General features: G+C 38.9%; 4 protein-coding genes across 5 annotated transcripts; 1 reads left to right on the top strand and 3 right to left on the bottom strand.

Moving 5' to 3' along the window:
* Nucleotides 1–27,856: 27,856 nt before the first annotated feature.
* On the top strand, nucleotides 27,857–32,582 carry LOC104112892 (PI-PLC X domain-containing protein At5g67130-like). 2 transcript variants are annotated; one of them, XM_009622932.4, is made up of 10 exons: nucleotides 27,857–28,042; nucleotides 28,226–28,312; nucleotides 28,392–28,514; nucleotides 28,651–28,788; nucleotides 30,447–30,545; nucleotides 30,847–31,150; nucleotides 31,272–31,495; nucleotides 31,592–31,678; nucleotides 31,797–31,958; nucleotides 32,125–32,582. In XM_009622932.4, exons 1-9 carry the CDS (start codon nucleotides 28,037–28,039, stop codon nucleotides 31,956–31,958), a joined length of 1,230 nt encoding a protein of 409 aa, XP_009621227.1. In that variant the 5' UTR covers nucleotides 27,857–28,036; the 3' UTR covers nucleotides 32,125–32,582. The 2 variants fall into 2 exon arrangements, with proteins under 2 accessions (XP_009621227.1, XP_009621228.1); XM_009622933.4 differs by having other exon boundaries at nucleotides 27,864–28,042; nucleotides 31,797–31,954.
* Nucleotides 32,583–45,814: 13,232 nt separating this feature from the next.
* LOC138906782 (nucleolin 2-like) lies at nucleotides 45,815–47,253 on the bottom strand. Its single transcript, XM_070196385.1, has 2 exons — nucleotides 47,029–47,253; nucleotides 45,815–46,891 (listed from the first exon to the last, which is right to left on the bottom strand). The coding sequence occupies exons 1-2, from the start codon at nucleotides 47,251–47,253 to the stop codon at nucleotides 45,815–45,817; spliced, it is 1,302 nt and encodes a 433-aa protein (XP_070052486.1).
* A 933-nt stretch (nucleotides 47,254–48,186) lies between these two features.
* On the bottom strand, nucleotides 48,187–48,600 carry LOC138906781 (secreted RxLR effector protein 161-like). Its single transcript, XM_070196380.1, has one exon. The coding sequence runs from the start codon at nucleotides 48,598–48,600 to the stop codon at nucleotides 48,187–48,189; it is 414 nt and encodes a 137-aa protein (XP_070052481.1).
* Nucleotides 48,601–61,398: 12,798 nt separating this feature from the next.
* LOC138906777 (uncharacterized) lies at nucleotides 61,399–61,965 on the bottom strand. The gene is made up of 2 exons (XM_070196371.1): nucleotides 61,901–61,965; nucleotides 61,399–61,819 (listed from the first exon to the last, which is right to left on the bottom strand). The coding sequence occupies exons 1-2, from the start codon at nucleotides 61,963–61,965 to the stop codon at nucleotides 61,399–61,401; spliced, it is 486 nt and encodes a 161-aa protein (XP_070052472.1).
* Between the last annotated feature and the right edge of the window lie 10,124 nt (nucleotides 61,966–72,089).

The raw sequence follows: 72,089 nt of genomic DNA, 5'->3' as shown, positions 1-72,089 counted from the left end.
GGTAAATCTACCCTCCTCACCCATAATCAACCCAAACCCGAAATTGAAGAATTGAGGAAAGATATTCTTATCTTTTTGAATCCCTAGCAAGTTCCTTTTGATGAAGTTTCAAGGTTTGATCAGATCAGAGTAGAGTAGTGAAATTCTTATTCCTCATTTTCCTCTCTCTAGAATAGCTCTCTCCTCTTTCTAAAATGACAGGTAATCCCCAAAAAATGAATCCTCAGGCTAGATAAACGAAATGGGTGTCGGGTTATAAAATTAGAAAAATGAAGTCCCGATGCAGATCTGCGATTGCATATGCGACCGTATAACACTTCTGCGGTCCGCAAAATGGACCGCATAATGGCTTTCCATAACTGGGCATTTCTGCTTCACTCTTCGATAGGTCTGTGGTCCGCAGACCAATTCTACGATCGCATAATGGACCACAGAACCTCATTCTAAAAGTTCTCATACTGGTTCTGCGATGGGATTTGCGGCCCGCAAAACGGTTTTGCGGCCGCAAAATGGGCCGCATAATGGTCCACAAAACCTCGGGTTCTAGGTGAAATTTCATAGGGCCTTACATAGAAAACGTGTGAAAATCAAAATTAGCCAGATTTACAGGTGCTAATTGAAAAATATCCACAGTTTCAAAAGTAATCGAAGTTTAGCCACTTTTCATGTAAAGATAAATCTGAACGAAAACACTGTTCAAAATTTGGTAAATATTCCACCATAATGATATTTGGCATAATGTATGCATATTTTGATGTATATTGCCTCGCACTACATGTCTCGTAGATTTCGGATGTATAATATAATAAGTTTTGCTAATTTATGGTATTTCTATGTGTAGGAATCATTCGGATGCGATTTGGGACAAAAGTGCGCGAATTGAAGCTAAAATGGGAAGAAAATGCAAACGTGCCCAGTTGAGTGACACAGGCAGTGTGGGGCGCTACCTGTGGCACACAAAACAGTATGCTGAAGAAGTTGAGCGCCAGACCAACGCCCCACGCTGCCCTGGGTGCTGAAGACGTGAAAGTGTCCTATTTCACCCGGGACTTGGTTATTTCAACCCCAAGATGCCCCTAACTCATATAAAATCCAACCTAAACCTATTTTGAGGAGGAAGACGTGACTTTGAGAGAGGAAAAAAGTATGAAACACTCGGGAGCACGGATTTGATCAATTCTTCTTCTAGCGTTCATTGATTTTATGTTTAAAAATATTATTTTTAATGATTGTATGAACATGAGTGGCTAAGAACCCTATTGTTCTGGGGTCATTGGTGCTACATGAATGTTGACATTTAAAGTTTAAATTCACGAGTTTGATTTCATTATATTAGGTTATTTATTTAATTTTGTTCTTAATTATTTTTCTGAGTAGCTAACAGTGAAATACTATCCACGGATATAGAGTTGAACTCGAAAGTGGGAATTCTAGATTGCATATAGAATTGAATAGAGCGAGTTCTTGAACTTGGGCATCGGGGGACAGATTCGCAATTAGGATAGAAATATAGCTTATTGCCTTGCTTGGTTGAAATACAGGAAGTGTAAATGCATTTGTGTTAGTCTTAATTCCATAAACATATAGGCATTAAGTTAGCTTGAATATGCGAGTAAGAATTCGACAAATTCTTATGAGTAATATCAACCCTGTAAATCAACAATCCAGATAAATCAATTAGTCATTTTAATCAAAGAACGCAACAAGATTGTTAGCTAGCCTATGACCATGGAATCAGTATTTTAAAAGGCGTTTTCGGGGCGAGGCGCACCAAAAATGCCTCGAGGAAATGGTGTGGGGCGAAAGTCTCAAGAGGCGTATGCCCAGCAATTCGGGGTGTATGCCTGGGCGTTCGAGGAATACGCCCGGGCGTTTGATGCGCATGTTTTTAGTGAGGCGTAAGCCCCAGAGACTTTTTCAAATTAAAACAAAATTTGTTGAATAAGTCCTTCATATAATACCCAAATTCTCAAAATTCAGCTTGGTAATTACTCAAAAGTTTTAAAAAGAAACTGAAATGTATTAAATTTAAAAGTCAAGACCTTTTTTATTGATTGAAGCCCTAATTCATGGTCTTTCCCAATTTTTTATCTTGTCCGCTAGTCTGCTAATATCTTCCAAAAGCAACGAATATTCAATTTTTTTTGCAAATACAAAGAGAACTCTATTCTCCTTCATAGCAGCAAGTTCAAAGTTCAAATTGCATGTTAGTCATCCTTTTTGTTCCTCCATGTAGAAAACTTTATTCTTTTCGACTCAAGTTACTTGTGCTTCTAAGCAGCGTATAATATATTATTTTGACTAGTTTTTTGTGGGTATGGAGCACATATATATATATATAGTTTTTTTCAATTTTTATGTAATTTTACCCGCTTATAAATATTTATTATAATTATATTATTTTATAAAATATTAAAAATTAAATACTATGGGGCTTACGCCCCGTGCCTCGGGGCTTACGCCTCGGTGAGGCATATGTAAAATGCCTCGCCTTATGCCCAATCCTTTTAAAACACTGCCTGGACTATCCTCTCCTACTGATTTTTATTTGAAATTGCTCAAGTGTTGTGGTTGATTGCTAGTTATTTCATTGCTTGATAGTTTCTTAGATAGTAAATTAGTCACTTACACATTTTGTGAGAAATCTTTTGAATCTATAAGTTGTTTGAGTTTGAATCAGTCAAAAGTTAATGACTTATTCTCCGTGGGAACGATACTCTATTACTTGACGACTACGTATACTTGTGCGAGTGTGTTTGGTCACAACAAGTTTCTGGCGCCATTGCCGCGACTTAGAAATTAGCTACTTGACTGAGTTAAGCTTTTATTAGTTATTTTTCAACTGTTAATTTTCAGTTTGCCTTGTTTGTGTTAACGCAGGCTCTTCTCCTGAATGCGGAGGAGTAGAAGCGCAAACAACCTCCTTCCTCTTGATCCTGAAATTGAACGAACACTTCACAGGGTGAGGAGGGAAGTCGAATATAGAACTAGAAAATAAAGAGAGTTGGACATTGTAGTTCAACCACAGCCACTAGAGATGGCAGGTAATTAAGAGCGTCCATTGATAGAAGCCGCAAGGCCCAATCTTGCTAATATGATGCATGCTATTGTGAAACCTAAAATCACGGGTCACTTTGAACTCAAACAGTACATGGTACAACCGATTCAGTCCATAGGGCAATATGTGGGTCTATCTCATGAAGACCTGCATCGGCATATTCAGAACTTCCTGGAAATTACAGATACTTACAATTATCCTAACGTTTCCAAGGACTATGTCAGGCTAACACTGTTCTCATTTTCACTGTTGGGGAAAGCTAAGGAATGGTTGCAAAAAGAGCCCGCGAAATCAATCCACGCTTAGGATGATCTAGAAAAAAAATTCTTAATCAAGTTTTTTCCCACTAAGAAGACAAAGTCTCTGAGGAGCTATATTCTTGGGTTCCAACAACGGGAGGTCGAGACTCTTCATCAAGCTTGGAAAGGATACAAGAAACTACTCAGAGACTGCCCGCATCATTATCAGACTGATGAGGTGTTGGGTCATACTTTCGTTGATGGGCTAGACGAGATATCAAAGATGAATCTTGACTCAGCTTGTTGGGGTATTTGCATGGCGAGGTCATATTTTGAAATCCAGCTCCTGCTAAACAACTTCACTGCTAACGATCATAATTGGCAAGGAGATGGGGAATCACGAAGAGCACTTAAACGGAAAGCGGTCGGTGTAATTGAGCTTGATGACTTCTCAGCCATGAGAGCAGATATAGCAAAATTGGCAAATCAGATGAATAAAGAGACAATGCACTAAACACAACAGATGCAACATGTACAACAGATGTCTACATACTGCGAATTATGTGGTGACAGTCACATGAGTGACATGTGCCCTACGAATCCTGAATCTATCTACTCTGTGGGGCAATAGAGTAGAGGTCCGATAAATCAACATGCACAATACAAGAACACTTACAATCAAAATTGGAAGAATCATCCTAACTTCTCCTGGGGTGGAAATCAGACGAATCAGAATCATTATAGGCCCCAAGGAAATTTTAATCAACCTTAGAATCCACCCCAGCAAGTAGAGGAGAGCACGAATGACTTATTGAAGAAGTTGTTGCTTGACAATCAATAACTCCAGATGCACCTGCCTCAGATCCTGCACGGTTAGCGCAGAAGTGTAGCGAGAATACATAAACAATATGTACCCAGTAAGTATCTAGTCTAACCTCGAAGAAGTAGTGACGAGGGGTCGACTTCGGCACTTACTATGGGCTAACAATAAAATACCGAAATTCTAAATAAGCATGAGTTATGTAAACAACCATAAATCTCCATAACAAGCGGTAAATAAATATTTATTTCACTAATACTAAATCCCAAGTCAATTGCCATCATTAAATAATTGTAACCCCTCAAGCGAATAAAGTCGTATCAAGAAGATTAGGCTCCAAGTATTATTACACACGATTTATGCCGAGGTCGTCCGGTCCGGTCCAAATATATATGTATATATTGTGTGCACTGCTGATGGTCGAATGACACGAACCATAGATGCATCTATTATACTGCTGAGGCGAACGGCCCGCTCCCATGAGAGTAGAGAAAATTTACCTCGCTCGCGGAAATACTTGCGACACGAGTGAACATAAATTTCTCAAAGTTATTATAAAATCCTTCCATTCTTCCCCATACATAAGAAATTTAAACGAGAGACTTTAAATCTTAAATTCCTTAATCTCAGCTCTAGTTAAGACAATTAATATGCATGACCAACATAATAAGGCAAACAAAGCATGGTGTAAGCTTAAGACTACCCGGACATCACATAGAATATAGCTACGCACAGACTCTCATCACCTAATGCGTACGTAGCTCCCCACACATATAATTCACAAAAAAATACACCTAAGGGGATGAGTTTCCTCTTACAAGGTTAGACAAGAGACTTACCTCGTTCTCAAGCTCACTTTCGATCCTCAAATTTGTTATACAGCCACGACGTGGTGTCAAATGACTCAAAACTAGTCAAATGTTATATAATTTAGTCAATACATGTTCAAAAGTTTATAATTTAACTACTAGAGTAATTTCCCAACCCAAATTGAAAATTTTCTAAAATTCACCCCCGGGCCCACGTGCCCAGATTCCTAAAAGTTTTGAAGATAATTATTACCTATAACCTCACGAACTCAAATATATAATTTTTACCCCATTCCATAATTATTTTCATGGTTAAATCTTATTTTTATTAAAACCCTAGGTTCTTCACATTTTCTACAAATTTCACAATCTTTCCATGTTAAATCTAGCTAAAACCCGCATAATTAACTCAAAAATGGATGAGAGTTGCTTACCTTAGGATATTTATGAAAATACCCCTCCAATGAGCTCTCAAAATTCCGCAAGACTAAATGAAAAAGTTAGGGAAAAGGCCTAAGTCCCGTAATAAAAGCCCTCACTGCGTCCAACGATTTCGCTTCTGCGGACCTTGTGCCGCACTTACGCCGCCGCTTCTGCGGATAGAGGTCCACTTCTACGGAAGGCACCAGGCCCAGCACTGGGCGCACCTGCGGCATCAAGCCACACCTGCGACCTCGCCCACGCTAGCCCCCCTCTGCACCTGCGATCCCCCACATCGCAGAAACTAGTCCGCTTCTGCGGACTCTGATCCCCTTTCGTCTTTCCGCTTCTGCGAGCCATGCACCGCACCTGCGGCATTCTCACCGCAGGTGCGAACGCACCAAATGCCATGCACCAACAACCCTTCTCAAAATAGTACCAAACTCCGCCGACCCTCCGAACCCAGTACGGGGGCCCCGAGGCCCTGACCAAACATACCAACAAGTTTGAAATCATAAAATGGACTCGCTCACACCCTAAGAATGTGGAAAAAAATATTAAAACTAAGAATCGCAACCCAAAACCAATAGAATAAACTTATGAACTTCAAGTTCTTCCAACTTACTCCAAACGCGTCGATTCATACTTAAACTACTCAGAATGACTCCAAACTTTGCGTGCAAGTATTAAATCACCATACAGAGCTATTACCAGGCTCGGAATCCCAATTGGACCTCAATATCACCAAATTCTACTTCAAACTAAATTTAAAGAATTTTAAAACCTTCAATGTGCCAACTTCCAATATTAAGCGCCGAAACGCTCCCGGGTCATCCAAAACCATCCGAACATACGCCCGAGTCCAAAATCATCGTATGAACCTATTGGAACCGTCAAATCCCGGTTCCGAGGTCGTTTTATCAAAACTTTGACTCAAGTCAAACTTAGCCCTTTTTAGCCAACCTGAAGGAACTAAGTGTTCCGATTCCCGAACCATTTCAAATCACGAACTAACTATACGGGGAGTCTTATTTAGGGGAACGAGGATCTAGAAAGCAAAATGACCGGTCGGATCGTTACATTATCCATCTCTTAAACAAATGTTCGTCCTCGAACGGGCCTAGAATCATACCTGGAGTGCTGAATAAGTGTGGATATCTGCTCCACGTGTCCTCCTTGGCCTCCCAAGTCGCCTTCTCGACTGGTTGGCCCCTCCACTGAACTTTTACCGCATAAATCTTCTTGGACCTCAACTGGGGAACCTGCCTGTCAATAATGGCAATTGGCTCCTCCTCGTAACCCAGGCTCTCATCTAACAGAGTCGTGCTGAAATCTAACACATGCGACATGTCGGCATGATATCTCTGGAGCATAGACACGTGGGAAATCGGATGAACTCCCGATAGACTAGGAGACAAAGCAATCTCCCAACTCGTCTCAACGCCTCAAATGTACCTATAAACCTTGGGCTTAACTTGCCCTTCTTCCCAAACCTCATGATTCCCTTCATAGGCGAGTCTTTCAAGAGAACCTTCTCGCCTACCATAAATGATAAATCACGCGCCTTCTGATCCGCATAACTCTTTTATCTGGACTGTGTTGTGTGAAGTCGCTCCTAAATCAACTTTACATGTTCCAAGGCGGCCTTTACCAAATCAGTACCATATAACTTAGCCTCGGCGGGCTCAAACCATCCGATGGGCAAACGACATCGCCGACCATATAAAGCCTCAAATAGAGCCATCTCGATGCATGACTGATAATTGTTGTTGTAAGCAAACTCGGCCAAAGGAAAGAATCGATCTCATTGCCCTCCGAGGTCAATCACACATGCCCTAAGCATATCCTCCAATATTTGAACTGTCCGCTCTAACTACCCGTTGGTCTGCGAATGAAAGGTTGTGCTGAGCTCTACTCAGGTCCCCAACTCACTCTGTACTGCCCTCCAAAAATGCAAAGTAAACTGAGGGCCTCTATCTGATATAATGGAAACATGCACACCATGCAACCGAACAATATCCTGAATATAAATCTAGTCCAACGTCTATGAAGAATACGTGATCACAACCGGAATGAAGTGTGCCGACTTGGTCAACCTGTTGACAATGAACCAAACTGCATCAAACTTCCGCAAGGTCCGCGGCAACCCAACTACGAAGTCCATAGTAATGCGCTCCCATTTCCACTCAGGTATAGTCACTTGGCCTCTGCTAAAGTAGGCCACTTGGCCTCTGATGTTCATCCTTAACCTGCTGGCAATTTAGGCAGCTCGCTACATACTCAACTATGTCCTTCTTCATCCGCCGCCACCAATAATGTTGCCTCAGGTCGCGATATATCTTTGTAGCACCTGGATGAATAGAATACCGAGAACTATGTACCTCCTCTAGGATCTTTTCCCTCAAGCCATCAACATTAGGAACACATAGGCAACCCTGGAGTCGCAGAACACCATCCTCACCGATAGTAACCTCCTTGGCACCACCCTGCAGTACCATCTCTCTGAGAACCAACAAGTGCGCATCATCAAACTGACGAGCCTAATCTACTTGAATAGTGAAGATTGGGCGACAACGCATGAAAGAACTCGAGTGGACTCTGAAATATCCAACTTCACAAGTCTGTTAGCCAAGGAATGAATGTCCAAAGCTAGTGGCCTCTCCTCCGCTGAAATGAATGCCAAACTACCCATACTCTCTGCCTTTCTGCTCAAGGCATCTGCAACTACATTCACCTTTCCTGGATGATAGAGGATGGTAATATCATACCCCTTTAGTAACTCAAGCCATCTGCACTGCCTCAAATTGAGATCCCTCTACTTAAACAAATGTTGCAAGCTGCGATGATCGGTGTAAACCTCACATGGCACATCATAAAGATAATGCCTCCAGATCTTGAGAGCATGAACAATCGCGGCCAACTCCAAATTGTGTACGGGGTAATTCTTCTCGTGGGGTTTCAGCTGGCGTGAATCATATGCAATAACTCGCCCATCCTGCATCAATACGCAACCCAAGCCAACACGTGAAGCATCATAATATACTATATACATCCCTGAACTGGAAGGCAACACTAACACTGATACTGAGGTCAATGCGATCTTGAGCTTCTGAAAGATCGCCTCGCAATCATCGGACCATCGAAATGGAGCACCCTTTTGGGTCAATCTAGTCAAAGGTGCTGCAATAAATAAGAAGCCCTCCACAAACCAACGATAATAACCTGTTAACCCCAAGAAGCTCCTGATCTCGGTCATTGTGGTGGGACGAGGCCAACTCTGAACTGCCTCGATCTTCTTAGGATCAACCTTAATATCCTCGCCTGATATAACATGCCCTAAGAATGCCATAGAATCTAACTAGAACTCACACTTGGAGAACTTAGCATATAGCTTCTGTTCCCGCAAGGTCTGAAGCACCATTCTCAAATGTTGCTCGTACTCCTCCATGCTACGTGAGTAGATCAAAATATCATCAATGACGACAATAACAAATGACTCAATATATGGCCAGAACACCCGATTCATCAAATCTATAAACAATGCCGGAGCGTTAGTCAAACCGAAGGACATCACTAGAAACTCATAATGGCCATATCTAGTCGGGAAATAAGTCTTCGGAAAATCCGAATCCCGAATCTTCAACTGATGGTACCCCAATCTCAAGTTGATCTTGGAGAACGCTCTAGCACCCTGCAACTGGTCAAATAAATCATCAATACGCTGCAACATGCACTTGTTCTTAATGGTAACTTTGTTCAACTGATGGTAATCAACGCACATCCGCATAGTCCCATCTTTCTTCTTCACAAATAACACTGGTGCACCCCAAGGCAACACACTCGATCTGAGGAACCCCTTTGCTAGCAACTCCTCAAGCTGTTCCTTTTATTCTTTTAACTCTTTCAGAGCCATGCGGTACGGTGGAATAGAAATAGGCTAGGTACCTGGAGATAAATCAATACATAAATCAATATCCCGATCTGGTGGCATGCCTGGAAGATCAGAAGGAATCACATCAGAGAACTCCCGGACCACAGGCACTGAATCAATTGCTAGAGTCTCTGCAGTAGTATCCCGAACATAAGCTAGTTAAGCCAAACACCCTTTCTCGACCATGTGTCGAGCCTTAAAAAAGGAGATAACCCGACTAGATGTACTGACATACGAACCCTTCCACTCCAATATAGGCAACTCTGGCATCGCCAAGGTAACAGTCTTGGCATGGCAATCAAGGATGGAATGATATGGAGACAACCAATCCATGCCTAGGATGACCTCAAAGTCGGTCATATCGAGCAATAGAAGATCTACTCGAGTCTCATAACCATAGAAAGTAACAATGCAAGACCGATAGATCCGATCCACAATAACAGAATCTCCCACTGGTGTGGACACATAAATAGGAGTACCCAAGGACTCATGAGTAACACCCAGGAAATGAGCAAACAGAGATGAAACATACGAATATGTAGGCCCTGGATCAAATAGTACTGAAACATCCTTACCGCAGACAGAAATAATACCTGTGATCACGGCATATGGACGTAAAAGCATAGAATCTAGCTGGAGCACCACCTGAATGGCCTCCTCCTGTCTGAGCTCCACCTCTAGGACGGCCCCTACCCACCTGCCCTCTGCCTCTTGGCGGCCGGACGGATGGTGGGGCAACTGGTGCTGTAATCATAGACTGGTGTCCCTGCTGCACTGCCTTGCCCCAAAATCTGGGACAAAACCTCTTCATGTGGCCAGGATCACCACACTCATAACAACCTCTCATAACGGCGGACTGCTGACCGGAAGTCTGACCCTGATGGCCTGAATACCCACTGGAGTAACCCTAAATAGGTGGTGGCCGATAGGAACTCTCTGGCATGGCACTGAAACAGGGCCGCACTGGAGCACCCTTAGGAAGCGGCGGTGCTGGATATGTGGGCCTACTAGACTGACCCCTCATGAACTGACCCCTGCCCCTAGCTGGAGCACCACTGAACTCTCCGTAATATCGAAGCCGCTTATCCTTCGTCGCCTACTCTTGGCTTCGCTGACGAACACCCTCAATCCTTCGAGCTATCTCCACAACTAGCTCGTAGGAAGTACCCATCTCAACCTCTCGGGCCATAGTGGCCTGGCTAGCAGAGTGCAAACCTGAAACAAACCTTCGCACTCTCTCTACATCGGTTGGAAATGTCATAAGTGCATGGAGAGACAACTCAGAGAATCTCGCCTCATAGTCGGTCACCAATATCTGGCCCTGCTGGAGCTGCTCATACTGAAATCGCAACTCTTCCATCTAAGAAGGTGGAATATATTTGTCCAAGAAGAGGTGTGTGAACTAATCCCGGGTCATAGGAGGAGAACCTCTTGGTCTACCGAGGAGATAAGACTGCCACCATCTATAGACCCTGCCCTCCAGCTGAAAGGTGGCAAAGTTCACCCCGTGGGACTCCAATATCCTCATGTTGTGCAGTCTGTCCATGCACCGATCAATAAAGTCCTGGGGTCCTCATGTCGCTCACCTCCAAATACAGGAGGTTGTAGCCTAGTCCATCTGTCCAATAGCCTCTACGGATTGCCGACCACAGCTGGTCTGGGCTCACGCATAGATGCTGCAACTGGCTGAGCCCCGCCCATGGGTAGTGTGCTCGGGGTCTGATACACGACATCTGCATGCCCTGGAGCCTGAGCGGTAGGGGTCTGTGCTCCCCCTCCCACTTGAGATATGGCTGGGTCTACTGGAAATAAACCAGCCCGAGTTACCGCCTTTTTCCCCTATTTCCTATTTCTTTTTGTGTTCTTCAACTATATTATGATATATCTGGTTAGTTGGTTTGATTCCAGAATGGTTTCAGAGTGAATTGAGACATTTAGTCTCTTTAATAGAAGCTTAAGTTGGAAACGTCAACCGGATATTGACTTATATGTAAACGATCTTGAATTTGAATTTTGATGGTTCTGTTAGCTCTGTTAGGTGATTTTGTACTTAGGAGTGTATCTGTAATATGATTTGGAGGTCCGTAGTAGAATTAGGCTTGAATTGGCGAAAGTTGCTAATTTGGCGATTATGGTTGGCAGTGAAAAATTTGATATCGAGGTCAGAATGGATTTTCGGAAATTGGAATAGGTTCGTGGTGTTATTTGTGATGTGTGTTTAAAATTTGAGGTCATTCGGACGTGATTTGTTAAGTTTCATCATCGTTTGTGGAATTCAAAAGTTTAGAAGTTCTTAGGCTTGAATCACTGGGTAATTTGGTATTTTGATGTTGTTGTGAATGATTTGAAGGCTCGACTAAGTTCGTATGATGTTATGGGACATGTTGGTATGTTTGGTTGAGGTCCCGAGGGCCTCGGGGTGGTTCCGGGTGGTTAACGGAAGGTTTGGAACTTGGAAAATGCAGCTGAACAGTTGTTGCTGGTGTTTTCCGCACCTGCGGAGAGGGAGCCGCAGGTGCGCGACCACAGAAGCGCATGGGAGGTCGCAGATGCGGGCAGTGTTGAGTTGGACTGGAATCGCAGGTGCGAGAAGGGGGTCGCATCTGCGAGCCCGCAGATGCGAGGCTGAGTCGAAAGGTTTGAGTCGATTTCGAATTTTGGTTATAATTTAATATATTTCTTGTGGAATTGATTCCTTTAGCCTATATTGATCGTATTGTATTGCTTGTGGCTAGATTCGAGATATTCGGAGGCCGAATTGAGAGGCAAAGGCATTCCAGAGTAGGACTTTACTTGGTTTGAGGTAAGTAACGCTTTCAAACTTGGTTCTGAGGGTTCGAGACCCCATATTATATGCTATGTGATTGGTATTGAGGTGACGTATATGCCAAGTGACGGGCGTACACCGTGAGAATTGTGACCTGGGTGATTTTATGCACCGTTTAGTGACTCTATCCTATTGATATCCATGTTTTTATCATGTGATAAAGTAATTGAGTTGTAAATCATGCTAGATATCATGTTTAGGCTTTATGCCGGTATTGTTGGGACCCTTAGTGGTCGTTTCTTGCTGTCAACTCACTATTTTCATTAATTTTCCGTACTCAGTCATGTTTATGCATTTTTATAGCATATCTCAGTCTCAGTTATTTATTGATTCATCATATCATTGTTCCGGGTTTGTTTTCATGATATTGTGAGCCCGTGGGTGATACTGGAGAGATTGATGACTGAGTGAGGCCGCGTTCCTGAATATGAGTGACAGTTATGGGATCGGGCTACATGCCGCAATGGTTATATTGATGATTATGATAGCTCTTGGGCTGTAAGATCCCCTCCGGAGTCTATAACACACCCCTAGTGAGCACAGATGATATTATTGAGGGATGGATTTTCCTGGACATGGATATGTCCGAAGTACTTGATACCTGGAGATGGATTTCTCCACAGGGTTAGATTGCCCTTTTTCCTCGGTACTGGTGACTTATAGTCGGTGTTGTATATGTTATGGGATGGATTTCCCTAGGCCGGATGGCCATATACAGTACCGAGTGGTTGAATACTTGAGAGTGAAGTACATGGTGCATTTCATATAGTCTGTGCATTGGCATGTAGAGATAGCTGAGTTGTATACCTTACACCGTTCAGATCTGTATTTTCTTTACTGTTTGAGCTGTATATTTGATTTGAAAACATACCTAAATTTCTGCACATTTATTTATGTTATACTTGTTGAGGTTGAGTTCGTCACTACTTTTCAATCCAAAGTTTGGACTTGTTACTTACTGAGTTGGTGTACTCACGTTACTCCCTGCACCTCGTGTGTAGATCCAGGCGATACCGGTAGTAGTGGCGGTTGCTGATTGAGGATCCTAGAGTTTTGGAGACTATCAAGATAGTTGCACGGCACTAGCGGGCCTTGACACTCCTTCTTTATCTTTATCGTACTTTCAATTTATATCTCTAGACATTGTAGTAGACTGTATTTCTGATCTAGATGCTCATGTACTTAGTGACTCCCTGGTTTTGGGCTGGATTGTATCACTTTGGGATTTTCATATGTTGTAAACTATTTTTCTTTAATGTTAAATGCTTCCGTTAAAGTTTTCAAACTCATTGTTATTGGCGTTGGGTTGTTGAGTTGAGGCTGGCCTAGTTCCACGATAGGCGCCATCACGACGATTGATTTTTGGTCATGATAAGTTGGTATCGGAGCCTAGGTTACATAGGTCTCACGAGTCATGAGTGGGTTTAGTAGAGTCTTGCGGATCGGTACGGAGACGTCCGTACTTATCTTCGAGAGGCTGCAGAACCCTTAGGAAACTCCACATTCTTGAATTCTTGTCGTGCAAATCTATTGATTCTAGTAACTAAACATCTGTTGTTTTATTCTCTCACAGATGGTGAGGACTCGTACTACCGGGCAAGATGTACAGCCACCCGTACCACCAGCCAAGGTCGTGAGAGGCCAAGGGCGCGGTAGAGGTCGCGGTAGGGGTAGAGGTGCAGCCCGCACAATAGCTGGGGTAGTACCTGCAGATCCACCAGTTACCCCAGATTAGGACCAGATTCCAGTTGTTGTTGCACCAGCTCAGGCACCACCTATGGCTATTGTGATTTCAGGCCTTCAGGAGGTCTTAGCTCAGATTCTGACTGCGTGTACCAGTATTGCTCAGGCGGTCTCTGTTCCAACCGCAACAGCCACTTCTTAGGCCGGGGGAGGTGCTCAGACTCCCGTTGCCCGCACACCAGAGTAGGTGGTACAGGGATTCCAGACACCGGGGGTGCCACCAGCCCAGCCGGTTGCAGCTGCTCAGGACTATTTGGTTCTTGCTATGCCTGAGGATGAGCAACGTAGATTGGAGAGGTTTGGGAGACTCCAGCCTCCATCTTTCAATGGTGCAGAGGGTGAGAATGCACATGGTTTCTTGGTTAGGTGTCAGAGGATACTCCGTACAACAGGTATTCTGGAGACCAGTGGGGTCTCATTCACCACTTTCCAGTTCCTCCACCACCCGCTCAGCCAGCCCGGGGAGGAGCCCAATCAGCTAGGGGTAGCCCGATAGGGGGAGGCAGATTAGGGGTGGCCAGGCCCATTTTTATGCCCTCCCTGCCAGACCAGATACCATTGTTTCAGATGTTGTGATTACAGGTATTGTCTCAGTTTTCCACAGAGATGCCTCTGTATTATTTGACCCTGGGTCTTTAGTTTCTTCTGTTCATGTATCTACTCCTGTGGGTGATACTATTATTGTGGACCACGTATATCGATCATGTGTGGTGACCATTGGAGGTCTGGAGACCAGAGTGGATCTTTTGCTGCTCAGTATGGTCGATTTTGATGTGATATTGGGTATGGATTGGTTGTCTCCATGTCATGCTGTTCTAGATTGTCACGCTAAGACTGTGACGTTGGCGATGCCGGGGTTGCCGAGGGTTAAGTGGAGCGGTTCTATAGACTATGTTCCTAGTAGAGTGATTTCATACTTGAAGGCTCAACAGATGGTTGAGAAGGGTTGCATATCTTATTTGACTTTTGTGAAGGATGTTAGTACAAAGGTCCCTACTATTGATTACGTTCCTGTGGTACGTGATTTTCCGAATGTGTATCTTGCAGACCTGCCGGGCATGCTTCCTGATAGGGATATTGACTTTCACTCAGCCCATTTCTATCCCACCGTATCGTATAACACCGGCGGAGTTGAAGGGACAACTTCAAGAACTCCTTGATAAGGGGTTTATTAGGCCTAGTGTATCACCTTGGGGTGCATTAGTCCTATTTGTGAAGAAGAAGGATGGTTCTATGAGGATGTGCATTGGTTATAGGCAGTTAAACAAGGTCACAGTCAAGAACAAGTATCATTTGCCTCGTATTGATGATCTATCTGACTAGCTTCAGGGAGCGAGGGTGTTCTCCAAGATCGATTTGAGGTCTAGGTATCACCAGCTGAAGATTCGGGATTCGAATATTCTTAAGACAGCTTTCAGGACCCAATATAGCCATTATAAGTTCTTAGTGATATCTTTTGGGCTGACCAACACCCCAACAACGTTCATGCATTTGATGAACAGTGTATTCCATCCCTATTTGGACTCATTCGTTATTGTATTTATTGATGACATCCTGGTGTACTCTCATAGCCAGGAGGAGCATGCTCAGTATCTGAGGATTGTATTATAGAGATTGAGGGAGGAGAAGCTTTATGCAAAGTTCTCCAAGTATGAGTTTTGGCTCGGTTCAATGGCGTTCTTGGGGCACATGGTGTCCAGCGAGGGTATTCAGGTTGATCCGAAGAAGATAAAGGTGATGTAGAGTTGGCCCAGACCATCCTTATCCACAGAGATTAGAAGCTTCCTTGGTTTGGCGGGCTATTACCGTCGCTTTGTGGAGGGATTTTCATCTATTGCATCGCCCTTGACCAAATTGACCCAAAAGGGTGCTCCATTCAGGTGGTCCGATGAGTGTGAGGAGGGCTTCCAGAAGCTCAAGACTGCTTTGACCACAACTCCAGTTCTAGTTCTGTCGCCAGCTTCAGGTTCTTACACCGTGTATTGTGATGCTTCGAGGATAGGTATTGGATGTGTTCTGATGCAGGAGGGTAGGGTGATTGCATATGCCTCACGCCAGTTGAAGACTCATGAGAAGAACTATCTTGTCCATGATCTTGAGTTAGCAGCTATTGTTCATGCCTTAAAGATTTGGCGGCACTATTTTACGGGGTTAATTACGAGATCTATACTGATCACCAAAGTTTGCAGCACCTGTTCAAGCAGAAGGATCTTAATTTGCGTCAGCGGAGATGGTTGGAGCTTCTAAAGGACTATGATATCACTATTTTGTACCATCCGGGGAAGGCCAATGTGGTGGCCGACGCTTTGAGTCGCCGGGCGGAGAGTTTGGGGAGTTTAGTATATCTTCCAGCAACAGAGAGACCTTTGGCATTGGATGTTCAGGCCTTAGCTGGCTAGCTTGTCAGATTGGATATTTCGGAGCCGAGTCAGGTATTAGCTTGTGTGGTCTTCAGGTCTTCGCTTTAGGACCGTATCAGGGAGCGTCAGTATGATGACCCCACCTGCTCATTCTATAGGACAGGGTTCAGCGAGGTGATGCTAGAGATGTGACTATTGGTGATGATGGCGTGTTGAGGATGCAGGGCTGGATATGTGTACCCAATATAGATGGGCTTCGGGAGTTGATTCTTGATGAGGCCCACAGCTCGCGGTATTCCATCCATCCGGGTGTGCGAAGATGTACCAGGATTTTAGACAACACTATTGGTGGAGGCAGATGAAGAAGGATATAGTTGGGTTTGTGGCTCGGTGTCTCAACTGTCAGCAGGTTAAGTATGAACATCAGAGGCCGGGTGGTTTTCTTTAGAGGTTAGAGATCCCAGAGTGGAAGTGGGAGCGGATCATCATTGACTTCGTAGTTGGGCTCCCACGGACTTCGAGAAAGTTCGATGCTATTTGGGTTATTGTGGATCGGCTGACCAAGTCCGCGCACTTTTTTCCAGTTGGTACTACTTACTCTTCAGAGCGGTTGGCTGAGATTTACATCCGAGAGATTGTTCGCCTGCATGGTGTCCCAAGTTCCATCATTTCAGATAGGGGCACTCAGTTTACATCGTAGTTTTGGAGGGCCATGAAGCGATAGTTGGGTACTCAGGTTGGGTTGAGCATAGCCTTTCACCCTCAGACGAACGGACAGTCCGAGTGTACTATTCAGATATTGGAGGACATGTTACGCGCTTGTGTCATCGATTTTGGGGGTTCATGGGACCAGTTTCTACCGCTCGTGGAGTTTGCATATAACATCAGTTATCAGTCGAGCACTCAAATGGCTCCGTACGAGGCTTTATATGGGAGGAGATGTAGATCTCCAGTAGGATAGTTTGAGCCGGATGAGGCTAGACTCTTGGGTACAGACTTGGTCCAGGATGCATTAGACAAGGTGAAATCGATTCAGGAGCGGCTTCGCACGGCGCAGTCAAAAGAGCTATGCGGATAGGAAGGTCCGTGATGTGTCTTTCATGGTCGGAGAGAAGGTTTTGCTGAAGGTTTCACCCATGAAGGGTGTTATGAGATTTGGGAAGAAGGGCAAGTTAAGCCCTCGGTATATTGGGTCGTTTGAGGTGCTTCGGAGGATTGGGGAGGTGGCCTATGAGCTTGCTTTGCCACCTAGCTTATTGAGTGTGCATCCAGTATTTCATGTTTCTATGCTTCGGAAGTATATCAGCGATCCGTCCTATGTTTTGGACTAGAGCACGGTTCAGTTGGATAGTGATATGACTTATAATGTAGAGCCGGTGGCCATTTTGGAGCGGCAGGTTCAGAAGTTGAGGTCAAAGGATATAGCTTCAGTGAAGGTGTAGTGGGAAGGTCAGCACATGGAGGAGGCCACCTGGGAGACCGAACGGGAGATGCGGAGCAGAGGGGGAGGATGTAACGACCCGGCCGATCGTTTTGAGAGTTATAGCCTTGTTCCCCCCATTTCCTGCTTTTTTTTGTGTTCTTCAGCTATATTATGATATACCGGGTTAGTTAGTTCGAGTCCGGAGTGATTTCGGAGTGAATTGAGACACTTAATCTCTTTATTAGAAGCTTAAGTTAGAAAAGTCAACCGAATGTTGACTTATATGTAAACGATCTCGGATTTGAATTTTGATGGTTCTGTTAGCTCCGTTAGGTGATTTTGAACTTAGGAGTGCATCCGGAATATGATTTGAAAGGTCCGTAATGGAATTAGGCTTGAATTGGCAAAAGTTGGTAATTTGGCGATTATGGTCGGCAGTGGAAAATTTGATATCGGGGACGGAATGGATTTTTGGATATTGGAGTAGGTTCGTGTGTGTAAAAGTCATTCAGACGTGGTTTGGTAAGTTTCAGCATCGTTTGTAGAATTCGGAAGTTTAGAAGTTCTTAGGCTTGAATGCGAGGGTAATTTGGTGTTTTAATGTTGTTGTGAGTGATTCGAAGGCTCGGCTAAGTTCGTATGATGTAATGGAACGTGTTGGTATGTTTGGTTGAGGTCCTGAGGGCCTCGGGGTGGTTTCGGGTGGCTAACGGAAGGTTTGGAACTTAAAAAATGCAGCTGAACTACTATTGCTAGTGTTTTCCGCACCTGCGGAGAGGGAGCCGCAGGTGCACGACCGCAGAAGCACATGGGAGGTTGCAAATGCGGGCAGTGTAGAGTTGGACTGGAACCGCAAGTGCGAGAAGGGGGTCGCATATGTGAGCCTGCAGATGCGAGGCTGAGTCGCAGATGCGGAAGTGAGGAGTTGGTCAATTTCCACAGAAGCAGAGGGAGAGGCGCAGATGCGCTATCGCAGGTGCAGTATTTGGCCGCAGATGCGGAACCTAGGATTTTAAGTGAGTTCTGCACCCACGATGGAAATTCCGCAGGTGCGGCATCGCAGAAGCAGAAAAAGGGACCGCAGGTGCAGTTTCACTGGGCAGAAAGTATAAATAGAGGACTTCGAGATTTTTCCTCATTTCCACCATTTTTAACTCGGACTTTGGAGCTTTTGAGGTGATTTTTGAAAGGGATTCAAGGAAATTCACTGAGGTAAGTCCCTTGATCCTAATTACCCTTAGTTATGGTGTTTTCCCGTTGATTTCTCATCTAATTAGTGGGGGTTTGAAGTGGAAATTGGGGGTTAGGGCTTGGGGATTTTGGAGAGTGTAATTTGGGTATTTGAGGGACCAAACGATGTTAGATTTTGATAAATTTTGTATGGTTAGACTCTTGAGTGAATGGGCTTTTGGGTTTTGTGATTTTTGTTGGATTCCGATACGTGGGCTTCGGGGGCCGGGTTTAAGTCAATTTCGGATATTGGCTATAATTAGGTATTTTTCTTGTGGAAGTGATATCTTTAGCCTATATTGATCGCATTGTATTGCTTGTGGCTAGATTCGGGACGTTCGGAGGCCGAATTGAGAGGCAAGGGAATTCCGGAGTAGGACTTTGTTTGGTTTGAGGTAAGTAACGCTTTTAAACTTGGTTCTGAGGGTTCAAGACCCCATATTATATGCTATGTGATTGGTATTAAGGTGACGCATATGCCAAGTGATGGGCGTGCACCATGAGAATTGTGACCTGGGTGATTCTATGGCACCGTTTAGTGACTCTATCTTGTTGATATCCATGTTTTAATCATGCGATAAAGTAATTGAGTTGTAAATCATGCTAGATATCATGTTTAGGCTTTATGCCGGTATTGTTGGGACCCTTAGTGGTCGTTTCTTGCTGTCAACTCACTATTTGCATTAATATTCCGTACTCAGTCATGTTCGTGCACTTTTATAGCATATCTCAGTCTCAGTTATTTATTGATTCATCATATCATTGTTCCAGGTTTGTTTTCATGACATTGTGAGCCCGTGGGTGAGACTGGAGAGATTGATGACTGAGTAAGGCCGAGTGCCTGAGTATGAGTGATAGTTATGGGATTGGGCGGCACGCCGCAGCAGTTATATTGATGATTATGATAGCTCTTGGGCTGTAGGAGCCCCTCCGGAGTCTGTAATACACCCCCAGTGAGCGCGGATGATATTATTGAGGGATGGATTTCCCTGGACATGGATTTGTCCGAAGTACTTGATACTTGGAGATGGATTTCTCCACAGGGTTGGATTGCCCTTTTTCCTCGGTACTGGTGACTTATAGTCAGTGTTGTATATGTTTTGGGATGGATTTCTTTGGGCCGGATGGCCATATACAGTACCGAGTGGTTGAATACTTGAGTGTGGAGCACATGGTGCATTCCATACAGTGTGTGCATTAGCATGTAGAGATTGCTGAGTTGTATACCTTACACTGTTCAGATCTGTATTTCCTTTACTGTTTGAGCTATATATTTGACTTGAAAGCATGCCTACGTTTCTGCACATTTATTTCTGTTATACCTGTTGAGGTTGAGTTCGTCACTACCTTTCAGTCCAAAGTTTGGACTTGTTACTTACTGAGTTAGTGTATTCACGTTACTCTCTACACCTCGTGTGCAGATCCAGGCGATACCGGTAGTAGCGGCGGTTGCTGATTGAGGATCCTAGAGTTTTGGAGACTATCAAGGTAGTTGCACAGCATTAGCGGGCCTTGACTCTCCTTCTTTATCTTTATCGTACTTTCAATTTATATCTCTAGACACTATAGTAGACTGTATTTCTAATCTAGACGCTCATGTACTCAGTGACACCCTGGTTTTGGGCTGGATTGTATCACTTTGGGATTTTCATATGTTTTAAACTGTTTTTCTTTAATGTTAAATGCTTCGGTTAACGTTTTCAAACTCATTATTGTTGGTGTTGGGTTGTTGAGTTGAGGCTGGCCTAGTTCCAAGATAGGCACCATCATGACGATTTATTTTGGGTCGTGACACATAGCATCCATGAACTGCAGCATACGGCTCATGACCTCCTAGAATCCCGGTGCGGACATGAAATCCACCAGGGCTGGCTCTGCTGCAGGAACCTTGCCCTGCTCCTCAATAATAGGATCCTCTACTGGATCCACTGGCGGTATAGCTGGGGCAACTCTAGGACGTCCTCGTCCTCTACCACGAGCTGGAGCCCTCCCTCGGCCTCTGCCTCGACCTCTAGCAACAGGGGAGCAGCTCCTCCATGGTCTAGAACATCCATTGCGTGCGTTCTCACCATCTGTGAGAGAATGAGAGAAAGATACTTAGTACAACATCCATTTCACGATAAGAGATGAAGAAAGAGTAGTTTCCTAACACCCTATAACCTCTCGAAGAAAAGTACGGACGTCTCCGCACCGATCCGCAGGACTCTATTAGGCCTGCTCATAACTTGTGAGACCTACGTGAACCTAGTGCTCTGATACCTTATTGTCATGATCCAATTTCCTATAGGCCATGATGGCGCCCAATGTCGTGGCTAGGCAAGCCAACGGTGAACTAACACTGTATCTATTCTTTTAAAATTTTTGAAATAGTTGATTTTAATTACTACATAAGAAAAAAATGAGAAATTTAATAAAATAAACGTAACAAATTGTAAGATCAAGTGTAGTGAAATAAATACTCAAAAATCATTAAGTGTCTATTAGCAAAATTCTAAGACCTGATGTCACAAGTGTATGAGCTACTAGTAGAATACACAAAATACTAAACTATCATCTGAAGTAAAGTAGACAGAAAGTAAATACAAAAGAGAGACTTCGGGTGTTGTAGAACAGGCTCGGAAGGCAGCTCACCGCTAAGTCTCGATGTATAAGGAGTGCGCGCTGGGATGATGTCCAGATGCACCTGCGTTAGATCCTGCACGGTTAATGCAGAAGTGTAGCGTGAGTACATAAACAATATGTACCCAATAAGTATCTAGTCTAACCTCGAAGAAATAGTGATGAGGGGTCGACTTCGACACTTACTATGGGCTAACAATAAAATACTGAAATTCTAAATAAGCATGAGTTATGTAAACAACCATAAATCTCCATAACAAGCGGTAAATAAATATTTCTTTCACTATACTAAATCCCAAGTCAATTTCCATCATTAAATAATTGTAACCCCTTAAGCCAATAAAATCATATCAAGAAGATTAGGCTCCAAGTATTATTACGCACGATTTATGCTGAGGTCGTTCGGCCCGATCCAAAAATATATGCATATACTGTGTGCACTCCTGAGGGTCTAACGGAAAAAACCATAGATGCATCTATTAACCTGCCGAGGCGAACGACCCGCTCCCATGAGAGTAGAGGAAATTTATCTCTCTCGCGGAAATACTTGCGACGCGAGTGAACATAGATTTCTCGAAGTTATTATAAAATTCTTCCATTCTTCCCCACACATAATAAATTTAAACGAGAGACTTTAAATCTTAAACTCCTTAATCTCAGGAGGTGGATGAGTAACTTATCGACACGAGTGTATATCTAGACGATTCTCTAGATAAAGCACTCATGTTGTTCGATAGCTTGGAGATTGATGACGAGGTTGAGGAGATGATGCATATACTAGATGCATCATGTGCTTACATGCAGGGATTAAACCCCTTTGAGTCCCTAAATTGGCCAAGTAGGCCTCCTACAAATCCATCGATTAAAGAAGCTCCAAAATTGGAACTTAAACCCTTGCCCTCTCACCTTTAATATGCTTATTTGGGTGGTTCTGACACACTACATGTTATTGTTTCTTCTGACTTGTCCAAATTGTAGGAAGAAAAGATGTTAAGAGTACTACGTGAGCACAAACGAGCAATTGGGCTGACGATGTCTGACATTATAGGCATTAGTCCAGCCTCCTACATGCATAAAATCCTCATGGAGGAAGGTCACAAGCCGACTGTAGAGCAAAAACGCCGCCTAAATCCAATCATGAAAGAGGTGGTAAGAAAAGAAGTGAGTAAGTGGCTTGATGCAGTGCTTGCTAGGTGTGAAGAGACAAACTTGGTGCTAAACTGGGAAAAGTGCCATTTCATGGTACATAAAGATATAGTCTTAGGACACAAGGTGTCCAAAAATGGTTTGCAGGTGGACAGAGCAAAGGTGGAGGTGATTGAAAAATTTCCCCCACCGACATCCGTCAAGGGCATTCATAGTTTCTTGGGCCATGCAGGTTTTTATAGTCGTTTCATTAAAGAATTTTCAAAAATTTCTTCTCATCTGTGCAGGCTTCTTGAGAAGGATATCCCCTTCAAGTTTGATGATGCCTGTCTAAAAGCATTTGAGGAGCTAAAGGGAAGATTGGTGACTGCGCCAATTATCATTGCCTCGGATTAGGCGCAACCATTTGAATTGACGTGCGATGTGAGTGACATATTAATCAGAGCTGTTTTGGGGCAAATGAGGGATAAAAATTTTCACTCCATTTATTACGTGAGCAAAATTCTGAATCCAGCCCAGATGAACTACACTGTTACTATGTGAATTTTTAGGTGTTGAAAACTGTGACTCGTAGAGGCTAATGAAATTTGTCAAACGCTAGGTTACACGGCGATACGTCACACTCTTTGTGGCATTGATTCGACTGCCAAGTGGAATAGAGTTAAAGGCGATATCCATCTTTAGATGGTTCGCTCCGATTTCAACAAGACCGCCAAAGTGTGGCAGAATTTTTTGTAGGCCAGACTTATGCCAGTTGAGCACAATAGCGAATGCACTCGAGCTCGAGTGTGTGTGATCTTCTTTTTGATGACTGGGAGACCCATAAATGTGGATGAGATCATGCTCGGGGAGATGGCCCGCACTCGCTTTGGGCAAAGGATAAAAAGGTTCTTCTTTGGAAACATCCTGACGCAGTACATGCTTTCCCGTGAGGTACCGGAGTACCCTGGCTATGATGAGGTGGTGGAGGCACCAAAGGCATAGCTAGATATTACATCCTTGTTGGAATCCACATCAAAGCTAAGTCGGGCTGCGAGGAATGAGAGGGATGAAAACTTTAACAGGTATCTTTATAGTTCCCTCAATGTGATAATGCACAGGCTAGGGGTCTCGGATGAGGAGCGCATGCATTTGCGCAATGATCTCTCCAGTTCTTCCAAGGAGATTTTGGGCATAGCACCGGGCAGTCCCATTCACCCGTTTGAGGATGAGAAGACTTACAAAGGATCCGATGATGAAGATGAGATTGGTGATGAAGTCACGAGGCCCATGGCTTTGGTGCCCCTATGAGCGGATGATGATGATAAGCCCATAGCCATAGTGGGTGGGCATTCTGAGGAGGCGGACTCCGACTAGCAGGGAGTTCTTTCTTTCCACCTTACTTTGTTTTGAATTTGTTATGTATCGGGGACTATGCATTGTTTAAGTGTGGGGTGGGGGAATACTTCCTGACTTGTAAATTGTTTTATTGTTACTGTTAATTTTTATTGTTATTGTTTTATTTTTTTTAGCTTAGTTTAGAACTCACATAGTCTAATTAGTTAGTAAAATGAAAGAAAAAAAAATCAGAAAAAGCTCGGACTTGTCCCGACGATGGTTCTGTTGGATAATTTTCTTTGAGGGATTAAAGTCCGATTAAAAAAATACCAAAAATATTTTCCTTTATTCTTGTTAGGATAGTTAGGTAGTATCCCTTGATTTTTCTTTGGACACCGATTCTTTTTCAAGGGTGTAGCTCGAACCGGGTGTTTTTTATTTTTTAGGAGTAGGATAGAGAGAAAACTGAGGTACTCTGAGGTACCTGTTGACATGTTTGGTATTGGCACATTAAGCTATGACATGCGCTCTGTCTTCCTGAATATTTGATTTGAATTATTATGCCCAAGTAAATTAAGTTGCCTACTCTTTGACGTCTTGTTCTCAGTTGGTTGACTTGTATGCCACCTAGTGCATTATTGCTTAAAAATTCTCAACTCGATATGCTTGCGTGACTTGAGAGTCGAACAGAACCATCTTGATTGAGTCAAGTGCAATGTGTGTGTAAGGATTGGTGATATTCTATGCTATCTTGTATAGTCTAGAACTTGCCTTGTGTGTTAATCGAATCGAAATCGTTAAGTTGTGCTAGTCTAGGAGATGACGTAGGCGTTTATTTCTTGACCATTAAAGGGGCTTGTCACTCACAAATAAACATTTTCCGTTGCTAGCCCCTTTGAGCCCATAGACCTTTTCTTTGGCACCCACACTACAAGTTGTATTCCTATTTTGTTCTTAATTTGAGCTTGTTGAACCTTTACCTCCTAAGGCACTTAGTCGCTAAAAGAAGTAAGGTGAGAGATTGGGGAGTGAATTTAGAGTGGAACCATGGAAGGGCCCTTAAGGTGCACTAAAATTGTGAAAAGGGTCACTAGCTGATGAACCTTAATGTATGGAGTGTGTGGAGAAAAGAAAAAAAGGGAGAAAGAGAAAAAAAAAAGTAGTTCAAATAATGTTAAAAAACACACACCTCATAATCCTTCGAATTCGTGCTAGTGGGAATATAGAGGTGCTTAATTGAAAGAGGGTAATGTTATATATGGTTTATGACAAGTGAATTGGTTGAAAAGAAGATGTGCTCGATGTGTGAGTGTAGTGTATTAAAGTGCTTAGGAGGGTTAGTCACTATTCCTAATATACCCTACCTGTCCCTTAGCCTACATTACAACCTTAAAGTCCTAATTGATCCTAGATTTGGCTAGCTTAAATTAGTAGAGATGTATACTACGGGCAAGCTTATGGTACTACTACGGGATGCACATGACTTCTTTGTGAGTGTGAGCGAATTTTATTCAATAGTGTGATGTCCTTAATTTATGTTCAATGGAATATTTGAATGTATGGGCTACTTCTATATTAACTCTTTTGCTTGTGGTGAGGGCACTTGGTCTCATGACGGATTGGTGATGATGTACACTTCTTTTGTTGGGTGAATGCATGAGTTAAGGATGCTTAGTGGTAACGAGTCGTCTCTTGAGGTAGGGTGGTTGTGGAGAGGTTGCTTGGGTTGGTTGAATAGCATTGTGTATACTTGGGCTAGTTTACAAACGGAAAGAATGTGAAATTCGTTTGTTCATGCTTAATTGTCGGTATCGACCATAGTCCAAAGGTAGAGTGTGTGATTGAATTAAATGTGAATTGTTCTTTCATAGTGATAGGTACGTTTTGGGGTGTTAATATAGTTCCATTGCTCGAGGACGAGCAAGAGTCTAAGTGTGGGGTGTTGATATTCGGCATAATGTATGCATATTTTGATGTATATTTCCTCGCATTATGCTCATGTTTCGTAGATTTCAGATGTATAATATAATAATTTGTGCTAATTTATGGTATTTCTATGTGTAGGAATCATTCGGATGCGATTTGGGGCGAAAGTATGCGAATTGGAGCGAAAATGGGAAGAAAATGCAAAAGTGCCCAGTTGAGCGCCACAGGCAGCGTGGGGCACCACTTGCGGTGCACAAAACAGTATGCTGAAGAAGTTGAGCGCCAGGGTCAGCTGCCTTAGGCTCTCAAGACGTGAAAGTATCCTATTTCGCCCGAGACTCGGTTATTTTGATCCCAAGACGCCCCAACTCATATAAAAACCAACCTAAATCTATTTTGAGGAAGAGGACGTGACTTTGAGAAAGGAAAAAAAGTATGAAACACTCGGGAGCACGGATTTGATCAGTTCTTCCATTCTTATTCTAGTGTTCATGGATTTTATGTTTGAAAATATTATTTTTGATGATTGTATGAACATGAGTGGCTAAGAACCCTATTATTCTGGGGTCATGCGTGCTACATGAATGTTGACGTTTGAAGTTTAAATTGACGAGTTTAATTTTATCATATTGAGTTATTTATTTAATTCTGTTCTTAATTATTTTGCTGAGTAGCTAACAGTGAAATATTATCTACGGATCTAGAGTTGAACTCGAAAGTGAAAATTCCTGATTGCATATAGAATTAAATAGAGCGAGTTCTTGAACCTGGGCATCGGGGGACGAATTCGCAATTATGATAGAAATATACCTAATTGCCTTGCTTGGTTGAAATACAGGAAGTGTAAATGCATTCGTGTTAGTCTTAATTCCATAGACATATAGGCATTAAGTTAGCTTGAATAGGCGAGTAAGAATTCGATAGATTCTTATGAGTAATAGCAACCCTGTCAATCAACAATCCAGATAAATCAATTAGTCATTTTAATCCAAGAACGCAACAAGATTGTTAGCTAGCCTATGACCCTGGAATATCCTCTCCTATTAATTTTTATTCAAAATTGCTTAAGTGTTGTGGTTGATTGCTAGTTATATCATTGCTTGATAGTTTCTTAGATAGTAAATTAGTCACTTACATATTTTGTGAGAAATCTCTTGAATTGATAAGTTGTTTAAGTTTGAATCAGTCAAAAGTTAATCATAAGTCTCCGTGGGAACGATACTCTATTCACTACTCTATTACTTGACGACCACGTATACTTGCGTGAGTGTGTTTGGTCGCAACACATAATATACTAGAGTTCAAATTTTTTACATGCGAATTTCCAGCATAATATACTGGTCCGGCATAATATGCTAGAAGTTCATACACAAGTGTTCCAATCTCTAGTATATTATACTGGAACTTTCTGTGTGCTGGAGTTCCAGCATAATATGCTGGAAGTTCATACACGGGTGCACCAATCTCCAGTATATTATGCTGGAACTTTTCATGTTGCATCAAAATAGTAGCTATTTTTCAATGACTTTGCAAATACTGGTTATTTTTTAATTATTAGTTCGAAAATTGGCTAGCCCATGCTATTTTTATTTAGAAAACTTATCGAGTACCACCAATACAAAAAAGCATGAGCCAATAGTCTTAAAATCTATGCCGTGGGCTCATGCCTTTTTGTTTAAACAAAGAAGAAGGTACTCCTATTAGTTTCATCGTTCATTTTTTTATGACTTGGTAATTTTCGAAATCATCCTTCTACATGAGTATTTTTTTGCTACCGAGCTCCGATTAATCAACTATGACGACCATGCTATAAAAAAAAATCGTTTAAAAGTAAAAGAATGTGTTCTGTACACATTTACCTACTGCAGAACTGTTCACATGCTTTATTATTTTTTTTTAAAAATAAGAAAAAGGACCATTTAGATGTGGAAAGAATAACAGAAATGAAAATTTGAAAAAGAAAAAGGATAAAAACAGAATAACCGCAAAGCTATGAAGGCGTTGGCGCGGCATTATCTAAACACAGATACAGAGGTCCCCCATACGGCGCAGTAACTTCAACTCTTCTCTTTCCTCGAGTCACGCAACTTTTCCCTCCTACGCTCTCCTCGCGTATCTTTTTCAAGCAAACTCAAAACGGCCAACTGTTTCTTCAACCAACGCCATTGATGAAGGTACCTGTACTTGCAAATACACACCTATACCACCATATTTCTGCTTGTGTTTTTTTTTGTGTGTGTGTGTGTGTAAGAGAGAGAGATAAAGACCAGAGAGCGTAATAGGCATGTGATGTGTGATTTTTTAGTTCATCTATATGTGATTCTGAACCCTAATTTTTACGCATTTTGGCCTCGCAGATCATCAATTTCACCATCAATTTTAATTTTCCAGCTACTCTGTTCCTTGCGGTTACTCTTCTCTTTGCTTGTTCCGAAGCTCTCAAGGTAAGCAAACGCCAATGCCTTTTTATCCACGTCTTTTTGCTTTCTCGATCGTGTTTATGATTTATACTTCCGGTAACAGCAAGGACAGAGCTGCATCGCCAATGGCAACTGTGATTCAGGGCTACATTGCGAGACTTGCATCGCAAATGCCAATGTCCGTCCCCGTTGTACTCGAATTCAGCCTGTCAATCCTCTTTCTAAGGTATATTTTTCAAACAGATTATGATTTTCGAAGAGTTACCTGTACTGTATGTTGATGTATCCCTGGAATTTCTATATAAATGATTATTGAATGTTATTTTGAATTTTCATTGTTAAAAGATTGAATAAAATTGTAGGTGAAAGGATTGCCGTTCAATCGGTACTCATGGCTGACAACGCACAATTCTTTTGCCAAACTGAAAACGAAGTCCGGGACAGGAAGTGTAATATTAGCTCCAATGAACCAGCAGGACTCCATAACCGAACAGCTAAATGTAAGTTTACTAACTAAACCCTACCGCTTCCTTCAACGCTTAAAAAAAAAGAAGAAAAAAAAGATGTGTCAAACAGCATTCGGACAAAATTATGTTAGTAAATATGCTGGGCGAAACTGTCCTTTAAATCAACTATGAGATAATTGTTAATTGCATTGGGAATTGTTTATTTTTCTATATATCAAAGTTCTTGAGGTATTATTATTCTTATTGATTTTATTATTTTATATTAATTTATGTCTATGCGTGGCACATGGCTAAGTTCCAAAGTTGAGCGAGTCAGAATGAGTTGTTAGCTGTTGATGACTCCTTGTTGATTTTTTTGTTGCTATGCAATTTAGTACGTGGACTTCATTATATTATGCAACGTTAGGTATGGACCAGAAAAATGTCAGATTTGAAGGAATGTCATAGAACAGAGAGATTACTTTTCTCTATATATACTACATATCTGAATTTGTGAGTTACTATTAGTGGCTGTTGCTAATAATTAAAGTAGTTTTTGGCCCAGCGCTACCGTTTTGTTTTGCAAGGATTAAACTAATAATTAAACTATTTTCTGGCCCACTTCATTATACTATTAAAGAACGTGTGAGTTACTACTCATTTGTTTTCTTCTGCGATCTGGTTAAGAATGCGTTGGAAAGCTTCATTTGCTGATAATGGGTGAGGTTCTCTTTAAGGTAAAGTAGTGGGGTTGTGACTTCTTGCTTTCTTCAGCAGACAACATCATTAATTGAATAAAGGTCCCAGGGTTACCAAGGTTCTTTTAGCTCCTGAGTCCTGGCTGGACTTGTTTTCCTCTAGCATAGCTATCAACTAGGTTTTGTTGGCTCATAAATATTTTGCAGAACACCCTTAGTCGGTTAGTCCCTAGTTCGATATTCAAAACAATTCATCAAAGGACGAAGGTAGGGTATAAATAGGATATTAAGTTCACCTACCTATGCACACGGTGGAAACTAAAATATCAATCCTTATCTTCCCCCATACCTGCATATATACTAAAATTTCATCCTCGCCTTATGTTTTTTCCTAAAATTGTCGCTTAAGTGCAGATAATTTGTGGATAAATAGAATATAATCATTATACCTACAAAGATATATTTAAATACAAATAAGGCAATAGGAATTTTACATACAGAGTAACTTAGAACTATGAACATTTGATTTTTCTTGAATATAATCTTTCACCTATTCATACCCGTAGTGGGTACCACAATTTTAACATTTAAGCTCTCAGCACTTACCTGTTACCATTGTTCTCAAAATACACTTTACTTTGAAGTTGAATTGGTGCTAATATCCAGGGATCGAACAAAGACTGCCAATCCTACATTTCTCCAACACTTAAATATTGACTTGACTTGATTCTTTCTGCTTCAGTCCATTTATTTTTCACTTAATTTGATTCTTAGTGTTTGATGACTCATATGAACGCTAAACGTGTCAAAAGTGTCATGACATTTTGGTGAAATTGGCTGTCGAAGAGAAAATGTAAAACACCAGTGTCTGCAATATCTACTTTTCCTACTATGTGTTTCTCTATTAAAATGTTTAAAATTCGTGATTTAGAAGACATGAACTGCTAGCTCTGACGGGTTTTCAAATATTATATGTGGCTGCTGATAAGCTTCTTTTCACATGAATTGGCACAGAATGGTGTTAGAGGTTTAATGCTTGATATGTATGACTTCAACAATGACATCTGGCTATGTCACTCATATGGAGGGAAATGCTACAACTATACAGCTTTTGTAAGTTCTCATGAACCAGTTGATGTATCACTAAATAACTTCCATACGTTTGGAACGTTTACGTGTATGCCTGGAGTTGTTCATACTTTTGGCATAAAAGACATTCTCGTCCTTGGAAGCTTTGTGGAAAAGTGGATATAACTTATTTGTCCCTCTTTTACATGTAATTTCAGTAATATTCATGAAAATTTTGATGGAAATTGGAGAAGAATTGATTATCTTCTCATTGATCTGCAAAATTCTAGCTTCTTATCAGTTAAAGTTGTTTTCTTTCGAAGCTGATGTGGAAATTTTCTGTCAGCAACCTGCAATCAATGTCTTGAGGGAGATAGGAGTGTTTCTTGAAGCAAACCCTTCTGATATTGTTACAGTCATAATTGAAGACTATGTTAGATCTCCCAATGGCCTAACAAAGGTGTTTGATGCGGCTGGGCTTAGAAAATTCTGGTTTCCAGTTTCTAGGATGCCTAAAAATGGTGGAGAATGGCCAACTGTAGATGATATGGTCCAGCGCAATCAGCGGTTGGTTGTCTTCACATCTAAGTCTGCCAAAGAACCTTCAGAAGGCATTGCTTATGAGTGGAGATACTTGGTAGAAAACCAATGTGAGTTCATTTTTAGCTTATCTTTAAAACAAATGTGAGCTCTTTTTCTTATCTTTTCTACTAAATTCTTTGGGGGGGAAAATGATAAACATAATCAAGTACAAGTGCATTGGATTTGCAGATGGAAATGGTGGCATAAAACCTGGTTCTTGTCCAAATCGTGCAGAATCATCTGCTATGGACAATAAGACAAAGTCCTTAGTCCTTATGAACTACTTTCCTGATGCCCCAGATTTTGCTCAAGCTTGCAGGCATAATTCTGCCCCACTTATTGACATGATGAACACATGCCATGAAGCTGCTGGTAAGAGGTGGCCTAACTTCATTGCTGTTGATTTTTACAAGGTATGCTTGTTGTTTGAACTGACTGATCTGTGAAATTATTTGTAATAAGCCTTTTTTTCTCTCTTCTACTAACTTCACTGAATGTGGACTTTGCAGAGAAGTGATGGAGGTGGAGCCCCTGAAGCTGTAGACGTGGCAAATGGACATCTAGTCTGCGGATGTACAAACATTGCCTCTTGCAAGGTTCAAATGACCTATTAAACTATCTTCTTTTCCGCTAGTCCACTTCGAAGCCATTAATAGTAATTTTAGGATTCAAAATATGGAACTTTGAGGCCCAAGTCATTAATTCAATTTGCAGGAGAACATGACTTTTGGGATATGTGAGCTGCCCGAACCAAGCATTTCTCCAATAACACCAGCTGCTGCAGCTAAAAATGAAACGAGCTTTTCAAATTTCAATTGCCAACCAAAGCTGCAATGGTTGTTGGGGACAACATTAATGTCTTATTTCTTGTTGTAAGTGAGTATCAAACAGCCTATCCAAGTTCAAATTTGCTTCACTAAGTAGTAAGGATTAGAATTTACTGAAAGCATATGTAGAGAAAGGGGTTATTTGTAGTAGGTGATTATGATAACAATCAGACAAATTAGGTAGCAATAACATTTTGACTTCTTTCGGCTTGTAGAAAATTGGAGCCAAGGAGTTTGGATGGTGTGTGATCAGTCGTCACTAAACTTTGTATCTTTCCTTTGGTAAGGCGGCCGATGTCAAGTGTTAACGTGAAGTTAGTTTAGCTTATGCCATGGGTATTTGGACATGAATAGAACAGGTTGGTGAAATTCTCTACTTTTAACTGACTGGTGATTCAGTTTGTTTCGATTTGTCATTGCGAAAATGCAGGACATCGAAAATGATTCTACAATGGGAGTCTAATCACAACCTTTTGCATACACTGGGAACCAATTTGACAATTCAATTAAACCATATAAGATAGGGCTTGATTCGACGTCAAGAAAAATAATGTTATAGGATGAGATTTTGCTTTTCACTTACCTACTGCAGTCTGCAGACAATATGTCCTTTTACCACGTTGTCCTATTGAAATGATGTAATATATTAGGGCATCATAAGCATATAGAGTAACATTATCTCCAATCAGATCATCAAGCCTAGCATAATTTGCACAGAGAATAAGATTAAAGCATAAATTTGAATAACCATTTCAATGTCAAAAATCTTACCCATCCTTTTCATAAAGTAAACTAGTATTAGAACATGCGCGATGTGCGGATAGTTAAAAAAATATATTGGCATGATAATATTGCTCTTAATTATTTGCTCATTTGAATTCTATGAAAGTATGGTAAATTTACTACATAAATACAGAAATATGGTCAAGGATGCTGAATTTAAAAGGGAGTCATCTCAAACTCAAAAATAACATGGATTCTAATCGTGCACTTTAGGAACCTTTTTCCTAGGTTCTACAATGGGATGTTGTGGCTTAAAGGCTGGAGTATTGATTCCTGTTTTTTCCATTTTACATGGGTGACTTCAATATCTCATTCATAAAACATATATCAGACGTTTGAAGTTTCACAAACACAAGAAGATACGGAAACCTTAACTACACAAAGACACTTATTCAACTCTTGATTCATTCACTTAATTCACATATAACATTCAAAAGTTCCTTCTTATCATTCTTTGAAAATATAACAACATAAAAGTTCAAATGCGATATTTTAAAACTTTCCAGTAGCGCTTCTAATATCCATCAAATCGATAACATAAAGAGTCAAATAACTTCAGATTATAAATCATCGTTGATTTGGTTTCAGATTATAAATCATCATTGATCTGGCCTACATCAATCATATGACTTTTTGCATATGACTTTTTGCAGCTTTTAAGAGTAGAGCTGGCTAAAGTGTGAAACTGTGCCTTGATCACTTTCCACTAAGATAATCATTTAACTATACAAATTAGAAACTAGAAGATGGGAGTGTGACATAAATACAATAATTTTCCTTTTAAGCATATCATTACCTTGGTAATTATGAAGAGCACCCAAGTACCGATTGGACCTTGATCATGGAGGCAATTCTGTTCACATGAATAATGAGCAAATCAAACAAACAAACAATAACAATTACTACGCCTTAGTCCCAAAAAATATGAGAAAATTAAAGGATTATATAATTTGTTAAAGCTCAGGGATAACCATATAACACCAAATCAGACGATGTAATTTATGATAAAGCACCACAATAAGTCTTTTGTATCATTATAATTAACAGAGAATGCACCACTTCTCTATTATTTCGCCTTAGACATGAAATTTATGTTTAATGCAACTCTAGAAGTATTTTATGCTAATTTAACCCAGAATAAAAATTTCGTTTGTGAGACGTGAAATGGTTTTTTCTTGCGAAGACGAATCTCCTAGAATCAGTGGAAACTCAAATAGTTTTTAAGGCTAAAATTTACATTTTCTTCAATTTTTCACATAAAAGGTTTTCGAAAAAAGACACGGACTACGCACGTAAATCAAGGACACTAAACGGAGCTATTTGAGGTCTTGGAACACAGAAATAAAGACTAAAACTTAAAATGACCTATCGGGTCATCACTGTCTACAAGCTTATGTAAAGTATACGTTAATTTGGGATAGAAAGTAAAGCCTAAGAACTCCCCCTTATGCCATTTCCTAGAGATTAACACTCTCATCTTCAAATTGAAGGTTCCTTACTATAATGAAGTGTCAAAGATTTTAATTACAAGTGAAATTAAAATTATTAAGATATGCAACTTCTAATATTGTCTATAAATCTTGGCAAAAAAAAAAACGTTACTTTGTAATAGTAAATGCGTAAATCAATTTGTTATCACATATATTGCAAAATAAAGGTGCTTCAAAATCTGAAAATAAATTATATTTCACTTCGGTAGTATGAAGCATCGAAATTAATTAGTTGAGAAGTTTTTTTCCCTTAACACCAGTTCTCCAAATTGGGAGCAGATTGTATAAAAAGCATAAAAAGTCACAATAGCTCAAGTTGTATTGAAAGTGGGTGTAGTTTTAATTCTTGGCTACTTAAGCGATTCTCAACCACCAATAGATTCTGAAACTTTATTTATTTGTGTTGTAGTTGGTTGGCAAAGTCATTCATAATCATGTAAAGCTTATCATGTGTTCACTCAGATGAATAAATTGTACTTTTCCGCTTTATTCAAACCAATAGCAGTGCTTTTTCATCCCATCTTTTTATTATTTCTCTTACTTGAGCTAAAATAGATTCTCTTACTCAAGGCTTCGAGTGATATAGAATATAATGTTTTTGAAGAAAAAGAAAACGATTTAAAATAAACGGCAAGAGTAAGCTTGGAATCATGTAAGTCTAATAAACGTCAGAAGACAAACAACCATAACATCATAGAGTGCAATGAAAGAAAAGCAGCACCAAACCAGAACAGATAAAAAAAATTATGAATCAGTTCTAGAACCCTATACATAGGAAATCAAATACTACTGGCATTAAAAATAAGAGAGCGAATGGATAATTGCCCTACCTCATGTGCTTTCACTTCTTCAACTCATCTACAAAAATAGCTCTAAGGCCTTATCTACTAGAGCATTCCCAACATACCCATCATTTGTAGCAGCATAGGCTATCACCGAGACTTTATGATTCATCTTCATCTTTCTCTGTTTAATGAACAGATAAAATCTGTTGGGTCCATCCCATATGTGAAAAAAAAGAAGTTTTCTTTTGCTTTGAAAACTTCAAGCCAACCGATTAATACTAGAAAAGACTTGGACATACTTTTGCAGTAGTGTTGTTGTCATTATATACATTATCATGGGCATTATGCAACTATAAATAGGTGTCTCTACTTTCATTTGTAGACACACCAACAAAAGAGAAAGAAAGAGTGAGGTTTCACAGACAGCGTATAAGAAAATAGTTTGTGAGAAATATAGAGAATGAGCGATATTGTATTGAGGTGGAAATATCAAAATAGGGTTATTTCTTTTGAGTGTTGTAGTGGTCTTTGGAGTATTTTACTCGGACCTACAAAGTATAAAATTCCTTGCTATAGTGATATCAGTTGTTCGTCTCGGGGCCATGATTTTTCCCTTATTCAAAAGGGTTTTCTACCTAAAACTTTTGGTGTCGTTATCACTCTTTTATTCTTGTTAATTACCGTATTTCGGTGTTATGTTATTATTCCGCTTTTATTACTGTGAATATTATTTTTGTAGGGGGTTTATTCCCAATAACTGGTATCAGAGCACAGGTTCTGCTCGTTCACAGAAGTACTATTCACTGTCAGTAGTACTATACTCGGTGAAATAAAATATCCGGAATAAAGTACGAGATAGCAAAATTCAACGGAGGTACCTTTTTCTCAACATGGCAAAAAAGGATGAAGGATCTGCTCATCCAACAAGGATTACACAAGGTACTAGATGTTGATGCCAAAAAGCCCGATACCATAAAAGCTGAGGATTGGGCTGACTTGGATGAAAGGGTTGCTAGTGCAATCAGGTTGCACTTATCATATGATATAGTAAATAACATCATTGATGAAGACATCGCATATGGCATTTGGACAAGGTTGGAAAGCCTATACATGTCCAAAATGCTGGCAAATAAACTGTACCTAAAGAAGCAGCTATACGCCCTACACATGGGTGAAGGTACGAATTTTTTGTCATATTTAAATATATTTAACGGACTAATCACATAGCTCGCCAATCTCTGAGTGAAAAATCGAGGAAGAAGATAAAGCCATCTTGCTATTGAACTTGTTGTCATCTTCGTACGATAATTTGGCAACAACCATCTTCCACGGTAAGACTACCATTAAGTTGATAGATGTCACATCGGCTCTTCTACTCAATGAGAAGATGAGAAAGAAGTCTGAAAATCAAGGACAGGCTTTCATCATAGAAGGTAGAGGCAAGAGTTATCAAAGGAGTTCGAGCAACTATGATAGATCCGGAGCTCGTGGGAAGTCTAAGAACCGATCCAAATCAAGAGCCAGAAATTGCTACAATTATGATCAACCAGGTCACTTCAAAAGAGATTGCCCAAATCCAAGGAAGGACAAAGGTGAAAACATTGTCCATAAGAATGACGACAACACAACCGCCAAGGTGCAAAGCAATGATAATATTGTCCTCTTTATAATTGAGGAAGAGGAATGTATGCACTTGTCACGTCCAGAGTCGGAATGGGTGGTTGATACAGTAGCATCTTACCATGCCAGATCGGTAAGAGGTCTTTTTTGTAGATATGTAGCATGTGATTTCGGCACTGTGAGAATGTGTAATACAAGTTACTCAAAGATTGCGGGGATTGGTAACATTTGTATCAAGACAAATGTCGGATGTACATTGGTTCTAAAGGACGTGCGTCATGTACCTGATTTGCGGATGAACTTGATCTCGGGAATTGCTTTAGACCGAGATGGATACGAGAACTATTTTACAAATTAAAAGTGGAGACTCACAAAGGGATCATTGGTGATTGCAAAGGGAGTTGCTCGTGGCACGTTGTACAGGATAAATGCAGAAATATGCCAAGGTGGATTGAACGCGGCACAAGATGAGATTTTCGCAGATTTGTGGCACAAAAGAATGGGTCATATGAGCGAGAAGAGATTGTAGATTCTTGCGAGGAAATCACTCATTTCTTATGCCAAAGGTACAACGGTAAAACCCTGTGACTACTGTTTATTTGGTAAGCATCATAGAGTCTCATTTCAGACATCATCTGAAAGAAAATTGAATATACTTGATTTGGTATATTCTGGTGTTTGTGGTCCAATGGAAATTGAATCGATGGGAGGTAACAAATATTTTTTTACCTTTATTGATGATGTTTCACGAAAATTATGGGTTTATATTTTGAAAACCAAAGATAAGGTATTTCAAGTTTTCCAGAAGTTTCATGCTCTGGTGGAAAGGGAGATAGGCTGAAAGCTAAAATGTCTCCGAAGTGATAGTGGAGGTGAGTACACTTCAAGGTATTTTGAAGAGTATTGTTCAAGCCATGGGATTAGACATGAAAAGACAGTTCTTGGAACTCCACAGCATAATGGCGTAGCCGAAAGGATGAACCGCACAATTATGGAGAAGGTGAGAAGCATGCTCAGAATGGCTAAAGTGCCCAAGTCATTCCAATGTGAAGCAATTCAGACAAACTGTTACCTGATCAATAGGACTCCATCCGTTTCATTGGCATTTGACATCCCATAGTGAGTTTGGACCAACAAGGAGGTGTCCTACCCGTATCTAAAGGTGTTCGGTTGCAGAGCTTTTGCACATATACCAAAGGAGCAGAGAACAAAGCTAGATAATAAATTTGTTCCCTGTATATTAATTGGATACAGAGATGAAGAGTTCGGATATAGATTGTGGGATCTTGTAAATAAGAAGATCATCAGAAGTAGAGATGTAGTCTTCCGAGAAAGTGAAGTTGGAAATGCTGATGATATGTCAGAGAAGGCCAAGAATGGTATAATTCCTAACCTTGTTACCATTCCTTCTTCTTCTAACTATCCCACAAGTACAAAAAGTACGACCGACGAGGTTGCCGAGCAGGGGGAGCAATCTAGCGAGGTTATTGAGCAGGGGCATCAACTTGATGATGATGTCGAGCAAGTGGAGTACGACACTCAAGAAGAAGAAGAACCTCAACCTCTGAGGAGATCAGAAAGACCAAGGGTAAAGTCATGCAGGTACCCTTCCACAGAGTATGTCCTCATCAGTGATGAGAGGGAGCCAGAAATTCTTAAGGAGGTGCTGTCTCATCTAGAAAAGAACTAGTGGATGAAAGCCATGCAAGAAGAGATGAAATCTCTACAGAAAAATGGCACCTACAAGCTAGTTGAACTTCCAAAAGGAAAAAGACCACTCAAATGCAAATGGGTTTATAAACTCAAGAAAGATGGAAATGACAAGCTGGTCAGATACAAAGCTCTATTGGTGGTAAAAGGTTTCGAACAGAAGAAAGGTATTGATTTTGACGCAATTTTCTCACATGTTGTCAAAATGACTTCTATTCGAACAATTTTGAGCTTAGCAGCTAGCCTAGATCTTGAAGTGGAGCAGTTAGACGTGAAAACTGCATTTCTTCATCGAGATTTGGAAGAGGAGATTTATATGGAGCAGGCAGAAGGATTTGAAGTAGCTGGAAAGAAACACATGGTGTGCAAATAGAATAAGAGTCTTTATGGATTGAAGCAGGCAGTACATGAAGTTTGACTCATTCATGAAAAGTCAAACATACATAAAAACCTATTATGATCCATGTGTATACTTTAAAAGATTTTCTGAGAATAACTTTATTATATTATTGTTGTATGTGGATGACATGTTGATTGTAGGACAAGACAAGGAGCTGATTGCAAAGTTGAAGAGAGATTTGTCCAAGTCATTTGATATGAAGGACTTGGGCCCATCACAACAAATTCTAGGGATGAAGATAGTTTGAGAGCGAACAAGCAGAAAGTTGTGGCTATCTTAGGAGAAGTATATTGAACGTGTACTGGAACGCTTCAACATGAAAAATGCTAAGCCAGTCAGCACACCTCTTGCTGGTCATCTAAAGTTGAGAAAGAAGATGTGTCCTACAATAGTGGAGGAGAAATAGAACATGGCTAGAGTTTTTTATTCTTCAGCAGTCGGAAGCTTGATGTGACCTGATATTACTTACGCAGTTGGTGTTGTCAGTATGTTTCTTGAAAATCCTGGAAAAGAATACTGGGAAGCAGTCAAGTGGATACTCAGGTACCTGAGAGGTACCGCAGGAGATTGTTTATGCTTTGGAGGATCTAACTCAATCTTGAAGGACTATACAGATACTGATTTGGAACGTGACATTAATAACAGAAAATCCACTACTGGATACCTGTTCACATTTTCAGGGGGAGCTATATCATGGCAATCGAGGTTGCAGAAGTGTGTCGCACTCTCTACAACTGAAGCGGAGTATATTGTCACTACTGAAGCTGGCAAAGAGATGATATGGTTGAAACAGTTCCTTCAAGAGCTTGGATTGCATCAAAACGAGTATGACGTCTATTGTGACAGTCATAGTGCAATAGACCTGAGAACAAACGCCATGTATCACGCAAGGACGAAGCATATCGACGTGAGATATCACTGGATTCGAGAAAGAATAGAGGATGGATCTATACAGGTCAAGAAGATCCATACAAGTGAGAATCCTTCAGATATGCTGACCAAGGTGGTACCAAGAGACAAGTTCGAGCTATGCAAAGAACTTGTCGGCATGCACTAAAACTAGAAACTCCGGTGTTACCTCCTTCAGATGCATGGGACTGGAGGGGGGATTTGTTGGGTCCATCCAATATGTGAAAGAAGAGAAGTTTCCTTTTGCTTTGAAAACTTCAAGCCAATCAATTAATACTAGAAAAGATTTAAGCAGACTTTTGCAGTAGTGTTGATGTCATTACATACATCATCATGGACATTATGAAACTATAAATAGGTGCCTCTACTTTCATTTGTAGGCACACCAACAAAGAGAGAAAGAAAGAGTGAGATTTTACAGACAGAGTATAAGAAAATAGTCTGTAAGAAAAATAAATAGTGAGAAATATTATAGTGAGGTGAGAATATCAAAAGAGGGTTATTTCTTTTGAGTGTTGTAGTGGTCTTTGCAGTATTTTACTCAGACCTACAAAGTGTAAAAAAATTTTACTATAGTGATATCAGTTGCTCGTCTCGGGGCCGTGGTTTTTCCCTTATTCAAAAGGGTTTTCCACGTAAAAATCTTGGTGTCGTTGTCACTCTTTTATTCTTGTTAATTACCGTATCTCGGTGCTACGTTATTATTCCTCTTTTATTACTGTGAATATTATTTCTGTAGGGTGTTTATTCCCAACAAAATTGAGGTTATTTTAATCAAAAGGTAGATAAATATAACCAGTTTACAACGTTGTCCTATTGAAATGATGTATATATTGGGGCATCATAAGCAGATAGAGTAACATTATCTCTTATCATATCATCAAGCCTGGCATACTATGCAGAGAGAATAAGATTAAAGCATAAATTTAAATAACCATTTCAATGTCGAAAATCTTATCCATCCTTTTCATAAAGTACATTGTCAAATTGGTCCCGAAGTCATGAGATGTGTTGTTTTATTTTGGATAAGGTAAGCATTCTGGCTAATCTTGATTTGAGAGAATATTTTCTAAAATGGACTTGTATGATATATATTATGTGTATAGTAGCGGTGTATATACATGGTGATGAGAAAAAAACTAGGAATCTTGTCACGTGAAGAACATATAGTTTTTGACTGTAGGTTCTGAAAATACTCCTTTAAATCTGTAACTTGTCCTTCAGTATTTCTCTAAATCTACACGTCAAAGGTCTTAGACTAGGAGAATTGGGCTCAAGATCTTGGATTAGTTCAACTAAGGGAAACTACCAGCTATGTCCATTTATAAGTAGCTCATTACAAAAATTGGTCAATTCATAAAATATTACTAATATTAGCCAAATATTACTAGCCAATTAGCTATTAGTAGCAAACAAATTTCAAATTTTTATTTTCTTTTGAGTGGGTGTTATTAGAATAGATTGTGTCATTTTAAGGATCTTGAATCGCAGTTTTGGGATGATTTGGTGAAGTTCTGAGGTGGTTTGAATTGAAAATTCGAAGTAAAAACTGAACATGAAAAAAAATTATATGTGTATCACATTGTGTATTATTTGTGTATCGCATATGTATCATATTTGTATCAATTGTGTATCACGTGTATATCCATGTATACATGTGTGTGAGATACATAGGTGATACATATTTGATACATGTGTCGTTGAAGAATTTTTTGAACTCGATTTAATTACGAATTTTGATACAAAACCAATCCAAATCACCTCCGATCTTCCTCAAATTTTGTATATTGACTAATCTATATGTTTTCAATAAATTTCAACTATACCCATTGAAAAAGTTCCTTTTTTGCTTAGATTTTTGGAATATTGTATATATTTTTTTTGTATTTCATCACCTTATTTGCTACCTCATCCATGAAATTTCCTTTTCGTCCTGCACCTAATGTTGTTAATCACGCTTTAAAATATGGAAGGTGATTTTTGCATGTGGTTCTTTGAGAGAAAGAACCTTATTTATTTGGTTTTCAAATTTTATATGTGCTTGGCTAGTTTTGGTAAGTCTATGACTAATAGCTAGAGGTTGGTAAGTTGAGACTTATTTGGGATATTTGTGTAAGTTTCCCTTCAACTAATAACAAAAATAGCCCAGCATTTGTAGAGTCAGGCCCATCCAAATAAGCAATACGACCCAACGAAAAAATGGGCCAAGAGCACTGTCAAAGAAAACAATTCGTGCTCCTCTTAACCTCTATGCTGAAATGTTAGTCACTCCTCACTTTTCAAGAGTCTAATCAAGTGAATTTTCATTGACATTTTAAAATAAACACTTTCCTCCAATTTGATATGTATAAAACTGCAATATGTTGTACATATCTATTAAATTTTGAATAGTTAAATCAAAATTTAAAGTGAATTATTTCGATCTGATTTAGCTCTTGATCTCTAAGCCTTCTTGATGGGAAAAATGTCAAATAAATTGATATATAAGTACACACTACACATAATGAATACAGACGGGCCACTTCAAAGTGTGAAAGTGAGGTAAAATGTAATCTCCAAAGTGCTTAAATTAAAAGCAAATTGTATTTAGTTAGGAAAAGGCTATCCTTTATTAAGGAATACAATACATAAGGTTAGTGGCTCAAGGCACCGCCAATGGCTGAAATCTCACGAGTTTCGAAGTTTAATGTCTTAATGATATGTATTACCTGCAGGAAACTGAAGTAAAATTTTCTTCCTCTGAGCAAGGCTCAAAATTCGAAACTAATTTAACACTTTTACTTAATTAATCCTGAAAAGTTAAGTAGTACATTAAGATGATCAGACTTTGTAGGTTGGTAGGGTGTAAATGTAATCCTGTGGGAGAATATGTTTCATGCATCGTGACATAACCAAAGAATATTCCTATTTTTATTCTAAAAATAATTACTTTCATGTCTTATCTCAATAACATCCAAATTACATCCTCGTGGTTTCTAATTAAATACATTAAATTAAATTTGATGGAGAAAGATTATTGGAATAATTAAGGAAAATACTATTAAAAGAAGTGAGGCGGATGACTCGATATTGACTTTAATTAGCATCTTGTTCTCACATAGTTAATAAAGTAGTAATAAGAAATTCTTTGATGGAACAATATTATTTACTCAATTATTTACTTAAACTCTTGATATTGTAGTTTGAATTGTAACTTCTTATTCACTTAAATTTAACTTCTATGACAATGTAATGAACTTTTACGATATCTGATGAGCTAAAACATAACACATGTAATTGTCAATAAAATTAAGAAACACTACTAGAAATTCGGCAAAAATCGACCAAGGTCGACCGATCAACTTTGGTCGGTCAAAAAACAGGCCAAAAAAATCGACCAAAGTTGGTCGGTTTTTCAAAATATTTTATTTTTTAATTTTTTTTTTACGAAACCGACCAACTTTGGTCGGTTTTCTTTAGCGCAAAAATGCGGAAAACTATTTTTGAGTCCCGCAAAATTTATTTTTCAAGAAACCGACCAACTTTGGTCGGTTTTTCAATTAAAATAAATAAAAATTAATATTATAAAAAATGAACAAAATTGGTCGGTTAATTCGGCCGGTCATTTTAAAAAACCGACCAACTTTGGTCGGTTATTTTCGTGCGAAAATACAATTAAAGAGTATAAATCAAATAAAAGACAGTCTTAAAACAAAATGCACCAATGGTATAGTGGTAGAATAGTATACTGCCACAGTACAGACCCCGGTTCGATTCCTAGATGGTGAATCTTTTGATTACATAATTAAAATACCAACCAACTTTGGTCGGGTTTTTTTTTTTGCAATATTTTTGTTTTTTGAATTTAATTGACCGACCAAAGTTGGTTGGTAATTTCCAACCAACTTTGGTCGGTATGCCTTTCCGAACCCTAAAATACCGTACACACGTAAATGGTCGCATTTTGGACGGTTATTGGCCATTACCGACTAAAGTTAGTCGGTTTTTACCGGATTTCAAGTAGTGAAAATTAAGACAGATCATAGCTACAATAGATTAAGATACACTGGTAATGTGAAAATTATTTTCTCTATCCCCTGTCGGTGAATATATGTTAATTAAGAGAATAATTGATAGAATTCTAGGGTCCATCAAACACTATAGAGAACCAGGTTCTCTATCGGTTTCCATGGATTATGCAAATACAGCAGAAAGTAAATAACACAGAGTGTTTTTACGTGAAAAATTCTCACCTCAACGGGATCAGAAATCACGACCTACCCTTGTAGGATTTCAACTTCACTACTGAGCAAAACGTTTAGATTACAACCTATTGTAATCTAGGAATTAACTCCTTAATCATTCACTAACTTGTAACACACCTATTACAATAGACTTTGTAATACCTCTATTACAAATACTTTACAACTTGACTAACTCTAGCCAAGACACAAATACGGGGGCTTATGATTTACAAGAGTTTCCTACACAATGAGTCTAAGTAAGCTAAGTAAGAATTATAAGTAAGAACATTAACAAAGTTATAACTCAACTAAGGATATACAATTACTTAATATGGGGAACTGGTCCGTAGCAGTGTTGTTCTTTGTTCTTGATGCACTTGAGAATCGTTAACGGGAAGATCAATCACTCTTGGAGTGCTTGAGTAAATTCTCTAAGTGTTCAAGTCATGTTTTGTCATTGGTTTAATGTTAATATAACATTGATGACATCACTTGAATGATGTAAGCAACTTGAGTACAAGGTCCTTCCCAATGGAGGTGACTGTTGTACTGTTGCGTATTCACTTTCCAGTTGTTGGAGAGTTGACTTGGTATAATCACCATGGGAACTGAAGTTCATTTGTTCCCCTTGTTGATTCTTTAACTTCTGAAATTATGACAAGCATCTCCAGCTTAAGTCTGGTTATTTCCATGCGCTTGAGAATGTGGACCACATGTGGATCAGGTTCCTTATCTGGTTATTGACATTAAGTTTGTTAGATCATCAAAACATAAAACAAGGGCACTTATAACCTATCAATTTCCCCTTTTTTGATGATGACAAACTTATAATTGAAGATCCTACGAAGAACCGCGAAGAACCAGACAGTGAACCAGGAAGGATGTATTCCCCCTTAATCAGTGCACATCATTATTCAATTATTCAATTATGCATAAATTCAACAGTGAACCAGGAAGGCTGTATTCCTCCTTAATCAGTGCACATCATTATTCAATTATTCAATTATGCATAAATTCTTCCTCTTTTGGCATCATAAAAAGAAGAAAACCAAGTAAAAGCAGAAAGAAGTCCGGCGTAGTTAACTCATGCTACTTGTGTGCACACAACATGATAGAAAAAGAGACAAAAGAACAATTGTATACACGACAAAAAGGGAAAAGCTTGCATAAACTAGTTTGGATTTGACAGCGGAAGCAGATTCAATGTTACCATCCAAAATTCTAAAACAAAATAATAACAAGTACCAACAACAAAGACATCATTAAAAACATTCATAAGAGACGGACCCTGGAAAACTGGACATTGAAGGGGACACTGCTTAGGGGACATTGGAGGAAGAGAGCTTAGAGGAAGGGACAAGGGATTTAAGGACAAGATCTATGCGAGCATTCGGGGACGTGCTCATTGAGCAGTCTTTCTTTCAGGTCTTCCACATGTTTCCTGAGCTCAGCATTCTCCTTAGTCAGGCGGGCAACTTCTCAGTTGGGAGACTACCGGAACTATGTGCCTCTTATAGCTGACTGAGCTGACTCTCAAGAATTGCGTTCCTTGCCTTTAACTTCCTGATCTCCTCTATAGCACTATTCTGAGCATGTATCAGTTGAGAGATAGTAGAGGTGCTTCCAACTCCTCCGACCTTGTCAATACACTCACATTCCTCAAGAGTGGTCTTGGAGAAAGTTTGCTTTTTAGTGCCCACTTTGTCCTGTCCCTGAGGTACCTTGAAGAACTCGAAGACCTTTGTGAGAAGAAACCCATAAGGTAGCCCATGGTTGACATCCTTAAAGTCTGCCACTTTTTGCATATGCTCAATCATTATCCCAAGCAAATTGATGGTGGTGAAGCCATCCAAGGCTTATATAAGGACCAGGTCAGCTTTGGACGTAATAGATCTCCTCTCAGTGCGGGGAAGCAACACTTTGTTAACCATCTGAAAGAACAACTGATATACTAGAAGGAGTGCCTTCTTATGCACCCGTTCCCCCTACTGGATTGCCTTGTCGTTAACTATGGCATTTCTGAAATTGGAAGAGCAAGCGCCTTGAACAGATGACAACCCTTCAGCAGGAACACCCAGAATTGACCCCAACAAGGCAAAGTCCATCACTATGTCAACCCCATTCACCAAAACAAAGATGTGATCATCTTCAACTTTGAAGAAGTCGGCATAGAAGCTCCACACTTCCTCCTCATACACTTTTGGAACATCAGTTGTAAACAAATGAGTCCATTGTTGAAAATCACAAATTTCCACTAATTGCCGCATCCCGACAAGCTCCACAATGTCAGGGACAAAAGTGTGGCCCCATAGTACCTTCTGATTTCTCAACTTTCCTTTCCCAGAACTTTGGGATTCTTCAACCTTTGCTTTCTTGGAGGAACCAGGTTCCTCATCAATATCCATTTTTCTCTTCACTAACTTGCGAGTAGACTTTCCCTTCTCTACTGACTTTTCAGGCACATTTTCACCAGAATCTTCCACCACTTCATCATCAGATTTTCCACTACTCTCTTTCACTATCTTTTCACTAGATTTTTCCCCAAACTTTTCACTGGAAACAGCATCAGCACCCTTGGTTGGAATCTCAACAGTTACAGAAATGGTCTTTTTGGATTTGGAGAGAGAGTGCTTCTGCTTCGAGGGCTTATGAGTCAAGGAACTAGGTTTATCTTCTACTTCCTCATCCACATTGACAACATGAACAACCTTTTCAAGTACTGCTTTGCCATCCTTTGCCAACTTTCTCCTTCTTTGACTCTGTTGACTTTTCTTAAGAGCAGACTCAAGAGCCTCCTTCTTTTGCAACCTTGTAGTGGGTCGCTTAGGAGTTGGCTCAGGAGTTGCAACTGGCTTACTCCTAGCCCTGATAAAGCTAGCAATCACCAAATCATCTAAATCTTCTTCACTATCAGACCGCATCTCAGGCATCACCATAGATAAGTGCTCAGCATAAAAATGGGGAGAGGGCACAGGATCAATACTGACCTGGGGAGATGACCCATGAGCTGGATCCTCCGTGGAGGGATCAGGTCCATTATTAGGGATCCCAGTAGTATCATCCTATGCCAATTTTTCAACTGGCACAAGCTCTCTCCCACCTACTATGGCCTGATGCTCTTCCCCCAGGGCTCAGACCTCTCTATACCTTCCTCAACAAATGCCCCTTCAGCAGCTATGGAGAGCATGTTTTCTATTACCTCTTCTTTTTTTTGTGGTTCCATGGAAATCTCAGCAGAAGGAGGAGTGTTATTTGTAGACTCAAGACCTGTCGTGGTTGTATCAGCATTGTCAGGACCAGTCGCTTGTTCTTTAATTGAGGTCTCTTCCATAGCGAGATTGGAGATTTCATGATTTCCCTCTTCGACCATGTTACCTTGTTCACCTTGCTTTCCCGACGAGACTGGAGGAGAGCTGGTAGCCATAAATTTTTTCGAAGTCGAGGTTTTGCGACTCCGATTAGAACCAGAACTTGAGTGGGTAGGTAAGGAGACTGAGTGTGGCAGAAACTCGACCCTAGGGTTTGGACTGGTGGTTGTGTTGAGTGAGGAGTCTACTATTGGAGTTTCAACTGGTGTGGACTCGATGAAGGTGTCACTGAGAACACTGGGGTTTTCTTGATTCTCAGTCATGGTGGACTTTACTAGAGAGATTAGTGGTTTCAGAAGAGAGAAGGAGAGGTGAAAATTTTGAAGTTTGATGTAAGGATTATGAAACGACGACAGTTTTTTGGGAGGCGGGTCACTCATCAACAGGTGAGAGTGAGACATTTCGTTTCAAAAGACGCAAAGGAAAGCAACTGACACATTGATGATGTGGCATTGTTTTTATCCGTTCAAAATTGTGTATGAGAACAAAGAAGCTACTAACCTGTGTCAGGAGAACCAAGTTCCCTGACAGGTCTTGCAAGTCTGAGCTTAACCCCTTTTACCAGCATGCAATGCATCAGCTGCTCTGTAATCATCATGCGTGTCTACCTGTAACGGTATAGAAATGAGTTAGACCTTGCCAGAAAACACTTTTAGCTAATTTTACCTGTACATTTCTTTCATAGACAATCATCGGGAACCAGGTTCTCAGTTGGGTTTTATCAACCCCAGTGCCAGGAGATTTCTTTCAAAATGTTCTCTGCTCAGAGCTTTGGTGAATATGTCTGCAATCTGATCTTCAATGCTGCAAAACTTCATACAGATAAGCCCTTTTTCAACATTGTCTCTGAGGAAGTGATGACGTACATCAATGTGCTTGGTCCTCTTATGTTGGACTTGATTTTTGGCCATGTTGAGTGCACTTGTATTGTCACACAATAGGGGCACACAATCAGAGAATACTCCAAAGTCTTCCAACTGTTGTTTGATCTAGAGCAATTGAGCATAACAAGAGGCAGCTGCTACATATTCAGCTTCTGCAGTTGAGAGTGCCACCGAGTTTTTCTTCCTTGTACCCCATGATATTAGGTAAGAACCCAGGAAATTTGCCATTCCAGATGTGTTTTTCCTGTCCACTAGATATCCTGCATAATCAGCGTCAGTATACCCAATAAGATCAAAGTTGTCACCTGAGAGATAGTAGAGAACCAGGTCCTGCGTTCCTTTGAGATATCTCAATATTCGCTTGGCAGCCTTCAGATGAGATTCCTTTGGATTGGATTGAAACCTTGCACAAAGACCCACGCTGAACACAATATCTGGTCTGCTTGTAATGAGATACAAGAGTGACCCTATGATCCCTCCATACATGGTCTGATTTACAGGAGAACCAGGTTCATCCATGTCTAGACGAGTAGCTGTGGCAATAGGAGTGTCAATAACTTTTTATGTTTCCATGTCAAACCTTTTTAGCAGCTCCTTGATGTACTTCTGCTAAATTATCATTGTTCCCTTTTGAGATTGCTTCACTTGAAGTCCGAGGAAGAAATTTAATTCTCCCATCATACTCATCTCAAAATTACTCCCCATGAGTTTTGCAAACTCTTCACAAAGAGAGTCAGCTGTGGCTCCAAAAATGATATCATCAACATATACCTGAACAATGAGCAGGTTCCTCCCTCGTTTCTTCAGAAAAAGAGTGTTGTCAATTTTCCCTCTTGTAAAGCCATTTTCTAGAAGAAACTTTGATAACCTTTCGTACCAAGCCCGGGGAAAATGCTTTATCCCATACAATGTCTTGTCCAGCTTGAATACATGCTTAGGATGCTCGTGACACTCAAATCTAGGAGGCTTCTTGACATAAACTTCTTCTTTCAAGTAGCCATTTAGAAATGCACTTTTGACATCCATTTGGAACAATGTGAACTCCATATAATATGCAAAGGCAATAAGAATTCTAATAGCTTCCATTCGAGCAACTGGAGCAAATGTTTCATCATTATCAATCCCTTATTCCTGATTGTAGCCTTGAACTACAAGCATTGCCTTGTTTCTTGTTGTATTTCCAAACTCACCACGTTTGTTCCTGAATACCCACCTTGTCCCTATGATATTTCGATCTGCAGGTCGAGGAACCAGGTGCCATACCTTATTTCTTTCAAATTGATGCAGCTCCTCTTGCATGGCTGTGATCCAGTCTGCATCTTTCAACGCTTATTTGATACTTTTGGGCTCTATTTAGGAAAGAAAGGCTGAAAAGGCAAGTGAGTTTCTTGCTTTTGATCTGGTTTGAATTCCTGAGTCAAGAGGGGTGATTATGTTGTCAAGAGGATGAGAGCTTTTGTGCTTCCAATTTGGTACCTGTATCTCATTGGCAGAGGACCCAGGTATGTCTAACTGAGGTTCTTGGGCGCTTCTTACTTCAGCAAGTGGAGTACCTTGGACTACATCAACAACTCTTTTTTCAGCTTCAGTTGGTGTGATCAGGGGACCAGGTTCCTCTCCAATAGAACGAGGTGTACTCTCATCATCTTCACTGGATTCCTTTACATGACTCATCATGTCTTCTTTCCCATTTGCCATGTCAATAACTTCTCCTGGAACGGATAAAGCTTCTCCATCTTGATTAGCGTGTCTATCTTTCTCACAGGAGAGGTAAGATTCATCAAAGATCACATGTATACTTTTCACAACACATTGAGTCCTTTTGTTGTATACTTTGTAATCTTTGCTTTGAGATGAGTATCCCAGAAAGATTCCTTCATCACTTTTAGCATCGAATTTTCCAAGGGCTTCCTTTCCATTGTTGAGAACAAAGCATTTACACCTAAAAGTCCTTAGATGTGTCAGCTTGGGCTGCCTTCCATTCAGTAGTTCATATGGAGTCTTGTTCAGAAGGGACCTGATCATGCACATGTTCATTAAGTAGCAAGCGGTGTTGAAAGCTTCTGCCCAGAAATTCTTTGCAATCCCACTGCCAATCAACATTGTCCTTGCCATGTCTTCAAGAGTTCTATTCTTCCTTTCCACAACACCATTTAGTTGAGGTGTTCTTGAAGCTGAGAAATAGTGAATGATACCATTTTAACTACATAACTCATCAAATTTGGCATTGTCAAACTCTGTCCCATGATCAGACCTCATGCAAGCTACCTTATTACCCATCTTCACTTGGATATTTTTGATAAAAGCAAATGAACACTTCAAAAGCTTCATCCCTGGTTCTAAGAAACAAGGTCCAAGTGAATCTGGAGTAGTCATGGTGTCACGACCCAAACCGATGGGCCGCAACGGGCACCCGGTACCTTACTCAACCTAGTACCAATATAACGTATCTTTTCGTATCATACTATCATAGATAACTGAGCCGGAGAGACTGCCGTGAGACAAGTAGAATACAACATGAAATACCAACTTATACTTAAGACATACGGTCTTATAAGGCCAAAATGAGCACTCTTACACTGAACATAGGCTGACAAGGCCATACAATCTTTCATATACCTGACATCTGTCTACAAGCCTCTAAGATTAAATAAACATCATAAAGGTCGGAACAGAGCCCCACCATACCAATCAATACATGTCCTAATGATACTGACCAAATAGCAACTCCGGAGCAAATGGAGCGCATCAACATCTTCCACTGAGCTGATAGCCTACTTGGAGGGCTCTCAACCTGTCTATCGGGACCTGCGGGCATGAAACGCAGCATCCCCCGACAAAGGGACGTCAGTACAAATGATGTACCGAGTATGTAAGGAATAAAAATTAGTAAATAATAGACATGAAAGAAACATGGAGTACAAGACTCAACACGTATGTCTGAATAGCTTTGTAAATCATTTCATATTTATAATACCATGTATATCCGTATAAATGTCATACCATGCATAGGTATATGCGTTCATATCATTATCAAGTCTCTGAGGGCATCCCATCATATCATCTCGGCCACTATGGGCAAATCATCAACGTATACCAGCTGATCAGATGATGGTGCGTATATAACGCCGTAACCTTTTCCCATATCCCATATACATATAATATACGCGTATATAATGCCATCTGGTCATGGGTCAATGTACATGTATGCATGAATGAATTGCATATGAAATACGTTACAAGATTTCTCGGAATATCATAAAATCAATATGCCTTTCGGATAAACTTTATCAAATACGTATTTTTCTGAGACCCGTGAACAAAAGATATAATAGTAATTCATATGGGGAATCAATAACATAGACACCCCTAATACTTCTATGAATAGAGTCATTTATGGAAGTAGTGCATTTGCTCGTTTCGTTCGTGCCGTATAGATCATGCCAAAAGAAAGAAGGGATAGCCTTAACATACCTGAACTGATTCTCTTGACAATTCCTCTAACACACATCTTTTGCAAAAACACATAATGGCGGATTGAAGTAGGGGAAAATTCATATGATATTCTTGAGAAAGATTACACCGTACTTCCTTAGAATCGCAAAATATCACATTACAGCTCTGACCATTGTAAATCACGTATGCAATCTCTCTGCAACGTGATGCTGTATCTTCTAATTTTTTAAGGGGGCGTAAGCAAACATTAGCTTGCATTGCTAAAGTGAATGCATCTATGCAATTCACGTGCAAAAGGCTTAAAGAAATGTTAACTTTGTATGAAATGTTTTGAAATACTCACGTTGCCATTGCAATTCATGGACCTTGCTGAAGCTTGTTCTTAAGAGATGAGCAATTCAATTGTGAATTAGAAAGTTTATTTAACCTTTAGGTGAGCCCCACATGATAAGATGACTAATCCATATAATTCTCTAAGTGTGCCATGTTACTTTATGACTTAAGAGTCATATTTAACAAAGTTTCTTGGTTGCCACGTTGGGGCCCTTAAACATAATCCAAAGACTTTAATTCTTAGTTAATTATCCCATCAAAATCATTAAGTAACCCAATTATCCACAGAATTAAGAATTATCTCAAATTACTTAAAATACTACTCACTTTTAACACACCTTATACACCTTACTATCATGGTCATGTGGTACCTTGTATGGCACAAGTCCATAAATACCGGGTATTATAGCTCAGACCGTATTTTGTCCCAAAATGCCAAACTTTGACGAAATTTATTTTCTTCGATTTGCTTACCCTCTCACCTTCACAAATTTATTCATCACTTATTTGAAATAGCATAATGCTTATAATCTCAAAATAATCTCATTCCCGAACTTACGTCGATTAACTTACGACGAAACTTTAATGTATGAAAATACGGGATGTGACATCTCATTTTCCGAGCTTCCATCAATTTATTTATGGCATACTTTCACGTACGGAAATATGGGGTGTAACATCATTCCCCTCTTTGGAATATTCGTCCTCGAATGTTGACTGATGCACTTATCATTCTCATAGCCCATAACTTTTGCGAATACTTTAATACTCTTCTATCCGTTTAGGCAATTATTATTTGAATAAATCCAAAAGCTAAGGCATTCCCCCCTTTAGGCCTCTTTCTCACACCAATACTTGTGGTTGGAATCTTTCCAATCTTGTAACTTTTGCTACCTTCTGTCATGCAACATGTACGACTTTTTTATTGTATGTGCGCCTATGCGACTCTTCGTTCCAACCTTTAGCCAATCTCAAGGCCTCACTTTGTGAACATATACAGAAATATGACAAGCTGTCCCTCTGGGCGTCATTAGCTTTACTACATCTAGGTAGGCCATACTATCCTATAACTCTTATTTCGATTTATCGTTACTGAGGTCTGCTACTAAACTCCAGGGTACTCTCGTTGCTCATCCTATATGCATAAAGCTAAGTCTTTTAACGCTTCTTCATTACTGCTCATCTTAAGACTGATGGCCTAATCACATCTCATACTTTGTAACTTTTATTCATCCATTGTTGATTTACCTCAATGTTGATCTACAATTTACCATTGATAATTTGAAACTTCTTACGTAATCACTAGGGCTCATGCTGCATCGAAGAACACTTGAAGTGATTTTCCTGATCCACCTGGGGAGATACCGTACTTCCATAACCGTATTTCATAGCATCCCAATGTGATTCACCGTATTTAATCTTGTGCCATCCGTTAAATCCATTTTTTTCTTCAAATCATTACTCAATCGAAAGCCCAAACGTCATCCTTTATCTATCATAATTACACCCTTATTCTACTACCAGGGCAGTATTCCATCTCCTCTAAATGCTATTAGTCTTAGACTCCTTTGAGTTTATTCAGGCTATACTGAACTTTCTATAACTTAGAGAAACCATTAGCTCTCTTGTTTTCATGGGCTTAATCCTGAGAACTTATCTGTCTCATCACCTTCTCACTCGCCCTTTCTTATCCATACTCATGTCTTCTTAAAACCTTGCCTCTTTACCATACTTTAGCTTGCGACCTATACATGTCTACTTATACTATTCGTAACCTTTCTTCAATTTGCTTGCGCCATAGATTCCCTTATGTTATTTTGGAATATCAAGCGAGACATCACATCATCTCAAACTCCTCTTTACTCTTTTAACTATACCTCTCGATACTTAAAAACTATAGGCTGGAAGATATGCCACTGACAAAACCGCTATCATTCTTGGATATTGAATCCTTGCACTTCTAGCCTACTATCTGAAGTACAGATTATTCACAACCTTCTGCACCTGAGTATCTCGTACGTTGTTCACCTTTACCTTACTTACCTTAAAATCTTGCATCACATCTTCTATCCCTTTCATGACTTTCCTTCCACATAGGTATAATTCACCTCCACGACTTGAAGCTCTATAATAATACTTGCACCTTTGATGCAAACACAATTCGGTGGGAGATTCATACTGACTTTTTATGAGGTTGGTACTCTTCTAACTGGCTTTGTCGTATAGATATTATAGAATATGGTTGTTGTACTATCTGTCTATTACCCTTGATATCAAGAGTGATCCTGCAATGCTCTCAATCACGATGCCTATAATTTTCTGGGTCCAATAATCAGACTCCTGATTTACTTAGTTGATGTAACTCTTTAGTTTCCTATTCCCTCTGACCAACCTTTATGTTGGCTTAAGATATCTTTCGATCTGCGGCTCATGGTATTAGTTATTACTTTAGACTTTTATGGGCGCTATGGAATATCCATGATATAACCTTCTAACAATTCAACCCTTTGTCTATGGCCTGGACTCAATTCTTTCTTTTAACTTATACCGGAGTCTTCTACGGCTGTATGATTGTCAACATATATGTTACATGGATAATACTCCGAAATCTTAAGTGCATTCATAATGTAACTAACTCTGGATCATTGATCGAATAATTCCTTTCGTTCCTTCTCAACTTTCTTTAAATGTAAGCAATTACTTTTCCTGGTCGTTCTGCCACTTGTTGCGTGAATACTTGGCTTATCTTAGTGCCCACACATATTGGAATTCCATACAACCCATATGATCTTGAATATTACTTTTGATTTTTACTTCCCATTCATTAGCCACGGTAGGTGCCACTTTCTTATGGAGTGCATACAATGTTGTAGTGAGATTGTTGTTACAAGACCATTTCCTCTTTAGGTCACTGTGCTTAGGTTGAAGCCTTCTTTCTTATTTCCTCAGCTAGTCTTTCATTGTAGTACTTAAGGACCCTCTGACTCTTGTAAAGCTGCGAGCTTATTACATCGAATACTCAACGGAATTTTTGATGTCCTTCCTCACCTATAATTATCTGTAGTTACTTACCTCCACGTCCTTGTGCTTGTAGGGTTGCTTCTGAACTGATATTTTGACTGTCTTCCCAGTGGGACTCTCTTTTATTTCGGTAACACTCATACGGTACCTTTACTATCCCAACTCCTATCTGAATATATCTCAAGAATCACAATGGCATACCTGCGAGACTGAATTCTCCATGTTGGGGTTCACTGTGTTTATCTTGCACGATCTGTTGATTTATCTGTATCCTCTTGTCTAGACATAACTAGGCTCTTCCTGAATCAACTGCTAACTATTCGTTGGCCCATTCTCATATCAACCTTCCGTGTAATCTTTCTTGGATTATTTCCTTTGCATTAACTTACGTCTCGCACTGGCTCCTTATTTATCAATAACATCTCGGGCAGAAACACTTACTTCCTCTCCTTGATGTCGTGCTTGAATAATGTTCTGGAATCATAGCATATCTGTAGGATTTGTGTAAGTGCAAGCTCATTCTTTTTTTATTTTTATCGCATTCTTCCTTTACCATTCCATAATTACTAGAACAATTTAATTCAGACTTAATGCCACAACACTCCATATTCCCCCCTTTAGGGAAGTACTAAGAGTAGGAGCTACGATGATCTACCTATAGATGTTTTACCTTTTCATCTTTGGCGTCTTTTCACATCATCGATGACCTTTACTCGCCTTGCGGTAATCCTTCTGTACCAAGGATAACAAAATTCCTTACTCGCAGGGGTGACACTTAGTATAATTGGAACATACAGTCCCTTAAACTTAACCATTGCTTGTTTTAGGGAACCCTCTTCCTGAATGACCATTCTCTAAATTTCTCATGAATCTTCTTCTATTGTCCATTCTGTTATCGCCGGAACGAAATTCGAAATTCTCATGATGTCGACCATTATCAAATCTCTCAATACCTAATTCATGTTTAGTTTATCTTCTTCGGTGCCTATACTGATTTCTATTATTCTCGGGTCTAATTTTTCCTTTTGGTAGTCGCGTTGGAGTCACGAACTTATTTCTCGAAATGAGGATATGACTTTATGGCCTATACTCTTTTGTTGTTTCAATACATGTCACCTCTCTTCTTTTCCTTCACTTAACTATAGACTCTGTAATACTGTCATCTTTTTGATCTACCGTTGTCATCCATGTATCACATCTTACTCATAATGCTTCATTAATTCTCTTCTTATTTCCCGCAAATATTTATGTCTATCACTTTATTCTGAAAACTTGAACAAGACATTCTTTTGCTTTTATCTCCCCTTGATCCATCTATTGGCTATTCGGTTTGCCTAACATTCTTTCTCTACTAGGGACGGGAGTCACACTAAGATAATATTTATCCCTTCCAGGCTTCCAGTGCCTATCTTTGTAGTACTCATATCTAATTGTACTATTTTAGAGTGCACCATCTGGGCGTCTCACAAGGAGATCTATTAGCACATTTGCAATATCCTTCGGAAATATCAGCTAACGCTAATAATCCATCCACCATTTTGGGTTACCCTAACCCTAGCTAGATCCTGATATTCTGCTTTCTCTTATACTACTTCTGTTAGCCCTCATAGGGTATAAATGAGATGGGTGTGGCCAATTGTACATACCTCTGTTATTGTTAAAGGTAACTCAAGAAGCTTATATTCTTCTGTGATAATCTTCATTAGCCGGGTAGCTCGTACCCTTTTTTCATATTGCTTATTTTGCTTGCTGAAACTTGTGTCTACCTTCCGATTCTCTTATTCCTTTGTACCGTAAGAATGGATAGATATTCTTGCCTTAGGAATCCTCATCAAGAAGCTTACACATCTTAGTATACACATGATCTGCTGAATACCTCATATTTATCCATCATAAGCATAATGCAAAAATCGAGTTCCTCTAACTCAATTCTTCCACAACTATATCTCTTACCAACTGTCTTTCTGGATATAGGTATCGTTGTATTATGAATAAAATCGAATTTAGGAGTTTGAATTCTTACAAGTGAGCTCTACCACACGATCTAGAGTAAGAAGAAAGAGTGACAGTCCTAAATGCCCTGTAGCCTCCTGCTTATAAGTATGGTGCACAACATACCCATAAACAACACTCTACTAGACACGACTTGTAGACTCCCTAGGACAGAACTGCTCTGATACCACTTTTGTCACGACCCAAACCGATGGGCCGCAACGGGCACCCAGTACCTTACTCAATCGAGTACCAACATAACGTATCTTTTCGTATCATACTATCATAGATAACTGAGCTGGAGAGGCTGTCGTGAGACAAGTAGAATACAACATGAAATACCAACTTATACTTAAGACATACAGGCCTATAAGGCCAAAATGAGCACTCTTACACTAAACATAGGCCAATAAGGCCATACAATCTTTCATACACCTGACATCTACCTACAAGCCTCTAAGAGTACATAAACATCATAAAGGTTGGGACAGAGCCCCACCATACCAATCAATACATGTCCTAATGATACTGACCAAATACCAACTCCGGAGCAAATGGAGCGCACCAACATCTTCCGCTGAACTGATAGCCTACTTGGAGGGCTCTCAACCTGTCTATCGGGACCTGCGGGCATGAAACGCAGCATCCCCCGGCAAAGGGACATCAGTACAAATGATGTACCGAGTATGTAAGGAATGAAAATCAGTAAATAATAGACATGAGAGAAACATGGAGTACAAGACTCAACACGTATGTCTGAATAGATCTGTAAATCATTTCATATTTATAATGACATGCATATACGTATAAATGTCATACCATGCATAGATATATGCGTTCATATCATCATCAAGCCTCTAAGGGCATCCCATCATATCATCTTGGCCACTGTGGGCAAATCATCAACGTATACCAGCTGATCAGGTGGTGGTGCGTATATAATGTCGTAACCTTTTCTCAAATCCCATATACATATAATATACGCGTATATAACGCTATCTGGTCATGGGTCAATATACATGTATACATGAATGAATTGCATATGAAATACGTTATAAGATTTCTCAGAATATCATAAAATCAAAGACCCGTGAACAAAAGATATAATAGTAATTCATATGGGGAATCAATAACATAGACACCCCTAATACTTCTATGAATAGAGTTATTTATGAAAGTGGTGCATTTGCTCGTTTCGTTCGTGCCGTATAGATCATGCCAAAAGAAAGAAGGGATGGCCTTAACATACCTGAACCGATTCTCTTGAAAATTCCTCTAACACACGTCTTTTGCGAAAACACGTAATGGCGGATCGAAGTAGGGAAAAATCCATATAATATTCTTGAGAAAGATTACACCGTACTTCCTTAGAATCACAAAATATCACATTACAGCTCTGACCATTGTAAATCACGTATGCAATCTCTCTGCAACGTGATGTTATATCTTCTAATTTTTCAAGGGGGCGTAAGCAAACATTAACTTGCATTGCTAAAGTGAATGCATCTATGCAATTTACGTGCAGAAGGCTTAAAGAAATGTTAACTTTGTATGAAATGTTTTGAAATACTCACGTTGCCATTGCAATTCATGGACCTTGCTGAAGCTTGTTCTTAAGAGATGAGCAGTTCAATTGTGAAGGTTATTTAACCTTTAGGTGGGACCCACATGATAAGATGACGAATCCATATAATTCTCTAAGGGTGCCACATTATTTTATGACTTAAGAGTCATATTTAACCAAGTTTCTTGGTTGCCACGTTGGGGCCCTTAAACATAATCCAAAGACTTTAATTCTTAGTTAATTATCCCATCAAAATCATTAAGTAACCAATTATCCATAGAATTTAGAATTATCTCAAATTACTTAAAATACTACTCACTTTTAACACACCTTATACACCTTACTATCATGGTCATGTGGTACCTTGTATGGCACAAGTCCATAAATACCGGGTATTATAGTTCAGACCGTATTTTACCCCAAAATGCCAAACTTTGACGAAATTCATTTTCTTCGATCTGCTTACCCTCTCACCTTCACGAATTTATTCATTACTTGTTTGAAATAGCATAATGCTTATAATCTCAAAATAATCTCATTCCCGAACTTACGCCGATTAACTTACGACGAAACTTTAACATATGAAAATGCGGGATGTGACATCTCATTTTTCGAGCTTCCATTAATTTACTTATGGCGTACTTTCACGTATGGAAACATGGGGTGTAACACATCAACTATCACAATGATGTACTTCTTTCCTCCTCTGTTTGGCACCCTCATAGGTCCACATAGATCCATGTGAAGAATATCAAGTGGCCTTGAGGTACTAACTTCCTTTTTGGGCTTGAATGAGGATATGACTTGCTTGCCTTTTATGCATGCATCACACACTTTGTGATCTTTAAAGCTTGACTTGGGAAAACTACGAACCAGGTCTATCCTAACCAATTTGTTCAACAACGTGAAGCTTGCATGACTCAGCCTCCTATGCCATAATTCAGCATCATCATCAACAACACTTAGATAGCTGAGATCACCATTCTGCAAGGACTCAAAATCAGTAACATAGATATTTTTTGTATCTTTTTGCCACTAGCACCACCTCACCGGTCACTAGGTTTGTGAATGTACATATTTTTTTACACAAATTCCACCTTGTTTCCTTTGTCACAGATCTGGGAAACACTTAGCAAGCTATACTTCAACCCGTTCACGTAGTACACATTTTCGATTGAGTGTGAGAGAGACTTCCCAATCCTTCCAACTCCCAGAATGTATCCTTTATTGTCATTTCCAAAGGATACACTCCCTTTTTGCAGGGCCTTAAATGAAAGGAAGTCATTTATACTTCCAGTCATATGCTTTGAGCAGCCACTATCCATGTACCATTGTAGAATGCTTCCGTTCACTATTTCCTGCACAAGAAAATTAGGAGTTAGACTTAGGAACCCAAACGAGTTTGGGTCCCTTGTAATGAGGGAAGGGGTGAATGGGGGATCTTCTGGTCCAAGCAGGCATTATGCGTTTTTTATATGAGGGACCAGGTTCTCTACCAGTAGTTACTTTTTCAGCAAAAACTTTATTTTTCTGCTATGACTAAAATCTGGCCATACAGTTTTCTTTAAAGTGCCCAGTGTTACCGCAGTGAGTGCAAAGCCAATTGTCAGGTACAGTAACGTACTTGCTATGAGGGTTGTAGGGAATCTTTTCCCTTTTGAGCCCAATCCCCTGCCTGTGTCCCCCATTATTGGTGTACATGGCAGTGATAACATCAGAGGACCAGGTCCACTTGAGTGATTTTTCAAGATCACTCTTCACTCTACCTAGTTATTCCTGAAGTTGTTTGTTTTTCTCAAGCTCAGCACACAGACTATACTTCACTGAATTTAACTCACTTTCAAGCTTAATGTGTGCCTCACTTGCAATTTCCTTTCTCTTTTGAGAATTTTCAGGCCTACTCTCCATTTTAAGTTCCCCAATTGTTTCCGTCAAGTCCACTACCACCACTAATAGGTTATCTCTCCCATGCTCAATGTTAGCAACTCTCTCAACTAAGACTTCCTTTTCCTTTCTTACTCACTCAAAGGTCTCTTTTAGGTCTACCACAGTGACCATTAGATCATCTCTTTCATGTTCTATATGTGCAATATTTTCATCTAAGGCATCCTTCTCTTTCTTCAGGTTCTCAATTGTTTCCTTTAAATCAACAACAACGATTACTAAGTCATCTCTGGTTTGTTCTGCTTCTCCTAACTCCACAGTTAAAGCATAATTATCATTTATAAGACTGTAATAAGCATCAATTAACACATTTGCCAAAGACATGAGTTTTTTAGGAGAATAAGATTTCAGATTTCTCTGAACATCCAGAAAATTTACCTCATCATTGTCGTCATCTTCATCATCATCAGACTAAGACATCAAGGCAAAGATTGAGTCATACTCAGTTGCTTCACTTTCCACTACCATCATTGAACTATTACCATGATCATTTTCTTCTTCAGATTCGCTGGAGGAGTCTCCCCATGCAGCAAGGGCTTGCTTTACAACATTGTCAGCGACATTCTTTCTCTTAAAGCGTTTATCAGGAACCGGGTTCCTCCTGGCTGCTTTGTCAAAGTTTTTTTTGTACTGATCTTGCTTTAGGAGAGGGCAATCCTTGATGAAGTGTCCTGACTTGCCACATTTATGATAGAGGTCATAATGTTTTGGCTTGCTAGAACTTCCCCTTTTTGGAATACCTCAATTCCTGCGAACCATCTTCTGAAATCTTTTTGTCAAGTAAGCCATATCACCATTCTCACCACTTGAATCATTGTTGTTTGTCTTGAGGACCAGGTTCTTCTCCCTTTTGGGTTCTCTTCTTTCATTGTCCTTCTTATTATTATTATTATTATTATTATTATTATTCTTTTTCTTCTTCTTCTTCTTCATTTTATATGTTTTCAGATTGCCAACAAGTTCATCTATGGTCATTTTCTGCAAGTCCTTCGCCTCTGTAATGGTGTTCACTTTGCTTTCCCAGGAACTGGGCAGTACACTAAGGATTTTCCTAACAAGTTTGTTTCTGGAATAGTTTCACCAAGAGAGTGAAGCCCATTAATGGTGGAGGTGAAGCGAGTGTGCATATCTTGGATGAATTCATTATCTTTCATCCTAAAGAGCTCGTATTCAGTTGTGTGCATGTCGATCTTGGATTGCTTAACCTGTGTTGTTCCTTCGTGAGCTGTATGAAGAGCCTCCCAAATTTCTTTTGTTGATTGGAATGCCGATATCCTGTTATATTCATCAGGACCAATGCCACAAACAAGAATTTTCTTTGCACGAAAGTTCTTTTCTATGGCCTTTCGATCAACGTTATTAAATTCCTTCCTCGTCTTGGGAATGGCTACAGCTGGGTCGCCAAGATTCTTGGTGGGAACAAAGAGTCTGTCACAGATAACATCTCATAGTTCTGAATCTTCAGCCATGATGAAGTCGTGCATCCTAGTCTTCTACCATCCATAGTACTGGCCATTGAACCTTGGTGGCCTGTAGGTAGACTGACCTTCTTCAAAGTTTGGTGGAGCAGCCATGAGTATCTTTTATAGGTGTTAGCCTGATAGAAAGAACCCGCTTTGATACCAATTGATAGAATTCTAGGGTCCACCAAACACTATAGAGAACCAGGTTCTCTATCGTTTTCCACAGATTATGCAAACGCAACAGAAAGTAAATAACACGGAGAGTTTTTACGTGGAAAATTTCCAGCTCAACGGGATCAAAAACCATGACCTACCCTTGTAGGATTTCAACTTCACTACTGAGCAAAATGTTTAGATTACAACCTATTGTAACCTAGGAATTAACTACTTAATCCCTCACTAACTTGTAACACACCTATTACAAGCCACTTTGTAATACCTCTATTATAAAGACTTTACAACTTGACTAACTCTAGCCAAGACACAAACACAGGGGTTTATGATTTACAAGTGTTTCCTACACAATGCTTCTAAGTAAGCTAAGTAGGAATTACAAGTAAGAACATTAACAAAGTTACAACACAACTAAGGACATACAATTACTTGATATGGGGAACTGGTCCGTAGCAGTGTTGTTCTTTGTTCTTGATGCACTTGAGAATCGTTAACGGGAAGATCAATCACTCTTGGAGTGCTTGAGTAAATTCTCTAAGTGTTCAAGTCATGTTTTGTCATTGGTTTAATGTTAATATAACATTGATGACATCACTTGAATGATGTAAGCAACTTGGGTACAAGGTCCTTCCCAATAATGGAGGTGACTGGTGCACTGTGTTGTACTGTTACATATGCAGTCAGTCACTTTCCAGCTGTTGGAGAGTTGACTTGGTACAATCACCAGGGGAACTGAAGTTCATTTGTTCCCCTTGTTGATTCTTTAACTTCTGAAATTCTGACGAGCATCTCTAGCTTAAGTCTGGTTATTTTCATGCGCTTGAGAATGTGGACCAGATGTGGATCAGGTTCCTTATCTGGTTTTTGACATTAAGTTTGTTAGATCATCAAAACATAAAACAAGGGACTTATAACCTATAATAATAAAATTAACTAATGTATCTTAATAGAGAAGATGGCCAAGTTCAAACAAAAGATGGCAAGGTCATTTATCGCAAGAATACGAATTTTCGCATATTCTCTTCCTTTTTGCCACAAAATTTATACATATACATCACATCTCATATATCTCCACAATGATAGTATTTTAACATGATTGGACAAAAACAATATTATCCTTAGTACTAAAATTGCTAAACTATTAGGTTACAAATACGTCACAATGTGGGAATTACAGTTGCCCACACAATTCATAGTGGAGAAAGAATGTCTACTAGATACACTTTCTCAACTTAATAGTACCTAATTCTAAAAATCCATCATTTTCCAAAAGATATTCTAGATAATAACCATAGATTATGCTTATATTGATACTGTTAATAGCATGTTGGTTTTAATTATATGCTTGCTTTTAGGGCGCATGATTTGAGAAAGTTGAATGTTATAGTCAACTTGCAAATGAAGATTTTAGCAATTCATGACATTGGGTTGCTTAGCCAGCAAAATTATCCCCACCTTTTACGGAGCACAAATTTTCACACCAAATTATATTATAGTCTTTGCCCATTCTTAGATAGGTTTGACCGCACGGCTTGCCCTAGTTTCAACACAGTTTTTTCGAGGGGATATTTATGTTGCTCGAAAAGTTTAAAAATATTATCGTAAATGCGTTGAATTCACCATTATTTTTTAGAAGGATGTATCACATATGTCGGATGATATTTTAAAAGGATTCGAGCATTGTACAATATAATAATATTAGTGGGAGTCTATTGGTGATAATGTGATGTAAGGTAGTCGTTCTTAGTTTCTAAGTTTCAGCGAAGCAAAAAAAAATATTAAGTATTTTTTTTATTTGCTTTAGCTTTTGCGGCCAGAATTACTTCATTAAGGTACGTGCAGTGGGCCGACTAAGCCAAAAAAAAAAAAAAAAAAAAAAAGACCAAGTGAATTTGAAGTGAATCTCCAAAAAAAAAATCTGTAAAGAGAAAATCAATATAAGTTAATTATAAACTCATTTTTTTATATGACCGAATTGAGATATCTTGATCTCAACACCTCCACCTCTGATTTGTTTAACCATTAAGCTAAGGCTTCTTTGGCTTACTGTTCCAATTTACTTAACCTTTTTCCAATGCAATAAATTGCTTACATATGAATGAAGTAAAATTGTAATTTTACATAACAAAATAAAATAAATCTACAAGAGACGAAAAAGGATAAGAACTCCGCCCTGTTTGATTATGAATTACTTTATATATTTTAGTACCCTTAATAAAGATTCATTTTTTTTGTGTGTGTTAGAGAAACAATTTTAATAGTCTAAATAAAACAAGAAAACAAAAGTTGCTCTAAAGTTGAACGTCATTATACTGATTGGCGCAGCTGAATACCACATCCGATTTGAGATATTGAATGAAAACGTGGCAAGTAACGAGACGAAGTACGTGGAAAGTGGACTCTCAATTGTTTATTTTTTCTGGACTCTCAATTATTATTATTATTTCTGGACTCTCAATTATTAGAATAATCAAAAAAATATTTTTGGACTACCACCACCAAAGATTGTAAAACGTAGGGCGAATCACAAAAACAACTAGGCGTTGCTTCTTTTGCACTCTAAATTATTCAGAAAACACCATAATATTTCTATAGTGATTCTCTTCCCAATTACACAATAGAATATCATTCTTAAAGAAAGTGACTCTGAAGCTTCCCAATAATTCAATCTTTCACAACCACTACCCATCCCCCCATAACCCCCACCAAGAAAAAACGAATAAACAAAAAGGTAAATTGGTCATTTCTGAATTCTGATACAGAATTTTGTGTAATATTGATCTGACATGAATTCAAATAGAATGACACGATCAGATTCACATACCGAATTCAACTTATTTTGAATTAAAGCGTATTAGTAATCGTTAGGTGAAAAGTATTTTGTTGCGTTTATATTTCGGCGGAAGTAAAAAATACTAAGTGATTTCTTCTCATTTATTCAAGTCTTAATGGATAAAAATACCTGGTACCTGACTACCTATTACTGGTGAGAAGTAGCAGATATCTTGTAAATTTAGTCGAGACACTCCGCAAGTTGATCCGGACACTACGATTGTAAAAAAAAAAGTATTTTTACGTTTATTATTCTCTATAATAATGATATATACTTAAAATTTACAATTATCAAAGTATAATTAGAGCTGTGCCACGAAATATTCTTCTCTAAATTCTCCTCTAAATTTGTGTGGCATAGATAATTAATTAATATTTACTATTTATTGTGAACTTGAATTAAATTGTCTCTATCATCAAGCAGCATCTTGTTTGGACAATAACCATCCCATCTTCATCCACTAAACCTAAATGAAGAATCTTCACAATAAAAAGCGATGCCCGTTTCCTTTGTAGGAATCAAGCTAGTGACGTAATTATGCTTCAAAATTAGGGGATAACCTCTTAGATGATTAATGGGGGAAAATAACGTGATTTTTATTTTAAGTATAAAAAAATGCAAGAAAAATGAATAAAGGAAACGAAACAGTATTAAAAAGCTCGAGTTTCAGACGGAAGGATTTCCGAGGGAAAGAATTTTCGTTAAAAATTCACGTTTTAATACTGAAAGGTTGAAAAATTGTGTTCTGCACTAAATTTAATTGACACACTATATATATCATTTGTGACAAGTCACATACCATATTTTACAGGTAGCATATATATTACTTATTATTATAAAAAGATTACTTGTCATAGATTTTTAACTAATCTGATTATATGATATTTTTTTGTACTGTCAGTGCACAATTGTTAAATGCTTCTGCATTACTGTGCATATAAATCTAGGGGACCATGTCAATATTTCATTTGATTAAACGCTTTTGACAGTGCACATTCCAGCTTTATTTATTTATTTAACTGTTTTAAAAGATTGACATTCCGAGCCACCCCACTCATATCTTAATTCTTAACCAGTCTTTTTCACTTCTTAGCTTTCCTACTTGCTCCTTGTAAAGGTGCTTTGACAGCCAATTATTTAATAAAATATTGTACGTTACACCAAAAACAAACTTGTCGTGATGCTACTTTACACTCTTGGCTCAACTTAATATGGATAAGGATTTGTATTTGGTTTACTGTACGTTCGATTGGATTCCTTAAGATAAAAAAGTTAAAAGGGATTTTCTTAGCCATTGTAACAAATCTCTTTTCATTTTCTCTCATGAAAGAATAAGAGAATTCTAACTGACAAGTAATATAACCTTGATACATCATTATTGGTAACAGGGGTATACAAAAAAAATCGATAAACAGCAGGAACACGATAATTCTGAGTCAAATCGAGAAAAAATCTCGATTGTGGATTGGTTTGGTGTTGGAAGAAAAAAACTCGACCATAATTGATTTGATTTGGTTTTAACTAAAACATAGTCAAACCGATACCAAACCAACTCGACATTATATTTATACAAATTTTAAAAATATTTTATGCATATAAATATTTATTGTAATATAATATATAAATATTTCTTAAACTTATTCACAATTTTATCTTTAAAAGTATTATTTAAAGTTTGGACTTAACATTCTTGAATTGTCCAATAAATTTTATAGCCCATAAAGGTAGTAACATCTTGTTTGGATGGTTGTTACATGTCGTTTGTAATGAATCATATTGTATTGTACTGTATCACATTATATTGTTTGATGAATATAATGTTTGGATTGATTGTATCGTTTGTCGTTGTTTCATGATGTTATACACCATAAATATGAAGAATAAACTTGCAACATTACTAAGAAAAAATAGGATATAGTATAAAATTATTATATAAAAAAGTAGGATAAAGAATAAAATATGTTTATTTAATAATAAAAAAAGGCAAAATGATTGGAAAAAAATAAGGTAACGACACCGCCACACAAAATCCATCGTTACATAAAGTGACACTTTTCGTCGTAACGTAACGACGGATTTAACGATACGATACAATAAAATTTAAGTAACAATCAAAACAAACATTGTATTTAAAGTAACAATACGATACAATACAATAGGTAATAACCATCCAAACAAGTTGTAAGTCATAAAGTTCAAATAAGTACTAATGCTAATAAAGAAAATTCAATTCAACACTAAGAATGACAATAATGTTGGATATCTATTTTTTAGTTTTGCATTGATTTATAATGAAAATGTATAACCTAGTTTATCTTTTTTTTATGCTTAGTTGTGTAATTAATAGTACTTATTAGTTGTACTTATTTTAGCACGACATATATAATATTTTTAGATTATGTTAAATTTTATTATGGTGTATTAATTAGTAATATTTTCTTTGTGCGATTTTATTATCTATGTTATTGAATATTTTAATACAATGCTATGACTCATCTCATATTATTATTTTATTTTCTTGAAAAATACATCATATAGTTGTATCCTATTAGGACTAAAATAAATATTTGGAGCACAAGTTATATATTTTGTGCTATTAAGATTTTAACAGGAAAAAACACGAAAACTCGAAAGAAACCGAAAAGTTCGAGTAAAACCGAGATTGAAAAACCCAACTTTATTGGTTTGATTTGATTTATAAATTTAAAAACCTGACACCATTAGTTTGGTTTGGTAATTGAAAATTCGAACAAACTCGACCTACGTACACTCTAATTGATAGATTTCATTACTTCAACGGGTCGTCATCAATGATCTAGTGCCGTAAAAAAAATGTCAGCCGTAAAAATAGAAAATAAAAAATTAAAACATAAAAGACAAACCTCTCAAAATTAACAACAGAATTTTAGCCGCGACGCATAATTTTTGTTAAAAGAAATCTAAGAGCTTGTTTTTCTTGTTTTTATATTTCTAGATATGAAGTAGCAAAAATGTTTTTTAAGAAATTAAAAATTCAGAGCATATCTAATTTGTACTTCAGGTAACTTTGAAGCTAAGAGCTAGCTCAATTTCAATATACTATTATTATGTCAGAACTAAGTACATTAACTATCTATAGCTAATTATCTCTGCATATTTGACTGGCACACTTTTTGTAAGTACCATTGTTTTTCTTCAGTTTCACAAATTACACATGGTTGCATGGGCTACTGTGTTAGCATTGAACATTTGAACTGAACTGGAGGATGAATGTTGACTACTGACTAGCCTTTCTAGGAAACTTCAAGTTTGAACTCTATTCAATAAGTTGGGGACTAAAATTGCACTTGGTTCGATGCTATCTCCTACTCTCACATTCACGAGTGGACGTACACTTTGATTATCTTCCCATTGTTTTCCCTTCTATCTCTCTCTATATATATTACTCTTATTATAAAGAAGAATTAGCATAAATAACCCTCTAACTCTATCGCCTAAACTAAAAAATTGACGAATTAACCTAAATAATCGCTCACTCAACCGCTTAAACAAAAAAATAGCTGGTTGATACTCTATATGTTCACGTTTACTTGTCATGTATATTAAAAATAAATTTTCATTTTTACTTGTCACTTTACGCATATCAAGAGAAGATAAAAAAAAATTTCTGTTATACCCACAGTATTTATTACACATTTCAAATCATTTTCTCAAGTTACCCACAACATCAATTAATATGGATATTATGGTAAATTATGCACTTCATTTATTATTTCTTAAGGGGCGTGAAAAGTCAAAACGTGTCAAGTATAAGTGAACGGATAAAGTATATAACATATGTATATTTCATATATAATATATGTATAATTATATATAATTAATATATAATATATGTATATCGACTAGAAAAATAAACAGTAAATCTAACCGGCTATTCACATAAAAATCCCTATTATAAATCCAATAAGCAAATAGATGTCAGATATATGAATCCTCACGGTTCTTGTGTGATTAGTCTTTTTATGTTAAAAAATGTAGTAAATTTTCTCTTGTATTGAATATAAGACTGATAAAGATCATATCGAGAGACAGAGTTAACAAGTACTCTTAGCCTTATTTTTTAAATGTATAAATCTATAAATATTCTCAATCAGAGCAAAGGCAGAAATCAATTCACTGATAAATACTCCTAAGAAGTGTTTAGTGTTGTGTTACAAAATTGAAGATAAGAAACTATGGCTTAGCTGGGGACACGTGCGAAGGAGAAGGCAGCACGTGCATGGGAAAACAACGACTGTAGCTGTAACCGGCAATATTGCCCGGTTGACCACAGACAAAAGTCGGTCCTACTGTTGGCCTGACTCCGTGGACCGCACTGTCTGTCTCCACACGCGTGCCCCCTCTTCACTGTCACTGCCGGATTACCTACTGTTTTTAACCCGACCCGGACAAAAAACCCAAATAGAATAATCTAACCCCTCTCCTTTTCTCTTTCTCTCAATTGATTAAACACAAACGAAAAGGCAAACATGTGATGGATAATAGAAAAGATTCTCTGTTCATCAATTGTGTTCTACTCCCAGAGAAAAATCACAATTGGGTTTTTGTTGTGTGGACCCCACTTGATCAACATCGTTTTGTTGATTTCTTGGAAGGTCCCACTCTTAAATGGGGACCATGTTTAAAGGAGCATCCCACAAATTCTTTTTTTTAAAAAGGAGAAGAATAAATAATAAAAAAGAAGAGGAAAAACTTAGTGCCTTTAAGTGTGGTGTAATCCAACTTTATATCTTGGAATAGGGGGAGTATTTTTGCAGCTTCCTTCTACTACTCGAATAAAGAGAAGGTAGAGACAACCTGGCCCCCGCACATTCCTCTGTTCATCTTTGACCTTTGACCACCCACCCTACCTCTCCTACAAAGGTAAAATCCAAATCCAATGAACAGTACAGCACCCCTAGTTCCCCTCCCCCCCCCTCTTTCCACATAGTCACCTTTTTAATTATAGAAATTACAAAGAGTTTGAGCTTTATTCAGTTTATAATTTGACCGATTCTGAATTTCTGATCAGTTCATTTATCAACTCTTGTTCAGTGCAAACATTTAACACATTTGATTGTTTAAAATATTTATGCTGTTATTTTATATGCAATAACAACAATAATTAGTCTCAATCGGCACTTTCTAATCTTCTTGTCGTTTCATTTAAGCTGTTTCAGTCCAATATCATAAAAGCATAACAAAAATGCACTTCATATACTTTTTATTGACAAAATACTAGCTGAATTTAAGATGGAGCCACCTAATTCCTAAGCTTTTGTTTTGTAGCATGTTTGACCAGCTCCAAAAATCAGCTTATTTTGAGAAGTATTTTTCTCAAAAATACTTTGATGAGAAGGAGTTTGTGTTTGACTAATTAATTTGAAAAGTATTTTTGAGTATTAATTAATGTTTGACCAAACTTTTAAAAAATATTTCTAAGTATATTTTTTTTAAAAGTATTTTTTCAAAAAGTAATTTTGAAAAGAAGCTACTTACAACACTTTTACTTTCAAAATAAAAAAAGTGATTCTAGGATAGCAAAGCTTGACCAAATCGGCTATTGGATTGCTAGAGATTAGAATGGATTGATTTTTGTTCTTTGGTCTTGCCTCGAAACCTCCTTAGCTTATCCTTTCATTATTAAATTTACAATCTCTCCGCCATCAATTCTCTAGTATTATTGATATACTATAATGGTCATCTTGGAAATCTGCATCCATGCCTTAAATGTTCACAAATTCAAAACGCATTGGTATTAATGACTTTACTTAAGTAGAAAAATACTCTCCTGCAATTCTACTCAATCTTGCACATCGAGTATCCAATTTCTCTACTATTATCATTTGACTGCCAAAGAAATTAGGATATTCGTCTATTTGCAGTAAAACTGGACTGACATATTGGAGATGCTATTTACTGAATCACAGTCATAGAAATTGGAATATGCTCCAAAGAGAAAATTCTCAAGGATAATCAATTGCTTTCATAATAACTGTCTACTTTGAAGTTTGATGCCAATTTCTTCATAATCCCACAAAGAAAAGCAGTTTGGAAAGGAGCTTTCAGGGGAAGCAAAAGGGTAAACCTACCATAATTATTCTTTGACGCAATATGTGGATGAATTTTCTATTTTATATGTGGGCTTATTGTCACGATACAAAATCTCAACCTGTCGTGATGGCATGACGCCTATCTCGATATTAGACAAGTCGATAATCTCAATAAACCAAAACTTCTCTTTAAGGTTGAAAACATAATATTTAAATACAATACAAACACTACCCAAAATCTGGTGTCACTGAGTACATGAGCATCTAATATGAATACAAGTCTGGAAAATAGAGTCTATAATAGTGTGAGACCAAATACAGTAAACAAAGAGATAGAGAAGGAGAGACAAGGTCTGCGGAACACGGCAGCTACCTCAAAATCTCCTGAAAAGTAACCACGCGAAAGGATCAGCACCCGCTATGTCCGAAAACACCTAGATCTGCACACGAAGTGCAGGGTGTAGTATGAGTACAACCAACTCAGCAAGTAACAATAATAAATAAGGAACTCAAGATAGTAACGAGCTACACAGTTATGGTTCATTTCCAGTAATTCCAACAAAGAATAGACATGTTATCAAATCTGTCAGTTTAATGTCAAATCAATTTTTATACAGTTCATGTTCATGTAATCCGTATATCAACAATCTTTCAGAGATTTCACAACAATGACAGATAGCAACTAAATGTAACAACAAATGGAAATCAAGTACAACCTCTTAGGACAACAATCACTCACTAGGCTCCCAGCCCTCGTCACTCTTTGGGCTCCTAGCCCTTATCACTCACTCTCAATGGGTACCCACGCTCACTGGGGGTGTACAGACTCCGGAGGGGCTCCTACAGCCCAAGCGCTATAATCTGCACGGACAACTCACGTGCCATAATATAAATATGTGGATCCGCACGGCCAACTCACGTGCTATAGTATAATATAAGGATCCGCACGGCCAACTCACGTGCTGCACGGCCAACTCATGTGCTATAGTATAATATAAGGATCTGCACGGCTAACTCACGTGCTGCACGGATAGCTCACGTGCTATGATATCAGTATCTCATAATCAGGCCCTCGACCTCTCTCAGTCATAAATCTCTCCAGTCTCTCGGGCTCTCATTAATCATGAAATCAACCCAAACAACAATGATATGATGTA

The sequence above is a fragment of the Nicotiana tomentosiformis genome, chromosome 1 (genome assembly GCF_000390325.3).
Source record: "Nicotiana tomentosiformis chromosome 1, ASM39032v3, whole genome shotgun sequence".
NCBI classification, from domain to species: Eukaryota; Viridiplantae; Streptophyta; class Magnoliopsida; order Solanales; family Solanaceae; genus Nicotiana; species Nicotiana tomentosiformis.
The sequence above is the reverse complement of the archived record's forward strand: the minus strand, read 5'-3'. Positions and strand labels throughout refer to the sequence as shown.

What these genes read in the sequence shown, in the direction of transcription:
- LOC138906777 (XM_070196371.1), bottom strand. Translation starts at nt 61,965, where the DNA reads ATGGCTGCTCCACCAAACTTTGAAGAAGGTCAGTCTACCTACAGGCCA. An exon ending in CCACCAAGGTTCAATGGCCA is followed by an intron (nt 61,820 to 61,900) that starts GTACTATGGATG and finishes TATCTGTGACAG; the next exon opens with ACTCTTTGTTCCCACCAAGA.
- LOC138906781 (XM_070196380.1), bottom strand. Translation starts at nt 48,600, where the DNA reads ATGGATGAACCTGGTTCTCCTGTAAATCAGACCATGTATGGAGGGATC.
- LOC138906782 (XM_070196385.1), bottom strand. Translation starts at nt 47,253, where the DNA reads ATGGCTACCAGCTCTCCTCCAGTCTCGTCGGGAAAGCAAGGTGAACAA. An exon ending in AACCACAAAAAAAAGAAGAG is followed by an intron (nt 46,892 to 47,028) that starts GTAATAGAAAAC and finishes AAATTGGCATAG; the next exon opens with GATGATACTACTGGGATCCC.
- LOC104112892 (XM_009622933.4), top strand. An exon ending in CTTGTTCCGAAGCTCTCAAG is followed by an intron (nt 28,313 to 28,391) that starts GTAAGCAAACGC and finishes TTCCGGTAACAG; the next exon opens with CAAGGACAGAGCTGCATCGC. An exon ending in TTAATGTCTTATTTCTTGTT is followed by an intron (nt 31,955 to 32,124) that starts GTAAGTGAGTAT and finishes TTCGGCTTGTAG; the next exon opens with AAAATTGGAGCCAAGGAGTT.